This window comes from Dromaius novaehollandiae, chromosome 4 (assembly GCF_036370855.1).
Source record: "Dromaius novaehollandiae isolate bDroNov1 chromosome 4, bDroNov1.hap1, whole genome shotgun sequence".
NCBI classification, from domain to species: Eukaryota; Metazoa; Chordata; class Aves; order Casuariiformes; family Dromaiidae; genus Dromaius; species Dromaius novaehollandiae.
The window spans coordinates 22,722,464-22,794,552 of NC_088101.1; positions in this window are offsets into that span (position 1 = coordinate 22,722,464).

Consider the following 72,089-nt stretch of genomic DNA (forward strand, 5'->3'; position numbering starts at 1 on the left):
AGCAGCTTTATTAAATTGTGGGAAATTTTGGCGGCTTGCAGCGCAATAGGGTGGCGTGGGTGCCTGAAAGTGAGGGCCGGTCTCCAAACGTGCGGCTTGTTTGAGTCCACCCGTGGTGTGGAAGTATCTGGCCCCCCAAACGTGAAATCTTGAGCGTTACTTGTTCTCGGGCTTGTAATTCCCCCGTTAAACTTGCAGTTACGGCACAAGGAGCGAGCGTGAGATCGCTTGTGCCGTACAGCTCATTAAGTGCTGTGAATATTTCATAGCCCCAAACTGGTCATGCTAAATCTATGAATATATTGTTATGAATAACTAATAGGTATATAGTGAAGCACGGCAATGACTTATGGAAGATTAGCCGATGCGGGGGGTGGGAGCAAGCTGAGCTTGACTTGCAAGGGGCGGGGGCAACGCTGGCGCGTTAGCCCTCCCACCCAAGGTGAGCAAGCGCCAAAATGAGCTTGCGCAGGGAAACGCTTGGTCCTTCAAAGCAGGTGAACGGCAAGGACAGCAAACAGCCATAGGCACTGACAAATTAACAAAACCCAGTCCTCAGAAAAGAAGTGCAAAAACTGCAGTATGGCGTAATTCGTTCAGAATTTAATGGTGATAAATATCTTCAGGTGGTGTTACAGAGGGTGAAGATAATACCAGTTACTCAGGTGGACTTTTTTTTTTTTAAATAGGGCTGATGGATGTTGGGTGTTTTAGCAATATGGACCTAAGTAAAGCGTTTATTTTATAAAGAATTTTTATGAAGACTTTTGTAGTGTAATTGTGCCCAGGTACGCCAAATCCAGTGGAGTGCTAGAAGCAGTAATACTAGCACTAAAAGAGAAGGTACTGGCAAAGAAGCTTAAAATTTATGGTTTACAGCAGTGAAAATACTCTTCTGGGACCTAGGTGTGTGGACTAAAGAAAAACTTCCCAATACTTTTGGACTGAAAGAGGAACCTCTAAGGTGTACAAAAATATCAAAAGGATATATGCTAGTTGCAGAGGTACCAGAAGTCCTGAATAAATAATCAGAGTAACATTGTACTAATTAATGTTGAGGGATGGCTTATGTATCTACATGCAGCTAAGCCGAATGAAAGAACAAGTTCTTGCAGTGAAGAAAGGGCTTCTGCTGGTTGGAGTATTTTACTAGTGTCTTACCCTGACTCCTCTGAAATGGTTTCTGCTGTCAAACATCCTTTGTCATTCTATATATCCATTCTGGCAGACCTAAGTCGAAAAAGGGATCACATTTAAAAATAAAATAAAATAAAAAAAGCTTCAGCAATCCATAGTATAGTGTGGATATAAACCTGTTCAAAATTGGGCATTAGTGTAAAAGGACTGAAAATAATGTATCTAAAAAAGAATTTGTGGTGTCTGGGTTTTCTAGCATTTAAAAAGCTTTACTAGTTTATGGTTTCTCATTTCCTGATACCTTCTTTACTTGGAAGTCATAATTTTGTGTGATAGGCGAGCAAAGGTAAACTTGCTGAGGAACCAGGTGTAAGAAATCCCTGAAGTGAAACAAAACATAAAAGTTCTTTAGATGAGGTTTTATCAATTAAGTCAAAATGATATTTTAATGAAGAAAAAAGATACAGTCATGAGCTGCAAACCTGTACTAGACTTCTTCTAAAGCCAGAAAAAGGAAAACTGAAACTACTAAAATAACTTCCCAAAGAAGTAAGTGTCCTTATGTAGTTCAAGAGAGCTGAACCTTAAACACAGCACCAATATAGGATGAAGGTATTTGCAATACAGTTGGTAATTTTTGCCTTAGCTGGAAGGACTCACTCATCCTCATTTCAGTACTAGTGTGACTGCTAGATAAATAGGAATAGGATGATGATGATTTAAAAAAAAAAAAAAAAAAAAAAACAGCTGTCTAGCAGAGGAATTCAGACCTGGCATCTCGGAATAGAAAAAACACTGGGACACAGAATTTTATTGTTCTTCCAAAACCACTGGTGTATAATATACAGAGAACAGATATATTGTTAATAATATATGATAGAACATTAGGGATTCAAACTTGAAAAGGTCACTTATAATGCTTACTGTTTTCCATCTTTTCTTGGCAGCATTTAGGAAACCTAGGCATTGCTACCCGAAAAAACATGAAAAACAATAAGCATTATAAATGACCTTTTCAAGTTTGAATCCCTAATCTTTGAAAGAAGAACAAAGTGATGTGTCCCAATGTTTTTTTTTGTTTGTTTGTTTGTTTTTTTCTATTCTGATAGCACCTATTGGGCTTGAGCCACGCAACGGGTGCCATGCGTATTGCCCTTGGAAAGCTTGCAGTGCCTCTTACGTTTCTTGGGACAGGCAGGAGTTAATAAAAGAGTAAGATAAATGGTGCAGAAAAATAGCAAGTGCTGAACTCGCCTTGGTAACATTTTCTGTAAGTGTTTATGTGTTTGCAAGAAAGTCTTTGCGGGGTGGCATATGCCTGAACGTATGCAAGGGTTCATGCCATAAACCTTTGCAAGGCACCCTTGAGTTCCCTGCTCCTGTTTATAAAAGGTTCAGTCAATTGATCCAGGAACGTAAGCAACAGTGTGTGTCGTAGGCAAAGTTATCTGCCAGACAGAACGTAACAAGCAGGGCAGCATCATAAGAGAGGGTCAGTCTGGGGTTACGTTGGGGTGGGTTGTTGGGGCGCAGACTTCAGCAGTGCGGAGCAGGGGACTGGGCAAGTGGAAGATTGCTAGCAGACCCAGGTTAGTCACATGCTAGCACAGAAAACTCTGGGTTATTTGCTTTGTTTGACTTTCTTCTACCTTTTGCTCAAATGGCAGCCTGCTGGGAGTAAGGTTTAATTTTTTCCGCAAAAGATATGCGTTCTGTTCTCTGAAATAGCATGTGGGTGACTTTAAATGAAGTCTTGGGGGATGTTATCTGAGAAAGGAGATACTTTGGCAACTGCTCACTTTCCTGACCCTTGTGAAGGCAACAGCAGGGCTTGTTTGTTTTCATCCACCGTGCTATGACTGGGTTCCCCTGACCCGTAACGGTGCCACAGGTACTGCCAGGGAAAAACAGGAGTGCTAGAAGAAGGGTGTGCCGTATATCCTAAAATATGTTTTTAATCATCTGGTATAACTAACCCTATGCCTCTGGTGAAACAGAGATACTCTTGGCTCATGCTGTCGGCTGAGTTCAGAGCCCTACGTAGGTAGCTCACCCCAAACAGTAAAAACAGTTCTCTGTGGAAGCAGTCCTGGGCAAAGGCTGGAGTTCAGGAGCTGTTTGGGAAGCCTTTATGCTGGCCCAAATTTCTGGGCTGTGCCTGAGGACCAAGAAACTCAAAGTTAACTAGTTACCTGTAGATCACACATAGTATCCTAATACTGAAGTCCTGTATTGGGATTGGCCCCAACCACGCAAAAATAGATATTCCAAACATTATGAATGACAAATTAATTTTCTTTTGTACTCCCCCCTCCCCCCCGCCCCAAACAAGTATTTCTCAACCAAAGACCGAGTATCTCAATATTTCAGCGTGGACAGGTTCACCATGGAGATGGTGAGCCCTAGCGTACTTGAAACTATGGGCCTGATCTAATGAATCACAGCTAGCCAGAGGAGAATGCCAATACTTGTGAGTCCCACCTTTAGATGTATCACCATAGGCAAGTAACCATTATGACCCTATTTATATTTCTGAAATTCTAAAAAGCATGGTCGGGCATTAAAAAAAAAAAAAAAAAAAAATCTTGCATGCAGCAACGCAAAGCTGAGTCCTAGGAGTCCACTCTTAAGCTGACGCGAAGGTCAATTCTGGGTGCCTATTTCATAGTACTGGCTAACCAACGCATTCGCCCGGTGAGGCTGCTGGTGCAAATTTAATTAGATTAAAGCTCACGGGCTGCCACAGGACAAAGTCGGCTCTGTAGCCGCGTTTGCACACATGCCGTTTCCTCGCTGGGCTCCCTCCACCAGCTGCAGCTCAGCGCGTGCCAAGGGCTCTGAGCGCAGGAGTCTTGGCGTGGGCAAAAGCAGCGCGGCTGGGAGAGGCGGTCGTGGACGGGAGAGAGGAGCAGGGGAGGGGGACGGTGCGGGGCAGGGGTCGTGGTGGGCCTGGCTGTGCGCCCGCTGTCTGCCGCTCGTAGCTGATGGCTTTTACAAGCATCTTTCCAGGAGCACAGAGAGCCTCCTGGCACACCGGCTATTTCTGGGTTTGATTTCTGCTCTGCTTCCCCACGAGGTGTTTGCTAGGTATGTACGTGTTTACAAGAGATGTGGTAGCACAGAGAAATCTGTGCTGGCAGCAAGGAAAATATATTTTTAAACACAGTTTTGTGAGTAGTCTGTGAAATGACGTACTTGGTCCAATCCGAATTTTAGTTCTGTGCTCTTTTAGTGGCGCTTTTTAGATCCAGTAACCAAACAAAACTGAATTCTGATACCTGTTTTCTCCAGGAAATATCAGAAGCTTTTAGTAACTCGGCTCCTGCTTTACACTTTAATCTCCAAAGGTTAACATCATTTTTCCTCATATTTTTGTCAAATGAGGCAGATCCCATCCATCCCCGCTTAAATAGCAAAATGATTTATTGTCGTGGGCTACAAGTACTACTCGCACCGAAGCTTTATCTTGTCGTCGGCTTGAAAGACTATTCCAATTAATGCCGCTTGCGCTCACCGCGTAAGCCGCCGAGGGCGGTGGGCCCGCGTTTCCAGAGCGCGCTATCTGATAGCCAGGGCCAGTCCCTGGAAACGTAACAGGTCATTCAATGCTAGTCAACAAAAGACCCATGAAGCCTCATTTCGCACTAATTATTACTTAGCATGTGTATACAAATTGATTTGAAAAAATTCTCAGGGACTTCTTTATGCTATAATCCGGCAACGTGTGCCCCTGCAGCCCGGAGGCCTGGTCTTGCTGCTGCGGAGGCCTCTGCGCGGGGCCCGGCCACCGCGGGTGCCGCTCACCCTCCGGGCTCCCGCATCGCCTCAGACCTGCCCCGCAGCCGCTTCAGCTGCCTCTTTCCAAAAGAGCACGCTGGCTTTTCGGCCAGACGTTCAGGGTTGCAAAGCCCAGCGGCAAGCAGGGACTGCCGCGCGCTTGCCCCCGTGCCCTGCTGCCACCCTCCTCCACCGTTTCGGCAGCGGTCTCCCTATCTCTTATCTTCTGCTCCTTCTGAACGCGCTGCTTTTTTAGCCTTGGCAACGTTTCTTTCTTTTTGCACGATGGAATTGTGTTGCGGCTGCTTGTTTAGCACCTCGGGTATTTTCTGTGTGGGAGGAGAGGAGGGATTTGTTATTTGTTGCTATCGATTTCGAATATAGCTGCTTAACTGCTAAGCGCTGGTCGTGAGTTCTTAAATATCCAGTGAAGTTGTTTTATTCTCTAGCTTGCACACATAATTTTAGAGAGAGTAAAGCTTTTTTTAAGAGCGAAATTCCTTTATCAGTAGAAACAAAAAACCTTCAGACAAAACAACAGCATGAAAACGCGTTTTCGGCCCTTTAGTGTAACTTTTAAACGGATCTCTAGAAAACTGGGACGACTGCAAGGGGCACATCATGCTTTATTCCTCCAAGGGGAGAATTCCTGCTTTCTTCGTGGTGGGTTTTCTCATTTCTGAATTGCCGTGAGAAGGAGGTTGCCTGCAGCGGCGGGCTGGCTCGGTGCTCCCCGTCAGTCTCCGGAGTGTCACCTGCGAAGGTGAGGAGCCTGGAAAAGCCCGGCCACATTATGTATGGGTGGCCTTTGTTTATGACAGACAAAGGCGAAATCCTCTGGATTACTTGAAGATATCATATAACACACAAGATGGAGTTACTATTATTCTTTTCTAAGACATACTGTGTTTCCCTTGGGCATAGAAAAGAGAGTGCAGCCAATCCTGGGAGGGTAGCTCCTATTAAAGATTTGTGCAAGCCTGAATTATTTGGCTTTAAACTTTTTTCTCTTTTTAATAAGAGGGATGCTTTCTTTAGGCACAGCATACTGAAGTAGATGGTATCACTAGTAATCCGTGGCTTAAGCACAGAGCTTCTAAATGGTTTGAATTAGGTAGAAGATGAGGCTGTTTGGTTTGGGTTTTGTTTTTTTTTTTTTCTTTTCTGTTTCTGCATATAAGATTTCATTACAAAATTTCCAACTGAAGTAGCAATTTGGCGGGTTTTTGCCCTCTGTGTAAGCTTTCTTTTAGGCATATTCATTCAGTGAAACAGCTTTGAAGCTGTTGAACTGTGTAAATGTTATATTAACGTTTTCTTTTGCAATTATAGACGTTTACTTGCTATTGTTGAAATAGCTCTTTCAAAGGAAAGGGAAGAAAGCAGGGAGCGAAAGTACACAAAGAAATGAAAAAGTAGCGGTGTGCTCTATTTAATTTTTGAAATAAATCATTTCAACTTCTAATTTACACTTCTCTAAGATGGTGGCTAAGGATAGATAAACAAAGAATACTGTGAGAAATAATTTCCATTTGTTCCTTTGTTACATTAGATCACTTAATTTTCACATGTTTGGTTTGCATATGGAGATTTGTCCAATGAGTCCTGCTCTCTGAATTTGTTAACTGATACCAAGGAAAGCTCCAGGAGCCTCATATCCATCATTCTTCAATTCACAAATTGCAGAAAGGCAAGCAATTGCCCAAATTAAAGATGACAAATAAATAATGTGAATTAGCCCTTAGTCCAGTGGTTTCCAAGCTCCTGTAGTTTGATTAAATTTAAAGTCTGCCACGCTTAAGTTCAAGTGGCAACTGATCCTTTATGAAGAAGCCCTATATAATCTAATACTAATTATAATCTTCTTACAGGTTCTTTAAATTATCCAATACACTTAATAGAAGAGGTTCTCTTTCCCGTGGTGTTCTACTGGCTGGCACTACTAAAAAAAATCTTTTATTTCTTAATAAATTGTGTGGGTAACTTCCATAGAACTCGGATTAATCTCTCCTAATTACTTTTCATAAAATACCTTATTGCATGTTTTCCATACCAATGATATTTATGCTGTTTGAATACATAAGACTATTGCATCTATGGCAGAAGTTCTGTTGGAAACGGTAACTAATATTTTAGTGTTAGTGCTGCTCTTGTGATGTGGCTTCATTTTTAGGTGGTTATCATTTCAACAGTGGGGTTTTTTTTTTCTTCTGCCAAGTCAATGCCAGGAGCGTATTTGTGTTGTTACTGTTGCTCAGCAACTGTGATCTCTTCACTAGGTCTGACAGTTGCTTTCTCTCCAGGAGAGCAGGGATGCAAGAAGGACAGATGCATTGATCCTCAACGCATTATCAGATCTTGTCACACACACACTTTCAAAAGCTGATAGCATCTAATAATCTTACTCGAGGCTCATTTTACACATCGTTGAGCTTTTACAGTTAAACTTAGAAAATTGCATTGTCCTGTTATGTCAAGGCAGGGAGGTCAATAATTAGGCCGCTTTTCATCCAAAAAATAAACTACATGCTTTTAAAGAAGCTTGGCCTATATAAAAGGGTATTTTTGTCCCATTTAGAAACTGTGAACACGTTAATGTCTGCATCAGTCCTTATCAGTTATCTACATTTTGATTCCATAGACTTTCATGTGACTCAGCTTCTGATCAGCAGTCTAAAACCAGGGTATCAATCAGAATATGAGTGATGTTGTTGTATGTTGATCCTGGATCAAAACTGAGAACAGTAATCACACTATTCTTGTAGGTACTTGCTACAGGTAAAAAGATATTCTTTAAACAGCTGAATGGATGTCCAAAAGACAAGAATACAAAAGAGCTTTAATTATATAAAACTAAAATGCTAGCCTATGGGAGACAGGCCGGGTTTTGCTGAACAACATGTGAAGTGACTAAAAATTACTAATAGTCTATTTCAAATGCCTTGACACAGAAAACCTAAAACCTGTAAGGCTGATCAATAACTGACGAGTAAAAAGCATTTAAGAATGAACTGGCTGTAGTAAAGAAAAGTGATGATCTATCTGAAGACAGAAGTTCCTCCAGAGGAGCTTGGCAATGTTCAGACCTTGGCTTTTCTTTGAGGAATAAGTTAGAGGTGCTGCTTCTGACTGAAGTGCCAGCAGAAGATTTTTTGGAACAAATCTGTAAAATGAGTAGCTGCAAATCACCAGGACTGGGTGGCATTTAGCCATGAGTTCTGAAGGAACTTGGTGCAAACTTGTTGAACTGTGGCTGGTGATGCCAGCTTTGGGCTGGCCTCGACGCCAGAGGCCTGGAAGGTGGCAAGGGCAGCACTAGTTTCTATGAAAGGATTTGGGCACCATCCAGGGGGTAACAGATGCTTAGGTCTGACTTTTGCAGAAAAAAGCCTGGTGCAGTTATTATGAAGGAAATTGGCAATTACCTTTTGAGTATGATATAATGGTGTTCACCATAGCTTCTCTACAGGAGGAAAACCATGCAGTATTAGTTTCTTAGAGGTTTTTTGGAACTTCTGATATAGTCACTTAAACTCTAGTGTTATGTTGTCATGATACCAAAGGGAAAGTTCTTTCATAGATTAATAACTGGCAGAGGTGGGAAAGAAGGGAAATGAAGGGTGAGGAAGAAATGGTGAGAAGTACAGAACCATCTCTGTGCATGAAAATATTTAGCTGGTTGCCATTCCTCGACTTGAAAGACAGATCAGGAAAGACACTATAGAAATTGGAAAAATCATGGGCTCTGTGGGAAAAATGGATAGAGAGCAGTATTTCTTATAACGCATGAACTTGGGTGCACCACTTATGAAATCACAAAGCAGTCAGTTTAAAACAGCTAATGAAGATGGGATTTTTTTTTATGTGCTGCATGATTAAATTATGAAACTTAGTATTACAGGATGTATCAAGAATAAAAGTTATGAAGGGGTTCAAACCCTGATTTGACAAAGTCTTAGAAGAAAGGTTGGTCAAAGGGTAGTCAGTGCAATAGGGTGATTAGTTTTTCTGTCAGGAGCTCCCAAGACTCATGTTTCTGGAAGCCAGCAGCATGTGTGTTACCACCGCGCATGTCTGGGAACTGTGGGGGGAAGCGTTCCTTGGCGCAAGCCAAGTGCGTGCTGGGGCCGCTGCAACTGAATCGCGTCTTGCAGTCCAGTACCTGGAGGTGTTCCTGAGCAGTTTAATTTCTATATGTGTAGCTGGAGATAATGAACATCTGCAAATAGTCCAAAGTCCAGTTTGTGAGGTGTTGACCCAATGACTGCACTGAGGCTGCGGCTGGCGCTCGGTGTTGATCACAGCAGTGGATGTCATCAGTAACTCAGGACTGACAAGTGGCAAAAAGCAAGCGTATTTCACAATCAACCATGGAGGGACCTATTCTAAAGTGGAAGATGGCTTTTATAGCTGACTTTCAAATTTTCAGTGCTATTTCATATACCTCTGTCAACTTGAAACTGCAGCACCAGCAGACTTGGTCTGTTCTTACTGGGCTCCTGTGCTGGTGTACGACAGAGCTGGAGAAGCAGCGGTAGTTCCTACTGTCTTGCATGTTTAGGCACAGGAGCCAGAAATGGTCTGACTCTAGAAAAATGATGTTTTCTAATAAGGATAAAAGCAGAGTGAACGTTGTATGAAACTTCTAGCAGGAGCTATTTCTGTTTGGTCTTATTCTCAATTTTTGAAACAAGAATTGGTGTTTCTTTTGCTTAAAAGCTACAAGTTCTATGCCTGCTTTTCTGGTGAAGTTAAGATATTCTCTTGTATTTATTACGGCAATGTGAGCATGCAGAGTGTTTACTATTAGCTAGGCATTCAAAAGCCAGCCTCACTAGTTCCTGGTCAAAATGTTGGCAAACTGCCTAAAACATGCTTCTGGCCTCTCGAAGGAGAAGTTTCCCTATAATCTTTCCCACTTCCATCTGTGCATCACTTCAAGAGTGTCATGCCTGGGCGAGAGCACCAGGTATTTTTTCAAAGTTGAGCTCAATGCTTAAGTGTCCAGAACAAACTTGTTATTGGCCATCAGATGAAGTTTGGTTTTTTTAATTCAGTATCTGTCATATATTGTATTAACCTGTAATTACTTGAAGAAATGCAGCTCCCTAGGTAGCAAAGGAGCAATAGCACTTCTCTTTGAAGCTGAGTTTTCAAATGTTTCTAAAAACCCCTGTTTTAGTCTATTCTGACTCTTCTTTTGTCTTAACCATAGAGCGCTCTCTTAGTGCCTTAAGCAACGCAGTTCATGTCAATGGTGTCTAATTGTCTTAACATCGCCGGGTTTTCTTAAATTGTTTTGGCTTAGAGGAGGAAGTTTTAAAGTGTCCAGGGCCATTTGTTCAAGAAGGTGTCCATCGTCGACCCAGTGAGCCAACTGCTTCACTTTTTTCTTGCGTATGTAGTTCCTCTGTGTTAGGAACAGCCCAACACCGCTGGGTAACTGGGAGGTCAGGCACGTTCATGTCTAATAGCAGGAAACAAATCTTGCTCTTTGCATACTGCTCCCAACATCCACCTATCAAACCAAACTGCTAAACATGCTGTACTTAATTCTTTTTCAGTGGTGTTTGGGGGGGGGGGGGTGTATCTTCAGTATTCACTGCTATCACTGCAAGACAGCGCCTTCGCTTATGCGTGCCTGACCCCAAACGAAGGATGGGCAGGCAGCTGGAGGATGCCAAGGGTCAGTGAAATTGGAAGTGGCCTCTGTACATGGGCAGCCAAACTTTTAAGTTCTTGTGTTGTCACCAAGGCAAAGCGGATGATTGGGAGGAAAATGGTGATACAGTTTTGGCTGGATTTCCCTGTCTGAAAGTTGGTGGAAGCAAAACGGAATTAAGTGTTGGTTTCCCTGGGTGGGTCTGGGCCGGCGAAGAGGCCAACTCCTGCTGACGACAGCCGAGCAGGAGGGTGGAGGCAGGCTTTCGAGAGGAATTCATGCGAAAGGCTGGCTCCTCAGAGCCAGCTTGCAGCGTTTGAGAGCGTTTTCCCCAGCGCCCCACTGGGCTGAAACCGCAAACATTTCAAATTAATATGGGAGCTGATCCATGAGGAAACACCTAAAATGTGTAACATTACTCACTGTTTGTGCCTAAACCTCTCTGCGGGGTCCTAGAGTTTGGACAACAGCTCTGAAATGAGAGAGCTGTTAACTGGGAACGCTTGCTTTCTGCTACTTTCTTTTTAAACCTCTAGGTTTATTATTCAGCCAGTTGCATATATGTTAGGTCAGCTCAACTTGTGTGTGAGCTCACCTGGCACCTGTTCAGTCTCTAACACCAAATCTGCACATCGGAAGATGCAGCACCAAACCCTCCTCCTGACTTAGGGGCATATCTTTAAGTAGTAATCTTTTTCTGAATTTGGCTTACAGGGAAGTTTCTGCTACGTGGATCAGCTGTTGCCTTTCAGATCTTGTAAAGGGACAACCACTTTTCCCAGGTCAAAATTAGTGTGGAAACAGTAACAGTAAGAATCCTTGTTTTGATATCAAGGGCTGAAGTATTCAGTCCCTCCCTTGAATCAGCTGCACGTTGCCCTATAACATCAAAAGATTTTCCAGTGCATGAAAGTGAAATACTTTAGATGAATAAACAGTTATTTTAATATTGGTGACATTCCTTATCAGACATTAAAAATTGTGTGTTCCTTTTCAGAGAATAAAGCATAATATGTGGCTACCAATATTCCACTTCTTAAATAGTTAATGTGTGCCTTGAGTCTTCCACACCAGTAAGCACAAATACTTAGAAAAGGTAAATGGAAGGAGGTGTTTTATAGCAGCAACAAAAAATCATTACGCTAGCAGGAGTGGAATAAAACATTAACTGTTTTTGCTAAGATATCTGAAGTGATGTGGGTGGAATCCTTATTCGCTGTGTTGCTCCATACAATGAATATTTTGTTTATTACAGTTTAAGGAATGATAGAGTAGCCCGTGATTGAGTCCTAGTGTTTATTTATCTATGTTATAATTTATTGAGGCATGATGTGGCTAGGTTTAAAGACTATGCTTAATCTGTGTTTGTTCTTTTTACATCTCGATGTACTACTCTACCTCAGTGTATTATTAGCTGATCATCGTGGAGTGTTTTTTATAGCTCGAGTCTTTCCACATTTCAGGTGGTTTGTCTGCGTTTCAAGGAGAGCTTCTGCTATACCGCATAAGCTTTTACTTCATTGAAAGCATATGTCACTGTGGAAAACTATATGCGGTATTATATGAAATAGGTATCCAACTTGTAGCATAGATATCCTAGTTTTAGAGGGAAACTGGTGAAAATTCCATGGCTCTATTTTTAGAAAAGGTGGAAAAATAGATGAGAGAGAAATAAGAAAAATCGGACCTAATAAAATCAGATGACGTTGCAGTGATCTCAAGGCAGCATTTGAAGCAAATCTCCGATGTTCAGAAATGTCTGGCTGAAAGCAGAATTTTCTTATCAAACGTAGAGAGGGAAGTGAGGAGGAAAAACTGCTGCATAAAGTACTCTTTTAATCCTTCTATCTGTTCTTAATGTCTAATAGGGAATTGCACTGAACTATTGAAACAGTTGTGCTCATTCACGTTACTGAGTGGAAGAAAAATTGTGTTAAATACAACTTTGACTAGGTTTCTATATCCCGCTCTACCTCTAGCCCCTAAGCACATTCCGAATCATAAGGAGGAGGCTCCAGCGTGTGCTGTTTGTGTTTCACGATTACAGGTTTCCCTGTTTCAATGTTGTTTTCAGGGGGCTCTGTCTGATGTCATCCTTCTCCTTTCCATCCCCTGCTCCAAACTGTGGTATAACGTTTTCGTACGCTAATTCCTTTCAAGGAAACAAATCTTTTGGCAGCTGAGCCTGCCTATTTGTAGTGAATAATAGGAGGGAAGTTCCCCAGCTGTTTGGATCACACATGCATCATGTTTTGGGTGGGGAGAGGGGGAGTAAAATTACTTAAAATGACGTTTTGCCATCTGTAAATAACTAGCCGTGAACATTGGTATTTTTTTTTCCTGTGTTAATCAGTTTGGGTCAGATCTCGCTGACTGAAAACAACAGGAGCTTCTCAAGGGTCCTGGTTTTGCTCCCCTCCGATGGGCTGCCTGCAGGCCTGACTCTCCTGAAACCTGGGTTAGGCAGGGCCGAGGAGGGTTAGGCAGGGCCGAGGAGGGTTAGGCAGGGCCGAGGAGGGTTAGGCAGGGCCGAGGAGGGTTAGGCAGGGCCGAGGAGGGTTAGGCAGGGCCGAGGAGGGTTAGGCAGGGCCGAGGAGGGTTAGGCAGGGCCGAGGAGGGTTAGGCAGGGCCGAGGAGGGTTAGGCAGGGCCGAGGAGGGTTAGGCAGGGCCGAGGAGGGTTAGGCGGGGCCTCCTAGCAGGCAAGAGCTCGTGCTCCGGGTGCTAACTCCTGTTACCGTGCTGCGCCGTGCCAATTCATTTGGGTTAGAAATGGATTTTTGTGGGAATGGAAATGACAGTATTGCCAGAACAGCTCATCAGACTAGCCCAAACCTGAAAAAGTCTTGATTAAAAAATGCAGTCCATAATCTCAGGAGGAGGTGGGGCTGTGCACTATTGCGAGCGAGCCGAAGAACGCCGCGGCGGGCAATGACAGCGTAGCTGGGTTTTCCGTGGTGTCGCGTCCATCCTACGGTGATGCCCCTGTAACTGCAAACAGGGTGCTGAAGTGGTGCTGAGATAAACCAGACTCCTGGTATTAAGGAGCCGTAAAACAGTAGGTGGATATGTTATTTGTAGTGCTATTTCCTTTTTAATAGAAGGTGTTAACACTGCATGTTAATGAAAATCACATTAAAGGTTTCTTCAAAGATGTTTACAAATGCATCACAAACTTAAATTTCCAAGGAAAATATTGACAGAGGAAACAAGAAGGTTGGCTTGTTTATTTTCTGGTGTCTCGAAGCTTTGGTATCGTGCTATTAGTTAGCTGCAGGTAATCACTAACATACGGATGCCTTAGACATCCGTGCAAGTGATGAAGGTGCAAATCTTATTTGTGTGAACAAACACAAATCAACCACCTATAACCATATGCGTCCACATTTAAAGAGTGAATAAATTCTTGAAAACATTGTTGCCTTAAATATGCCAGTGCTAATTAACTACTAGTTTAACAGACATGAAACATAAGAGCAAGTTATACATAATGTAAACACCACCACCAAAAGATTGGAGGGTAAAAAATATTATTGAGGTTGGCTTTGGTCCTTCGAGGCAGAAGCTGCTTTTTCCTCACATGACCAAATGCAAAAAACTTCATTTGTATTTACAATAACAGCTATTTTCTTGGCCAGTGGCAACTACTTGTATGGGGGTAGTGTGGCTTTGCTGTGGTTCCCTGTTGGCTATTAAATAAACACACCATGATACCAGAAGCTAATCAAGTCACTGAAATATCTTCCAAAGCATGGATTTCTGTTCCCCGTAGTATTTACACACATCTAAAGATTATTGGTGTAAAAGAACCATTTTAATTCAAAATTCCCATGCTTGTAAGCACCCATGTCTTAGCTGGGTACTGGGTTGTGTTTTTTTTTTGTTTGTTTTGGTTTTTTTTTGTTTTTTTTTTTTGGAGGGGGGTGAGACACAAAATGAGATTTACCTGCCACTTTATATCACTGAGACCTCTTGTTTGTTTATATATTTTTGTGATTCTGTTTTCAGAAAAATACCCTTTCCTGTGCTGAATTCCTGGGGAAAACATGATCAGCTAACTTGTCATGCATTCCTCAGGATTATTTCGAAGCAGCCACTCATTGCGGAAGGCTAGTGTGGTCAGGCCAGGAGAGATGCCCCTGGTAACTTTGATGGAAAGCATGGATGTTTCATGGAAGTTTCTTCCCCCATTAATCTCTTTACATGGCAATTTTACCAATTTTGCCAGTATCTGACTTGGTTAATTTTAAAAGCTTCAGCAGGCTCCCTGACCTCGGTGAGACGTGACAGAAGCACGTGTAGGGCTGAGGGCTCCAGCTATCGCGTGGAGGGAGCGACGTGCTGCTTTTTACGGCAAGCAGTGCTGCTGTGGCATCATCACCAGCTAAAAGTGTGCGCGTGTGGCGGGGAGGGTGCGGGACGCTGGGAGAATTACAGTCGAACTTAAGTAGGTGTCAGGAGGTTTTGTTTGGGCATCTACCAAAGCCATTGATTATGAAGAGATTTACTGTTCACGGCTCTTTATTTACAATATAACTGAAGTCAACTATTGCAGTCCTAAAGCAAGAACTGTGATTTTAGAGGTTTTTCATGGACTTCTGTGGAGTTGCAAGCATAAACTTTGAAATAACATTGGATAAGAAAGGCAATATCCTCTTCTTTCCACATATTTGTTGTGTGTTGCATGCTGCTCCCTGTTACGCTAAGCATAAATCTGGAGCGAGCTCCGTGATGCTCACAGCAGTGATCCCAGATATACGTGAGCGTAACTGACAGCCGAAGTGGGTCTAGAGAACTTATTAAACTGTTTAGAGGTTGAGTCAATCCTACCTGCTGCCGCCTTTTCAAGGTTTTCTTATTATTGGCTTGTTTCAACAGTGTCTCACGTGTCATTTTCAGTGCAATCAATCCTTTTTTTTCTTCATAGGGTATTTTTTTCCCATTGTAGGCCATACAAATGAGTTTTGCAAAAGGCAACATTAAAAACATTGGAAAAGTGTGCTAAATTCTTCAGATTCATATGAGGAGGAAGATAATGCTACCCTGTTTATGCTTGATACCCCTTCTCATGCTATCAAAATACACAGATTCATATTACAGATTCCTTGGGTTTACACTGCTCGCTCCTGGGGGCGAAGGGCTGGTAACAGTACTAGAGGAGAAATGAATGCATATAGCTGGAGGATAAATGTGGTTTGAACGAGTAGAAGAAGGGGCTGTTCCAAAATAGTATCACTGAAAGAAAATGCACTGATGAATCACAAACTCTGAGGATTAACAGGTCTTAACAGGGTCAGCCTGGCTAGGGAAGCAGGATCACGACAATGCTCAAAAGTGGAGTAATACAGAAAATGCAAAGTGGAAATATGCATGTGTATCCCAGGGTCTTCCAAGAGTCACACAAGGTGCTAACTATATCTTGAAGGTAATGTTTCTATCAGTTTGAGCAAGGTATTTTCATAAGTTCATGCATATTTTTAAGCAACTGAAATAAGTACGGTTTATTGACTAAGACTGCCATGAAAGCCCCCTTTCCCTTTTTATGCATAAAATATGTTAACCAGTTTTGGTAGACTAAAAAGGTCTGTGTTTTATCTCTCTGTGCCAGAGTTGAGTAAAGCAGGAAGAAGTCCATAAAATACAAAGCAGCTTCTGCAAATGGCTGGCATGTACATGAGGGAATGTGCCCAGGTATAGCTGCTACTCCCTTAAACACTGCTAATACTTTTCTAGCACAGCATTATCAGTTTGTGGTTTGCTAGTAAGATTTCCAGGCTCTCTGCAGGGGGAATCTCAGCTCTTTTTGCTGAGGCCTTTGCCCTTGTCTCTTATGCATAATTATACAAACCTGTAGATGGAGAATATCGTTGATACACATTTGCATACAAACGCATGTTACGTGGTTTATCACGCACACAAAAACAGAAAGAAGGAATGCTGTACTGAGGCTACCTTTTTCTCCTGATACTAATATTTGAAATTAAATTTAAATAATACTCATTGTTAATTAGTATGGCATGGGTAACTGCTAATGGTATTGCATTCCAGTTTAAAACTAGCACGCTGAATTGAACACTAATCTTAGTCGCGTCTTAGCAGCAAACAGGAGTTGCAGCTATGCAGTCGGGTGTTTGTAGGTCCTCTTTCCACAATAGCAGCTGAGCTGAAGTTAGGCTGGTAACTGCTTACCCATAAACCTTCTGTGAACAACGTCTGTGTCCTATGTCCAGTGCCCAGAGCGTTATCTGTGACTACAGCTTATGTAGGTAGCATCTGCGATGGTAGACACTTAAAATCTACTGAACTTGCATTGATGGGGGGGGGGGGAACAAAATGCGGTTTTTGAGTGAAAATGGGTGGTTTGGCTCTCACAGGTTTCACGATTTTCAGATAGGCGACGTGCTCCTTGCAATGAGTGCAGGAGTGTGGTCACGGGCTCCCCGCAAGGCTTGTGCGGAAGGAAGCATCGCGCGCCTGGGCTGGGCGTGAAGGTGCGCAGAGGTGCGTGCAGGAGGGTGAAATGGCAGTCGTTCACCTCTGCTTGCAAACAAATGAATGAGAAAGGGAAAAACAAATGCAGGAAGTGAGAGCTTAGATTATGTGAGAAAGTGTAGGAGAACCAGTGGGGAAAAAAATTGAACAGTTACCTTGTAAGAGTTTGCCCTTAATTCCTTTATTCCTCCACTTCTGTTTTTCCCTTATTCTTCCTCTGAAAATACTAACAGCTTTTTCTCTAAGTACTAATTTGTAGTTCTAACACTAGACACCTTTACTGATTGGTCTCAGCATGTTTAAGAAAGAGGGGAAACCCCCCCCCCCCAACTTTTACCTTGTGGTAGGTTACAGCTGCTTACTCAGTTCAGGTCACTGGTGACAAATATTACCACAGAGGAACTGGTAGCCTTGGCCTGGTAATGCGAAAAGTAAAATTTCCATAAAAAATCATTTATCACTGTAAGGCAACTTGGTGGCAGGATCAAGACCCGAATACAGGCTAGGGAAGTCTGAAGTAACCTTTCAAATTGGGAAGTGTTTCCCGGTAGAATTTCAGTGCATTTTGGAGCAACAGCATGGGGAACCTTGCTCTGCTGCCACCTTTGCAATTAATGCATTATTAATAAATTACCAAATAATAAATTAATAAATAACTTCATGCCATTGATCTGGTTTCTCTTAGAAGGAAGTTCTTCTGGCTTCTCTGAGCACAAGGCAAAGCAATGAGAACAAACCATCCTAAAATGCCATTTCCACTCCGCTTTTTTTTTTAATGCTTGGCAAAGTGGGAATGGCAATGTAAATGTCTATGAAAAAGGAAGGATTAGGTCAACGGGCTTTCTGGCATGGTGTCCTGCTAATGATTGGCGTGCCGATCATCTTACTGATGTGCAGACAGTTTAAACATTGGCTGTTTAAAACTGAGGTGAAACTAATTAAGCAGCCGCTGTCCCATGGTTCTGCATGGCCAACAGCTAGAGGTCACCCACACAGCTTGAGTAAGAAGAAACAATGCTTTTCACCCATAACTTATGGGGGGGGGAAGAAAAGTTTATATAAAAATCTGAGATCTGCAGATTAAAAACCCGTGGCTTCTGTTACCTTTTTAATAACCGCTGATTGGAGATGTCATTTAAAGTTCTCCTTTTACCGCACTGAGTTTTTCCAGCCCTGGTATCGGGGGAGGCAGCAGGGATTCTGGTAACAGCACAAGTTCCAGTAAATATCAGACCACCGGGATATGCTGATACAGGGGGCTGAAGGGAAGGCGTCCTGTGAGAATGGAAACGAAGAACTTCTGCCGTGTGGTCACACAAATCAACACGAACACCCCCGAGGTCTGAAAAAGAAGTAATCCTGTGCAATCAACAACTTTTTCTAGATCAAGTTGATCTAGACGTTAGGGGTTGCAATGTGATACCACAGATTGGACAGAGTAACTAATGAATCATGAGAGCTTAAATATACTTAGTTTGCCGAAAGAAAACAGGATAAAATAAATACTTACCTTTCTTCTTACTCAATCTTCCCGTGCAAAAATTGGTACCGGGTTACTGGTAGTTTGCCTAAATAAGGACCAAGTTATTTTCCCAAGTCTGCTGGATTCTTTTTAAAGCCATTATTTACCAAGGTAGGTAAGTAAGAGATGACTGAGAAAACAGAGATTGAAAACTGTTGTTTTGGGGTCTCTGAGATTTTTGAGAAATTTGGTATAGCAAAGGGGAAAGGACTGCTTGTACTGGACAATGATGATAAATCGAGAAACAGTTGGGCACAAGTTCAAGTGAAACCCAGCTGGAGAAAGCTGCTGGTGCTTCGCCGTGAATCTTCGCTCTAGTACCGCAGGCTGGCCGTAAGCGCGGCTTTGGCAGTCCCGGTCGAGCCGGCTTGCAGCCGCTTTGCGTCAGCCGAGCGCCGCAGGCAGTTGCAGCGAGCCTGTTGCAGCACACCAGTGAACCAGCCCTTGATATCGTTCTTCAGATAACGCTTTCGCCCAGTATATGGGCGGTCTTTGAACAAATGTGCGGGCGACAGCCTGGTACACGAGCACAATTGTCTCGCCTTTTCTTAAACCAGGCAAACCTGTGCGTGCCGCAGGGAGCCGGGGCCGCCTGCAGTTGGGTGCTGTGCAGATTTTCCCTGCTGTCCTGCCAGTGAAGCTTGTTCTGCTTCGGTCGCACTCGCGGAATAAAGGCGGCCGGGCATGTAAACATGTGCCAAACTGTAGGCAAGAGTTATGCTGTAGGCAAAAATCCAAGAAGGATCACAAGGAGACCACCAAACTACTCTTGTAACTCGCAGGAGGCTGAGTTCACATACTGAAGTCCTGCACGTTAGTGCGCTGTGCTCTGTCACCCAGGCTTTCGTTTGCTTTTTGCTTTTTTTTTTTTTTTTTTTCTCCAGACTTTTCAGAAGAATGGCATTTTTGTGCCTTTATCAGTTCCCTTGTTCCCCTTTGGCTGTGCTCTGGCACCTGTTTGACCCAAGCTGGCAAAGAGGTGAAGATCTCATATTTTTCCACATCTTATGAAAACGTGAGGAACAATTAAAGAATAAAACTCAAAATTTAGTACTGTACTTTCTCTTTAAAACAAACAAACAAAAAAACCACTCCTAGTCCCTTATGGGGGGTAGCTGCTGTCTAGTCACTGGACCCAGATTTGGCTCTGACCAGCCACAGCAGGGCAGTGACATGTGTCACTCACCTAGCCACCAGGTACTGCTTTTGAAAGGGAGGCGGTGGTAGGGGCCAAAGCTGCCAGAGGAGTCTGGGGATCACTGATGAAGGCCTACAGCACAAATACCTAGGAAACTGGGTTTCTTTAGTCCTGCAGATTATGGAACAGTTGGTTTCATCTACATCTAAAATGTTCTAGTCTTTGCCATAAGGGGTTTTAAGCCAAATTAAATTGATTTTTTTTTTTTTTTTTTTTTTTTTTTTTTTTTTTTTTTTTTTTTTTTTTTTTTTTTTTTGTCGGTCAAAAAGTCAATTGTGATGGTTGCGAATATATGTATCTCTCTTCCCTCCTGTTCCTTAGTTACTGCAGGTAGCTATTTCTGCTGTTGTGGTTTCAGATTTTACGTTGTGTTGCTCATCCTCAGTTGCAGAGAACAGAACGGGCACTGGGCAAAACACTGGCAGCAGAGCTCCCGAAAGCGGTGGAGGGACCGCGGCACCTTGCCCTTCGGAAAGGGCAAGATTACCCTGATCTTGCTTCAGTTTATTAGTACGGTGCTCAACAAGTCCCACTGTTACGGCAGAATAAGCAATTTTGAGATTCCCTCTTGCTTGTACAGCAACCTGTAGAGACCACCGTTGTCGCGTGCAACTCAGGTGAAGCCCTAGACGGTCGCTTAGATGTTAGCGCGTAGCATGCTGAGCATCTGCGTGTGTAACAGCCAGCAGCAGAAAATACCGCGTACGGAGTAGATCACGTGCCAGGGCAAAGGATGGGGGCGATAGGGCAATACGTGGTCTGACTGTCCTCGCCGGGTAATTGGTCTCTGGAGCAAAATACACAGCTTGCCTTTTCCCCAACATGGTGCTGAGCCTGTCAGAGGAGCAGGGAGATGTTACTGGCTCAGTGACAAGCCCCGATGCCCCTCAAATAAACACCGCTTTCCCCAGCAAAACCCGAACGCCCTCTGAGCTGGTTCTGCGCCTCTAACACGCCACCAAATTTAGCTTATCTAACATGAGCTCTTAAAGCTGACAGTAAACAAGATTGTAACAATTACTGGTGCAAAGCGGGCTGTTAGCACCGCGAAGGAGAAGTCAGGGAAGCATGGCAGATCATTAATTTTTCCCATGATGTTTGACTCAGCATGTGATCTTTTGGCCAGGAAAATGCTTGAAGTGGTGTAGTTAGTAACACTTCTCCAAGAGACTGTCATAACCATACTTTAGACACTGAGTCACAGATGTTTACTAAATCATCATCACACACTCTGGTTTCTAAGAATTACACAGAGATGGGTTCAGTAAGACTCATTTCTTGAATGGCCTCTTCTGATAGCAGACACCCCGTGTATAAATTCTCCCCATACATTTTCCTGCAGTTCAGGTTACAGTGCTTGATTAATTGATTTGACTGGGGAGAATGCACCAAGTAAAGTTCAAATGGAAAGAACAAGCAGCTGGACACATGTTCACGCTCTTTTGCAGCCTTGTTAGCTCGCTTTGGCTGAGGATTTCACGCACGCCGCGGTACTAAAGCGTGTTCACAGTGCTGTCTCACTGAACGTGGATAATGTTCTCATAGCTGTTGGAAGTGTGAAACAAACTTTGCGTAGGGCCAAGTTCTAGTTCTGTTGATATCTGTGGGAGAGTTGCTGCGCTTTCAAGGGGAGCGGTGCTTGGCCCTTGTGATGTCCTCTTTGAAAGCCTTTCTTCTGTCTTCTGCGGGAAATGGGCATTCTGAAAATATCCCGTGCATCAGAAATGTACTCTTATCCTTGCATTTGTAAAATTTCTCTCACCAGAATGACTTTTGGAAAGCTTGTTATATGATTTTTCTAAACCATTCATACGCAGCACTCGTCTGAAAAATGTGGCTTATGCTCTTCTAAGGGAGCGGGTGTCTCAGAATTTCAAAGGAGTGGGAGATGGGTTTTGCGCAGTAAGCGTAATTCCTTCTGCAAGGCCCACCCCAAAAGCAAGCAAAGCCTGGGGTATTTCCGTGATAGCTTGCTATTCTGTGCCTTTCATTGCGTGCTATACTCGCCGTCAGGAAGAGGAAGAAGAAATTCCCCCATCCTCTCCCCATGTTGTAGCAGTATTTCTTGTGGAGGTTTGCTTGCTCTAATGAAGTAGTGGTACTGTGAGAGCAAAAGCAGCGGGCAGCCACGGGCACCCGATCCGTGACGCTGCTGCTTCTCTTCCTACGGAGGCAAGTCAGCGCTGTGTCGGAAACGGCAGGGCTGTTCCTAGCGTGCCTTGCGTATAACCTTGTGTGAAATGATATGCGTATTAATTATTAATCTCAAGTGAGCTGCCAAGGCCTGACTGAACAAGCAGAGTAAAAGATGGACCCTACCCGCAAGGAGCCCACCGCCTACAGAAAATCCAGCAGCCACCTCGCTGCGCTTCCTCTCATCGCTTTCCAGAACTGTCAGTCGCCCATTTAGGAGCATGAAATGCATCTTCCCTGCAGTCCTACCACGTTGTTCCTTCACTATCCGACCGTATTCCTTACTGGGCATTTATTGTGGAAAGATGAAGGACGGTTTTGCTCTGAAGATAGAAAGCAGAAGTAGAAGTTCACCTTCAGGAATGGAAAGTGGTGAGTGAGGTTTAGACCACTAGACCACACCTGCACTGAACTGGTGGCTAAGCTGGAGTTTGTGTTGATAAAATTTTAAGAAATGGCCTATTATTGCATTCCCTCAGTGTCTCTCTCTCTCTCTCTCCAGCCCAAACTTTGATGGTAATGTAGATGTAGCTTGGGTTTGTAGATCAGCAAAATCGTGACTAAAAATGTTTTTTCTTTTTAAACAAACCTTGTACAAAGCTATTGTAGAACCCAGCCTCTGTGGTAGAGAATTGGGACTTATTTTAGGTGGTGTTTTCACTCTTCACCACATTTTTATGTTTTTATGACAGGAAAGAACAATAGGAATATGAAGGTTCATATTTCACTTCTGCATGCTTTCTTTCTGCAAAAGAGGAAAAAAAAATCTCCAGCTTCTCCTAGGGCGAAGAAAATAAAATAAAACATGTCAACACTAATTTCAGAGATGTAAAAAATAGTTGATGAATCTTGGAAAAGCCCACCTTCTGCACAGCCACCGTTGCAAACACAACTGGTCTGCACTGTGGACTTAACTCAGCCCACCTATGGGTACCGGGGAGCCGCATGGGTCCGCAGAGCAGATACAGGGCCACTGCTCCGAGGGTACTACTGTGCTCCTGCAGCGCTGGGTGCCTGCAGACCGTCGTTGCACTTAGCTAGAACATGTAGTTAGCTGAAACAAGATGCCCGTCATTCCTCATAAACTAGAGAAGAGACATGAAGAGTTAGGTTTAAAAAACGGTTAAAACACAAGTGAGACAAATCCCACTGGCAGTATGTATGTACTCTTACATGTCCATGGCCGGCCTGATGCAGCCGGAGATGGGGCTGCTGCAAAACTGCTGAAACTGCAGCAGCCCGAGGAAATGCTGGGCCGAACCTACTCCAGCACAGAATAAGAATGTGTAATAAATTAAGATTAGATACTGAGTACCTATTTTTTTAACGTAGTATGTCATGCTAGATTTAATTTCTAAATTGTGTTTCAAAAGTCACTGAGTAATTTCTTTGAAACACGCAAGTGTTTTCAGCCGGGCCGGGGTTAGGTGGCTCACCGGCTGCTCCTCGTGCAGGCCGCAGTGCTGCGGGAGGACTGGCAACAACCAGAAAGGTGGTGGCAACCTGGGCAGTTTGAAAGAAGGTATCTGAGCTCTTTATTAAGTGTGAGAAAAGGGACACCAAAACTCAAACATAGCATACTTGTGTTAGTCTTTGTGTGTCAGATCAAATAATATGGATATCTACAGATCTAAGTATATTAATGCCGTTGGGTTTTTTTTCTTTAAAAAAAAACTTTAAAAAAGAAAGATGACAAAAATTTGTACATGTAGCTTGACAGTATATTTTCTTTGAGGAAAATCTGGGAATAAAAGCAACATTTATGTACACTAAGCAGATGTTTATGATTAGTTCTTGGTTAACATCACCCAGCTGGCCATGGATGATTTTATGGAGGAGAGAGCATTTGAGAATGTCACATGTTTATATAAATCGAGACTATGGCAGTCATGATGCAGGAGTGAGTGTGCTACATTTCCCATTTTAGGTAACTTTCAAATCACATCGTATGAGTCTTCACTGTCATACACCGTCACCAGTGCAGTGTGTCTCCAGTTGCCTGTAAAGCCTGGATGCATACGCTGAAAGCAACTTTATGCATAATGGTATTATTCATAGACATGCAATATGTGCATCTATATCTATAAACATCTCTTGTCAACTTGTCACATCTAAGGATTTAATTCACATAGTAAGATACTAGAGGCATTCTTATTTTTTGATCAGCTTGTATTAGTTTAAAGATACTCGGTTGTAATCACACTGGCTTGAATATAACTTGCTGTAGGTAAGGCATAATCTTGATAATATATTTTAAAATCAGCTATTAACTCAGCAACTGATTTGTGTCACTTCATCATTTTAATTTCTATATTAACTTATTGAAGAATCACTTTGCTGCTAGTGTGAGAAGTTATTTACCATACTGCTGTTTGCATTTTTAGTGACATTTTCCAAAGTACTTTGCTATGGGAGGCTACAAAAGGGGAGGAGAATCTTCATCCTGAACTGTCCGGTTGGGAGCGTAGGGGTCTGTCATGCAGTGAGGGGCTGGAAAATTCTATGCACGTATTTAACATTACTCAGGCGATTAATCCTGTTGTGCAAATGAATACGTGGATGAGGAGAATATGGGAGCAAGCTTTTTTCCGTGCATCTTTCATACCATTGGAGACGTTCCTAAATATGATTAGGGAACACATGGTACAGATGCACTTGCACATCAGAAAGAAATGTCTGCTATGTTATATTAAAAGATTATATTATAAAATGTTTCACTGTAAGAGTCAAAATTCTAATTACTGCAAACATCTTGGCCTACGGTACCATAAAATTAAATGTGATATTTTAATTAAAGCTACGGGTTGGGGGATGAGCTACGATATTTTAGAAATGTGACGTGTTCGTCAAAGTGCTTTCCAAATGTTCTCCTGTTCATGGAAAACTTGCCTTTATCCTGACAGTTGGTTTTGTCGATATTTTTGGATTGCATGGGTAATCATCTCGGATGTAAATAATAACTTTGTCTGTGATATATCTGCCTTACAAGAGTTAGAGTTGCAGAGTGGAAGTTTTTACGAAGTGGTGCATATTTGCAGAAATAAGTGGCAAGTATTTAGTTCCTAGTTAACAGTAAATATTAAATCCAAAACTGATTCTACTTGTTGGGAAGGCTGAATGAACCTGTGTCACTTGTTGGACTTATTTCTTGATGAAGTTTAATTCTTCAAAACAGTGTTGTGCTTTTTCACTGTACATTACGTATATAAATGTGGCCAATTCTAATTCCAACAGATATAAAAGAAAGCCGAATAATTTATTTCAGTGGATTTTTGTCAGCTTTTCAGTGTATCCACCCGGTGCCTGGCTCTTCAGTTCCTACCTCAGTCCTTGCACTGGTGTTTCACCTGGCCTTGGCTCCTCTATCCCTTAAACAAGAGTAAGGATATTTTGGTAGAAGGCAATGTGCGTTGTTATAATGAAAGCCATTGCAAACACGATACGTTGTTCAAGTTAAGTGTACTGAAAAAGGGAAAGGGGAGAAACCTGTGTACTGTGAAAACTTTCTTCTATGAGTTCTAGTTCCTGAGCCTCTTTTGAGGAAATCAGAGGGAGACTGTTCATCAACAAATCTAAATCGAGACTATTTAACGTCTTTCGTGATTAACTGTGGCTGTAGTATTTCTAATTTGTTCCGTTCAGTTCTGAGGTGTCTTTCTAGTATGTTAGTGGAAATGTGCATTTTGAAAATATTCAGAGAGGATGGTATGGGGTTTTATTTTAAATAAAGCGCTTTGAACATTTTCTTTTCAGAGCTGTCAATTAAAAAAAAAAAAAAAGGAGGGTACAACACTTCTCTTTATTAGGAGACAGACTTGATTATTTGGTATCTGGTTTTCATTCCCTGAGCTTCATGAGCATGCAGTCACTTCATTGTGTCTTGTTTCATAAACTTGGAAACAGAGCTAAAATGAAGTAGCTCTTAAAAAGAGGAGCAAAATTAACCCGCAGAGCAGTCGCATAGTGTCAAGAGCCCTTTAGCCAGGGCTTGCTGCAGGCATGTGCATAGCTGGGAACAGCGGCAGTGAGAGCTGCCCGGGGAAGGGTGAAGGGGGCTTGCTTTTCACGGGGACAATATCTGAGTTTCTCACGTAAGCGTGGACTTGATTTGCTCATACGTAAAATGGACATGTTGCTCATGGGCATCTCCCTGTCCTAGTTCAGAAGGGATGGTAGGTCCAAGGTCATGAACAAGATGTTTTTGAGGGTTTGTGCGTGAAGTTAGCAGAATGAGAACAAGGATTAGAACAAGATGTCCAGCCCCCAGTAGGGAAAAGGTAATTGAGCTTTTTCTTGCTTTCCTGTTTTCAACAGAATCCTCAAAATCTGCCTGAAGTGTTTTGGTTGGCTTGTAATCCAGTAACCTTCACAATTAATATATTTAATATCAGCGTGCCTTTCACTAAGGCACGGGAACGATGTGCTCATCTGAGCACCACCCAGCACCCGCGAGCTGCCCTGCGTCCCGCTGGCGCTGCTCTTCTGTGCCGACGCTGTCGGGACGCTGCGGAACGAGGAAGAGCTGCTGGGATGCAGCTGCAGCGCGGAGCTGGCAGAGGGCACGTTTTGCTTTCAGCTACCCTGTTGTTATCTAGCGTGGCTCAAAAGCTGCTTCTCGGCATTGACCCCTTTTCAGCAGCATGATGCCACCACATAAAGCCCTTCCAGGAGAGGGGAAAGGTTAGTGCACAGTACCAAGATCCCGTTCTCCAGCTGAAATAAAGTTAAACACAAGTACTATCACTTACAAATAATACATTTAGCATCATATCACTAAGGAGATATATTTAATTTGATATTTAAGTTTACCTAAACTTGTTTTTTGTTTTCCATACTTAGTTATACAGCTACGTTATCTACTAATAATTTGCCTGAGCGAGCTTTTTACAGACCAGTAAAACTGGCCAAGTAACTGTTGCTCTAAAGCTATGCAAATGACGGGAATGAAACCTCAGAACTGGACCTGTCCACGCTGTGGGTACCCACAATGTGGAGGGAGTAAAATGATACTCAGAACTAAATTAGAATTAATATATAGCATATCCATGTTGTGCCTTATGGAAAGACACTTTTTGTCTAAACTGTGTTGGTGTTATGTTGTATAGCAAAAGTTAACTGGTTGTTCTTCGGGGCAGCTAATACTGTGCTTGTCAAGAAGACGCTAATGTCCTGAATGATGTTCGTTCTTCTGTGGTCTGATCCTGCTCGCCTGTGTCACGCAGAAGAGTGCCCGTCTTTCGCACCTACGTGCAGACTTGAGTGAACTTTGAAGGGTTATGACTATTGCAAATAAAGGACAGGAGTAGGTTAATGATTTCAGAAAGGAGTCCGTGTTTTCCTCTATTGTACAAGTGGTGCATCTAAAGGATATCCCAAAATATCTGGTTATGGAAGAATGCAGTTTATCCTTTGGTCTGGAGAAATGTAATTTACGGGTGTGTTCTTTTATCTGAACTTAGTAAAACCTCAAGGCACTTGCCCAATTGTTTAGCTTTGTGTACCAAAAAAATAAATTTAGGCCATTGCTTTAAAACACTTGAGAGCTTTGAGTGCATAGTTGTGGGAATGAAAAATCAATGAAACATAATAAATGGACTGAATCATAAAGAAATCTAATTTTACTTCAGTAGCCTTTCAAAAGTCTTCAACTCAGATATTTAAGACAAAAATCTGTCACTTATTTTTAAAACAAGTAATCAACAAGTGAATGCAAGTGCCGAAATAAAAGCCGAGAACCAGCAGTAAAACAGACTTAAAACTCAGCTGCTGAGCCCTTTCTCCCAGCTGCAAAGGTACAACATCAGAGTCCAAAAATGTGCCCTTTAGCTGAATCTCCCCTGCTTCCTTTTTTCTAATTTTAATGTGATAACTTCTAACAAGATGGGGTAAAACTGTGTGAAGTTATTGCTATTGGAGAGCGGGTCTGCAGAATACCATAGATCTGAGGAGATGTCTCGCTCGCTGCCAGGAATTTTGGGCTCCATAGTCTTCCAGCTTGGTTTGCTATTAGTCTGCTATATAATTTATTTCCACATTTGTAAGATTGCTCCGTGTTGATGTTTAAATTTATAGGGATTCTTCTTTCATTAAAAAGGAACTGCTAAGATATTTTGTGAGTTTTGCCCCCCTTAATATAGCCAAGTACTATTCGGTCTGAGCAACAAATCACTGTTACATTTTCAGCCCCTTATGTACCTTGTATTCAGCCAGCCAGTTACTGCTCAGCATGCAGAAACCAGGGTCTGGATCTCGAGAAATACATCCTCACGGCAGAGGCAGTTAAGTCAAATGACAATGACTCTTCCTTAGTGCACAGAGGAATTTCCACTTGTAAAGACGCCACCAAGCTGGATACATATTAGGATGACGAACAGAAGTCCACCTATTAAAGTGTGTTTTAGGTTTTTTGAAGTATATAGCTGAAAATGGCAACCTATTTCCCTAAAGTTCAAAAGCTTGTGTATTTTAAATTTCTTTGGTTAACTTCCAGCGCAAAATGAATAAGGCCAGGGAGACCTTTTTGACTGTGAGGTACGAAGATCTTTATGTTCAGTCCGACTCCTACCAACTCCTGTTTTCTGCTTTTCTGCTTAGTCAAAGACGCTCATGTCTCCCCTCTGAAATGCTCAGAGTTTGGGCTATTGGCCTCCGTGGCAGCAGGAGCAGACCCCTTGTCACTGGCATTTTCTTCAGGCGTTCAAGAAAAACTTTGGAAATGTTCAGAGCCAGTTGGCGATGTAACTTTCAGAAAAGTTTATATCCCTGTCGTAAATATTAATCATGGTGTAGTGGTTGGTCTATAATGTTCAACTGATGGGATTTAAGTGGCTGAAAGGAGTCTACTCTTATCTGTTTTGAACTGCTAATTGCTTTCCAAATTGTTTACTCTGTTTTATGGTAATTGGGTTTTAACACTCCGGCATCAGAGGTCCTGCGGGGCGTTTCTGGTTAGAAGCAACTTGTGCCAGTTGCCCCACGGGGGATCGAGGGCCCCTGTGGTGGGTGCCGGCCCCTTCCCCAGCCACCTCGGCCCCTGTGCTGGGCAGCGGCTTGGCGAAGGGTCCTCGCCCCAGCGCTGTCGCGAGGGCTTGCAATTCCCTTGCGCTCTGCAGGGGAAAACGCTAAGGGGGTGGGGGCTCAGCAAAGCGGAGAAAACTTGCTTTCCACTTAAACACAAATAAGCCCGTTCTCTCTGTTGTAACCCGGCCAGGGGCTGAGGCAACATCCGCCAAGGGCACGGGCTTCTGCCAGTTGCACTTGCTAAACCTGCAGTGAAAACTTTATTCTTTGGTGTTATATGAGCATTTGATGACAGAGTACAGGAAATGACATGGAAAGAAACATTTTGGGCTTTGGTTATGCAGACCGGCACAAATAGTCAAAGCCTGACGCTGGAGATGATCAAATCTGTTGCCTTTCCGAAGAAAGATCTCTAGACTTTTATCACCACCACGGACAGTGTACCGGTACCCAAAGAATAGCTGAGCTTTGTACCAGCACTTGCCTTAGGCATATACTCAATTTAGTGACAAAATCATAAGAGGAGATTCCTGATTTTAAATGCATTCCTGGAAGTCTGTGTATTGCCTGGATTTCAAGAATGCACCTTCTCATTTGTTAAGTTTAACAGCAACAGCAGTACTTTAAATGTATAACTGATTGATTTATTTACAGGGAGTTTCCATGCTCCTCTACGTTTTCTTTTTTTAATCTCTATATGATATGTCAGGATAGCAATGAATAATTTAGCTTGAAGCCCAGACCATACCCCCTGTATCAGCGGCTGTGGAAATTACTTCCTCTTCTATGTTGCATGGAAATCCGGAAAATCTAAACTGTGTTTGACTGTAGTAATCATCTCGTATAAGGTCAGTAAATTCCTTGCGTAAGTTCAGTGTCCTGGCATATGTTAATTGCTAGTCTAGTATTTCAGCAGTGTCTCCTTTCCCACTCTTGTGATGAAGGTCCGTAGTTCTCTTCTGAGTCTGGCTGAGTCAAAGCTATCAAAGACCAGCAGAGTCAGGATTTATCTTAAAAATGATAAGGTATCTGGTATTCAGTCTATGAAGGTTTTTTTCCTACACTAAAGTGGATGGGTATGAATTCTCTGCTAAAACATTTATTTCTTTGGGTTTTATGTATATATATGTGTATGTGCCCCATGTGTGTGTATATATATATGTGTGTGTGTGTGTGTATATACATATATATAAAAAATATGTAAATTTGTAGCAGACTACCTTAGCTAAAGTGATAAGTGCTTAGTACAAAAAATTTTGGTGAGTGATTCATCGGCTGAAAATGGAGATTTCCAAGCTACTGAGTCCTTTCAGAAACATCTCTCCGGACTTAAACTGTAACTCCTGCTACTTATTTTTTCTTCACACCTTCCTTAGTGTGGATGAGATGATAAATGCATAAGTTGGAAGAAGGTTTTCTGGCTCCTGTGTTCCTAGTGAGGATGAATGGTCTATTTGGGTGAAATGAGTATAACACTAACACTACTACGGCAGTCTTAGACATACTGTATGAATGAAAGTGATTTAGGCTTTCAGAGTGAAGTTATATAAATATAAGACATTGGCTTTTTGAACCATTTGACAGATATCTTCCTATCATTTCATTCTTATTTTATTCATTTCTTATTATCATTCTTATCATTCTTACCATTTGACAGATATCTTATGTCACAAGGTGAGTTGTTTTCATGATAACTAATATACTAACTCTAATGTCACAGATACAGCAAGGGACATCAAAACTTCAACACAAAATAGGAATCATTAATGTAACTCAGTGGCATAGAACAAGGGTGTAAATTTAAGTAAGGAAGAGAAATTGTTTTACTAACACCCTACATGCATTACTGCACATGAGACAGGTTACCTGTTGTTGAGTTATACCTCTGGGACTCATGGTCTGCAAACCACCCACGCAACTTCTCTTTTGCGTAGTTGAAGTGCTTGGTTAGACAAGAACCTCTGTGGTTTGGGGGCTCGTTGGTTTTTTTGCTTTTTTCCGAATGTTCTAATGTCTCATGATGTATTTAGGTAATCGATGTCACTTCTGTCAGGATGTGATATGCTTTACCAAGGAAAGTGGTGAAAGCTTCAGTTCTTGAATCACTTAAATCTGGATAGGAGTTCAGTCAAAAACAAACTTACACAGTTGGTATTGAATTTGGCCAGCGTCTTGCTTCTGTTTGTAGTTCCTGTGATTCTACCCTGTGAACTATTCTGTCCTCAAAATCAATATAAGAAGTTGCATGACCCTCAAAATGGAAAGGCATAGCTTCCTCGGCTGGAGTAGACGCTCGGTAGCCAGTTTTCTTACATTCCTCTAGCAGATGTTCCCCAGGGTAAATGAAGCTCTGAATACCTGGGTGTACCACTGTGTAAGTGAGTATACTGGTGTCCTGATCAGTTTTGAAGTCTGTGCGCCTTCAGAAGCTGTATCTGAGCACCACCAGCAGCGGCAGCTAAGCAGTCCCTTCGGGTGTTACAACTGCGCTACCTGACTGGAGGTGCCATTATCATCCTTGTGCGGGTGATGCCGGCACTTCTGCACCAGGCTTGCACTTCGTTGCTAGCCATGACTCTTGTCCCTTGTTTTGTCCCTGGAAGCTAACAGTTGCTAATATTAATTCCTATCAGTGCTTGCTCTATTGCAGAATTTAGCATGGCTGAAATAAGTCACTGAACCATGGACCGAGTCCTAGACTCGTAGGAAACTTTCTTTGCCCTTTCAGAGGGGAGATGGAGCACTACGTGTTTCTTGCAGGTTAATCTATGTATGTGCTAGCTGCTTTCATAGGTAAAAGAAAAGCCATAGGAATTTTCTGTGGCAGGAATAGTTTGTACATACTTCAGAAGTGCAAACAGAAAACAATCCCGTTTTCTGTACATCTTAATTGTACAAAAAGCTAAGTGTAGCTATAATATGTAAAGGATGCATTTGTGAGAGAAGAATGACTTTAAAGGTCAACGGGGTTTGCAGACATCTCTTCCCCTCAGAACCAGAAATGTGGCTACAGCTCTGGTGGGGTTTTAAGTCAGACCTTTCCATTGGTTTGAAGGTAGTGCTAAGGAACTAGGTTCTCGCTGCTGTCACTGACACTTGGCAGATGGGTTGCAGGCAGGATGAGTCATGTCTAGCGCGCATCAAATAGTGTTTGTCAAAGCCTTTGGCATATTGATGGTTAGAAAACGAACATACGCTAAAGGAATCCTTTAACGAAGAAAAGTGCCCTAGTGATATATGCCAGTTTGCTGTCAGCTTAAACTGCCAGATATTTAATGCTAACTGTGAGTGTGGGAGAGAAAGCAATTTTCAATAGTGTGTGTTATTAGAACTGTTCGAAACAGCATCCTGCAAAATGTTGTGCAGAACTACGTGAGCTATATTCCTGTTTAAATGTGGACAAGCATGCACATATTTGAAATTTTACACTTGCAATAGTTTCTTTAATCTTTAAGGTTCCCGGAGTAACATCCCAAATATCTAGGTAAGTTTTGCTCCTAAATTTTTATAGAGAACAGAGGGATCATTTCACACCATGCTAGACTTAACCTTATCCGTGTACAAGGGAGAAATCCATTGTCAGGGTCATTGAATAAGTGTAGTGTCAGGAAAGGTAATGGAGAGATTACTTCCTAAATGTCCCGAGTCTTCATGTTTCTTAGAGTAAGTTTTCTTGAAATAGATCTGTCTCTGAGATTGGTATGAAGATCGTACTAAATGATTGCAGAGGGAAAGTAAGCTGCTGATGCCTGCTCTCAGTCTCGGACAGATCGGTGTCATGATTTACTTAAATATAAAAGATTCTAAGTGTTTTTCTAATGTTCTCTGGAGATTATCTCAAGCTTTAGAGCTAGACATGTGACGCATTATTTTCTAAGCTCAATCTACTGTGGTTTTAAATAAATTACGGTGTTAAATTTCTTTTAACAACCTCGATCAAATACCTCAAAGGTAATAAAAGTATGGAATAATGTTTCTTTGCTCTCTGCCTAGCGAACATTCTTTCCGAATTCAGGCAATTATCACATTTACATTTGGGTGTGGTAGAAGGGATAGGGAATATGTAAGTACGGTATGGTATCTGTGCAAAGGTAAGGGCATAAAGCCTGAAAATATTGCTACATTGGTGTGACGAATAAGTGGCTTCTCATAGCGCTGCCGGAGCACCTCTGCACACTGGCAGGAGCCCTCCAGCTCTTGGGAAGGTGCTGCTGTGCCAAATCACTGCAGTGGTAGCTCAGTGCGAAGCTGGCAGACGCTGGAGACCTGAGTGGTGCTGCTGAATCATTTTACTCGCAAGTGGAGCAACGCTTGAACCCCCGGGTCAGCTCCTGGCCCCTGTGAAGTCAATGAGACTTTGCCATTGACTTCAGTGGAACCACGTTTCACCTCAGGTCTCCAGGTGTGAAGGGTTAATGCATTAACCCACTGCAGCATTTAGCTCCCCAGCCCTGATACCTATTTCAATATACTTTAGTGCAAGTCTGTAAATATGACATTCAGAAGTGGTTCCCGAGAGAACCGGGCACATCAGAAATGGTGCTAGCTTGAATAATGCATATCATGAGGATTTGTGAGACTGTCAAAACGGAGATGTGACTTACCCAGAGCTTGTGCTTGAGGCACTGTTGTAGGAACTGTAAATCGACAGAGCCTTTAAGAATTTCTCTATGCATAAACATTTGTATGACGGTGGTATCTAGAGTCCCCGACAGATTGTCAGGGCCCCGTTGTGCCAGGCACTGTACAAATAGAGAGTCTTTCTCCACAGAACTTGCACCATAAGCACATAAGATGTATATAGTGTTGGATAATGAAGTGTTGTTGCTGTTGTTGTAGAAATTGGGAACCAGGGCAGGGAAAGGTTAAGTGATTTGCCCAGGAGCACACAGGATATCTGTGGTAGAACCACCACCTGAATCCAGATTATCAGCTTTTTAATCCAATTCCTTAATGAAATAACAGTGCTTGATAAAGCATAATCAATTATCCTTACTCACAGCCCTATGCTAACACCAGAAGAGAAAATAAACATGATGGTTCTGCCAGTAGCATTGTGATTATCACTTAAAAGTATTACTACATTCGCCTCTTGCAAGTAGAAGCGATACACTTGCTCTTCTGCCTGCTTTTATAACTTTAGTCTCTTCCAGAAAAAGAAAAAAGTGGTTGATGTTGTTTTACACCAAACTGAACGGAAGCTATACTCTCTATTTCATTGCTTGGTTATCCCACAAGTGCCGAGGTTTTATATGGCACGCAGTGCCACGTTAATGCAACAGCAAAGCGTAAAACCCTGCTTGGATGAGCATCCCGCAGGTGCGCCTGAGGTAGAGCGAGCCTCCGACTTGGCCTGATCTAGTCTCACCAAACCAGCTTCCCTGGAGTGTTATGTGTATTTTGAGTGGCAAGTTGTGTCTTTGCCCGTCATCACCACAGGTCTGTGCCTTTGGCTAAGGAGCCAAGGACTGCTTCAGGGCCTGGTTAGCTGCAGTGCTTCAGGGCTGGGACTTCTCTTTTTAAGATTACACTAAACCCTGGAATCCACTTTATAACCTCTTCAGTTCCTGTTGTTTCCCTAATTTCCAAGGCACGGAAAGAATAAATGATTAATGCTTTCACTGCCTTCGGTCAGTGTAAATTGTGGAACAGGTGGGAGTTCAGTCTTACTGAACCTGCACACCTACCCTCAAGATGCAAATTATGCTTTCCTGTGAAGCTTTTTTATCCATTGGTGTTTCAGTAACATTGGAGATTTAAAGACGACTTTATAGCCATGAGACTTGATAGTAAGTTTTTAGATCACTGACTTTGCTTCTTTGAAACTTTATTTTTCCAAATCATTTCCATTTCTGCTTTTCTTCTCTCTCCTTCTTCTGTGTAAAAGACCACACAAAAGAAAACTTTTAAAAATCAAAAAAAGTTTATTGTAAAGTGATGGAAAGCACCTGGCCTGACTTTAAAGTCTGAAACTACTTTTTTCATATTTTGGTAAACTCTAGGTTTTGAGTTGACAGGGTCTCTGCAGCAGAGGCCATTGACCTGACAATTGTTTGGCTTTGTAGGTGGAAGAAATAAAAGAAAACTAATGATAGCTGAGAACGTGTAGTCTTTTAGCTCTAACAGTTACAAAATTAACAGTTAAAAGTAAGCCTACAAGAGTGTCCAGTTTCGCAAACTTTTGCGTTTGCATTTAACCTCACACCAACAAAGCTAATGACCAATGACCAAGAAACAGCAAAAGCTATAGACTGTAACAGAAAGTCTACAAAAGAGAATTCAAGTTTCTTTTGCATCAATAGTAGGACACCTCCCAAAAAAGGGCTTTAGAAGCAGCAAAAATTCAGACAAGACACTCTAAAGTTTTTAAAAGGCATCCGAAAGCTAATAATGTAGCATACTGAATCTTTGCTAAACTACTAAGGGTGGCCAAAAAGCTGTTATTTTAAGTGCCTTCAATGCAGCTGGTTGTGTGATGCTAATGTTTAAGGAAGAATTTTGGTGGTTGTTATGGACTGTTTTATAAACTGCAGTAATATGAAACGAAGTTTCCGTTCACGTTGTCAGAGTCTTAGGGTCTCAAAAGTTAAAAAAAAAAAAAACAAACAAACAAAAAAAAAAAGAACCATGGAATGCCAGTTATTATATCATGAAGTTCAGTTCACGTACTAAACAATCACTTTAACCGTTCCCCGGGAAAGTCTCCCATGCATCAAGCTCCCAAGTTTCAGCTGCCGCCCTCGTTGTTCGCGAGAGGTGCAGACGTGTATCAGGTGCAGCTCTGCCCCGAAAAATCAAGTCGCTCTCTGCAAATCGTGCTCGTGCTCCAGAAACCTGATGGCTGCAGATATAGCCATATCTGCCTGCTGGGAGAAAATCAATTCTTACCACTTTTTAATCCTGTTCTCCCTGCAAAGCCAAGGCAGCTATTTGAAAGGGAGTTCAGTCTCTTTGCACCATCAGTGCAATCGTTTTCTCATCTGCATTTGTTCCTGCCAGCCATGGATGGCGGTAATGTCGCAAGGGGGTAAATGTGGCCTTGTTTGGCATCTGAACTACTGGCACTCTGACTACTAGCAGCAATAGAAAGGCAAAGCAAACATTCAGGGAAATCTGCGGAGCTGACTGGGAGGAAAACAACAACAAAAAAAAACCCCAACAACCAAAAAGCCCATTTTCTACTGGGTAAGTGAGCACTTCAAATTGGAAATAGGAGAGACTGTGCACTGGGATCCGGCAATATCATTTTTATAGAGGTGAGAGCAGAGCTCTGAGACTTGCACACGATGAGGGAGGAAATCTAAGGTAAAGTTAGGATTAGTAGCCCAATCTCCAGATGTCCATTGCTATAACTTTTGATTTATCTTCCCTGAATGGTACCTCTGTCCTGGAAGGGGAAACTTGCTTTTTAGAGGATATCTTGGCTTGATTCTCACAGCACAGGCCATGCAAGTTCCTAAATGTCTTACCAGAGACTTTCAGCCGCAGTGTCTTTTCAAATCCGAGTAAGAAATTGTGGTTATTTGTTCTGTTGTTTTAAGATCAAGATATGAATTATGTTTAAGAGATCCTCAGGAGGGTTTAAGTCAAAATGTGTGTTACTGAATTTGGATAGGAATTCAAGCTGTTTTGAGGAACTTGCCTAGATGTGTTGCAAAATTCAGATATACAATTCAGACTGAAACCTCTTTCTTCAAAAACAGTGAATCATATCTCTGAAAACCTGAAACTAAGCCAAAGTAGATCGAAGCTCTTTAGCTAGCTTACACTTGTGTAATGCATGGTGTTTTAACTTACTGTCTTGGAGCATATATCCATACGTCTCATTTTAGTGGAGAGTTGATATCTGATGATTAGTAAATCCAGGAGATATCAACACAACTTGGAAAGAAAGTTCACAGTGCATTTGCTGCTTGACTGCTGGAAAAAAAAAAAAAGCAAAATCAAATGCATGGTTCTCTCCTCCTGGAAGAAAAGAAAATGGCTAGGGTTACTGGCTGGCACTGCGCAGCACGTGGAGTACTGTAGCTTTACTGTGTGAATCACTGCTGCAGAACCTGCTTTCAATTACCAGCAAGTCCCAAGTCTGCTGCTGACTATGTCCCAGACACAGCGCGTATAGCATAAAATTGGAGCGCTGCATAACGCTGACTGGAAGCTAAACAAGGCTCTCTGCGAAAGGACAATTTCCCACATGTTTTTAGTCTTCTAACCTGTGAGAAAACTTTCTAAAAACTTAAGTGTTAAGATAGCCTCCAACTTGAAGTCATTAGGCTCTGTTTTATTAATCTGGCCTATGTGATGCAGATCACTATCATTGTTTTTCTTAATTTATTTGTATTAAAGCATTGCCCAGAGGCTTCAGACCTGTAGAGAGACCTTTATGAGAAGGACAGGATACCAATGCCTACCAGTGAATGAAATACTTAACAGGAGCAAGCGGTTCACTACTCTTTGCCTTAAGTGGGCAAATGAAGTCTTCAAAGGATATGCCTGTGGAAAGCAACCTCCAAGCAGCATAAATGGAGCTGGCTAGAGGGAAAGGAAGGTAACGACTGCAAGGGGTAAGAGCCAGAGAAGTGGCTGGGAAGGACATTTAAAAACATGGAAGGAAGATCTTCTGACTAGTGGCAGAGACCATTTTATATCTATCTATATAATATATAGATAGATCTTTTTAAATAACTGAAGTGTAGCTTGGAGGTCAGTTGTGGTGGCTTCAGCCCTTCTAACGCGGCAGCTATGCTATGCCACTGCTGGTAACTCTGTCCAGTTGCTTTAACCCCAGTGTGACTGTGAGATGTTGTGAATTGCTGCTTAAAGCTAAACCGTATTATTGCACAGTTGGGGTGGACAAAGAGCTTACGTGTGGCTCGTCACTGCAGCTCAGCTGGCGCTACCTGTTCCTCCTGGTGACTTGGACACGTGTTGAAGCCCTGGGACACAGGAAGCACAGGGAGGGCTGAGAAAAATAATCCAGGAATGAGGACTAGTTTTGCACATCTCCTCCTCCTCCTACACGTTTAATGCTGCCGTCAGCTCTGATGCTACAAACTACTACAAATCTGAACCCTTCCTAGGCCAACAGATGTTGTTTTGTGCTCTCCTGAAGAGCTTTCCGTTTGTGAGGCCTCCACGTCCTTTCTTTCCATCCATTTTTCCTCTGTAGGAAATGTTCAGGAGGGGGCACCTTTTTGTCCGGACCCGTTTACTGTGTTACTCTGTGCTGCTGTATGCTGGCCACGACCAGTGTATCTAACAGTGGTATGGCTGGTATATCTAACCAACGTATTTCCGCTTTCTCTTCTGGATAACTTTGGATTTAAGGAGTTCTTAAGCTCTGACAAATTTTGGCAACAGCTATAAATCCATTTCACTTAATACCTGGTATTTCCCTCAGGCTTTTACTTTCAAAGGCACTTAGGCTCCTTTCTGCACTTTTGGTGGATTTCCAGCTTTTATGTCCTTACATTAAAATGGAAATAACACAGTTGGGTCTATATAAGTAGCCAGCAGTAATAACATATCAATGGAAACTTTGCTAAGAGAGCACCCTGTAAAATGCAGTTATAACAGGGCCCTTGTTCTGTCTGGTGCATTCTGCCCAAATATAGCAAGACTAAGAATATTGTTCATTTCTAGTTATTGGTAACTGGGCATGGGCCACCTCTACCTGAACCAAGCAGCTCAGCTGAAAAACGATACACGCAGCCCACGTACTGGGCTAAAAGCTAATGTACGGCGTACTGTAGAGCATCCCAAAGTAGGTAAAGTGGCTTTATACAGGGGGAAGGGAGGAGCGCTAAAATACGTAGTCTTTCCAATAAGAACCGGAGCTGTCTGTGGCGGGTAATAAGTGATTACAAGGCATCGCAGTGCTGGCAGATGGCAGTCGAAAATCTCTCTGAGCCAGCAGGTTTGCCTTTGTAATTGGTAAGGAGAGTACAGGTAAAACAAAAGGAGATTCAGCACTCTCCCTTTTTAGGGATTATAGGAGTTATTTCTGAATTAATAGGGTATTAGACAAGTATGAACACACTATAATTGATTCAAATATTTCCAATTGACTCTCTGTCAGGAATTGCTAAAAGTGAAAGTATATCCATAAAATTACCTTTAGGAAGCACTGCAATTGTTTAACCATAAATAAAATATATCAACTTTAACTTAAATGTGAGCAAAAATGACTAATAAGAGACACTTTTCTAGCACCTGAAAAAAAAGACATGTTTCCATTTACAAAAGAAAAGTGGTAACCAAAAATCTATTTGCTTAAAACCAAAATTAATATATCCTACTTAATCTATATCTATGTATAGTTAATACCGGCGAGAATTCTTCAGCCTTGGAATCATAAAATATTTCTATAAACAGGGAGTAAGTGATCTGACTAAATAGATTTTTTCCAAGCGAAAGTGGAATTTATAATCAGTGCAAGACTTATGAACTGAATAGGATGACTGTTTCTATGCACTGAATAAGATGACTGTTTCTATGCACCAGTTTATATTTACCTTGTTTAAGATTAATCTTTGCTGCTGAAGTTTAAGGTGAAAAATCATGTGTGTAGGCAAGAGTTTATTTTCAAATGGTGTCTTCACATCTCACACAACTCCTTGCCTCAGCTCGGCTTTCTGTTGCTCTTTGCACCAAAGAAAGCAGATTTTCAGTGCGGGTCTAAGTTCTTTTGAAGAACCAATAGTAACTTTCCAACATCTTCCCTATCCCGTAGCCAGTCTAAAAGTAATTTCTACTTAAACTGAAAGGGAATTGTTTTTTCTCGCAGTAATTTTGGGACGATTAACGTGCCGGCAGAACTGTAGCTGAAAGGGATCTTCAAAGGGCTTTTCTCGCCCTCAAGTGCTGTGCGCTCCCTCTGGCTACGGCGGTGGTAGGAAATCCGTAGTTTCCTGCGTTTTCCCCAGCCGACGGGGGGACCGTGGCGAGGCACCCGCCGGGAGCCTCCGCTGGGGCGGTGGGCGCTGTGTGTTTGGGAGGAAAAGTTTCTGCCTCGCAGTAGGGCATGCTCCTTGCCTCATGGGCAGAATACTGGAATCTGAATGTAAAGAAAGAGCAGAGGATGCTATTTCGGTGAGGGGCCAATTCTTCAACGCACAATCTATTTGCTCAGTATTTCTGGGTAACCTCTGCCTGGCACCACTGTAATGATGCCAGAAAGTAAAGGAAACTTTCTTTTGGGTGATTCTTGTTAGTATGTTAGCTGGGAAAATGTTTCCATCCATGTTTTCGAGTTCAGCCCTTTTCTTTCTTTCATGAGTCGTTGTGACAAATTAGGGAAAGTTCTGGTTTCAGAGTTGCCCCGTGCTTCTTGGGGAAAGAGGCTGCTGGCACAGTATTTTTTGGTCCTTCCCTAAAACACAAAGTAACCGGCATCTTATAAGAAGACATCTGAAGTGTGGTTTATGCCTAACTCTTCAGGCTACAAGAGGCTTGACTAAAACGTGGAATCCTGTCCAGTCTGCACGTCCCTGTCTTTGGAAGCTCGTGTTTGAGTTCAGATGCACAACACCCTGCTGTTTGGGCCAAAATCAAGGATAGCCTGTCCTGTCCTCTTCCCTTCGGAAACCTTCCCTGCAGCTGGCCTTGAGCATCTCGGTTACACTAAATATGCTGCATATCAGTTATTCTGTGCAGTGAAACAACCGCTGTAGGAGGACAAAACAAAAATGAAATTCGAATATAGTCCTGCAAATAAATCATAATAATGATTTAGTACCAAGGCTAAAAGCCAGCTGATGTCATTGTTTCCAGACGCAGGGAACGGAAAACTATCTGTTACATCATTACTAAGTGAGCAAAGCCTACAGGCTTTGATTGTCACTTATTTTAGAAAAGCCAGATTCTGAGATATCACATTTAAAAGGAAAATCTGAAGAAAAAAACATTCAGTGGGTATTCACGTTTTTGGGGTCTTTTAAATGGCAAGCCAAAAAAATATGGATAAAGCAAGTGCCCTTCTTATTCACCAGCCCAGAAGTGCTCGTATTTTTGTCCCATTTCTTTTGGAATCTTGAAGCCAGAGACGTTTCTGTGGTTGAATTTTTGGCTTTTGCCTTTGTTATGTTATTTTCACCCTTCATATGACTGGAGCTTTTTTTCTTTATTTTTGTGTAGAATTCACTAAAACCACAAGAGTCTTGTTCATAAAAATAGATATCTATTATTCAAGCAACTATCTGACAAATGCTGTTATTTTTTGTAAGCGTGGAATATGCTTGTATGCGATGAAATATGCTGGTTTGTAGTTCATTTAATCACATTTCCATTAAGTAGAAGTGGGAACCTCCTGATTATTCAGAGGATGTAAAATTTTAGTAGAAATCAGATAAAAGGAGGCACTGAAGTTCAAGATATGTGTATTCAGGAAACAGCAGAGACACCCCTCTCCCCTCCCCTTTTTCCCACACAAACTGAAAACCTTGGCTGGCAATAAACTACACAGAAGCAAATAACAATCTGTGAATCAATTTACTCAGCAACTGAAGTAAAATATACTAAGCTAGTCCTGCTCTGGCTGTAGCCTATACTTGATGCTTCAGTGGAAGAAAGTGGAAGCTCAAATAGGTGTGCCTCTCCAGTGCTCTAAGTACGAGATATATTATATATATATTATATATATATAATTTTTATATACATATATATATGGGGGGTGCTACTGGTTCAAGCAATCGGCACAATCAATTGTGTGTTATGTTAAACTGGTGTCTCTAAACAATATGAATATTCACAGGACTGAATTATTCTTTCATATGATGTAAGTTGGGGGTAATTTTAATGAATAAGCTTGTGCTGGTATAATTTCATTCAAGGTGACATTGAGAATAATTAAATCCTGGGTGAAAAAGAGTATGAAAAAACTTGGAGCACTTAATAGAAAAAGTGACTGATCCTATCACCCACCCTTATGCCTGAGAATAAGGCATGCTTAACTCTGTATAGTGGCCCTCTGAAGAGGTTAGGTTTTATTCAGACTGCTTTACCTGGTGTCTGAAACTTTTGTAGTTGACTCGGACCCCACCTCTCGTTCAAGCCCGCTGCAAAGCAGCGGCCGGAGCAGCGCGATGCGCGGTGTCTGCAGGGCCGGGGAGAGCCCGGGGCTCCCACGGCCTTCGGGGCAAAGCGTGCTCTGCCCAGAGCCAGGAACTGCACTCCTGTGCAATATTTAATAGTATTTCGCAGATAGTATATGGCCACGCATGTATAATGGTGTTGAAAAATTGCAGAGGTTGAAGAGGACGCAAAATTAAGAATTAAGGACAAAGGGAGGAAATGTGCTGCAGTGAGGGAATTAAGGAGCTCTAGTTTATCAAAAGGAACACCAAAATATTACTGAATTACAACATCTAAATGTCTTTATGGGGAGAAGAGGGCTGGATAGTAAAGAGTTTTTCAGTCTAGCAGAGAAGTATGACAAGAAACAATGTCCTTCAAGACAAGAAAGAAAGTACAAATGTTTGAGTGAGGATCATCAACTGCTGCGTGTAGAGGGGACTCATCAGCAACAAAGGGTGGATTCGCTCATTTTCTTCAAATTCAAGATGAAATACATTTCTAAAATGTATCCTGCGGCCAGATACAGACTTTGGGACTGAATGCAGGAACAGTCGAGTTATTTTGCTTGGTTTTTGGAGACAGGCTAAAAGACTATATGTGTGTGTATATACATACATACATATATTTTTTTAATTCATGAAATGAAGCTAGCAAACATGAGATGTCTTATCTGCATAATAGGCTTCAAAGTACTCCTAATATACTTTATCAGTATCTTAAGAGTTGGGGGATTTGGGCCGCCTCAGAATGATCTTAACTGAGTAATTTTAGAGGGTCTCCAAACTGCATTGTCTCTCTATGCTGGTTCCAGTTCTTTGAAATAGGGTTTTGTTGGAACTATGACACAGCAGTCACTGGGTCTTTCTGTCATGTATTTCTTGGAGAAAAAGATGCTTGAGGGAAAAACTAAACTTCAGCCTGCTGTTGCTCTTTCACTCCCAGATGTGAAAAGAACAACTCTGTGTACCATCATGCCAGAGGAGAGGCAGAAATTTGGCTGGATGGAAGGAGAGAACAGAAAAATCTGAGTGTTTGTACCTGGGCTTTTGCAGCGCCTTGCTTGGAGAGAGAGCCCAAAGGAACAGAGTGGCTCAAATCGAAAGTAGTAGGGATGTGCCCTAAGATCCCTTCACGGTACCCAAAGTCAGTATATTGGTAACACAATTGTATTATGACCCAGATACTACTAAGCCTTTTGGATAAAGGGACAGCTGGATTTCTCAGCATCACACAGAGGAAAGAGGGAATCAGCTTGTACATGTCTCTTCTCTGTAATCAGGGCCCCTCTCTTTGGGAGGAGTTTCCCTGGCAGACTCAGTTGGCAGCTGAAGCTCCAGTACAGTGTGGTGCTGGGAGAAGTTGCTTGGCTCATTTTATTCAGCAGATAAGGTGTAATGCTACTTCCTATTTGGGGGCTGGGGGGGTAATAGTTTATTAAACAGAGCTAGTAACACAGAACACTGTAACTGCAGGAAAGGCTTTGGGCATCCTATAGGGGTTCCTTATCTATCACGGTTCATTTTTTGCCTTTCCTTTTCTCTTCCCAGCTGTTTGACACCTGCTGCCACAGCACAATCCCCACCTTCAACACCTGGACCACAATGACCATAAATAACCCCTTATTTGTACTTTGCTCTGGCATTTTGCTGGGATAGAGGACAGGAGAAAGGACGCGTGTCCTGCCTCCAACTGTGTCCCTGTTACTAGAGCAAATGGCCAGGCAGGGTTCAGGTGGGAAAACAGGACACTAGTGACTGAGGAAGAGGCCCAGCAGGGAAAGGCTGGGCTGTGCGGGGCAAGGGAGGGCACAGAACTGGAAATAGCATTTGAGCCAGTAATTGTGATATCACTTTGGCTTGTGTATGTTTAGAAGCTCAGTATAACCGTGGTATTGGTATCAATATCGAACAAAAATAAAAAAAGACAAACCCAACCAGCCAACCTACCAAAACCCAGCGGAGATCCTCTTCCTAAAAATCAGGGCCCTCTTCCTAAATCAGGACCTGCTTCCAGCTGTGCCCTCCATCTAAAACTGATCACAGGATTTCTGTAAGCAATATATACAGTGCGAAAACATACTTGAGAACAGGTTTAGATTGAGAAACCAGAATAATTATGGCTCTATTGCCTACAAAGCATAGGAGCTCCACACACTGGCTGGCTTTTAGGTGTTTTGATGGCTCATGTCACACGAGCTCATGTTCCTACACTGCTTTGAATGAGACAAAAAGATTTTGTTCTATGGCTTTTGACCAAATTTCTCTTCCTTTCAAGTACAAGGGGTATTGACAGAGCTGTGTTTCAGTAAATAGTGCATGTGTCTGTTCTTCCTTACATTTGGGGGAAATCTAGAGAATTGTAACACCCCCCCCCAACATTGACTCTTCTGGGTTAAGAAAGTGAAAGAAGATAATCATTGCACTTCTTTTTTTTTCCTGTGAGGCTTGTATAGTGTGTGTGTGCATATATATATATGGTGTGTGTGGGTATATATATAAAAGGTGTGTGTAAATATATATATCCACCTTACATTTAAAAGCTGCATAATTTGCAGTTATTCCATCAATACAGCTTTTGCTGTAAAAACTAAAATACATGTTTCCTTATTTTTCTAATAAGAACTTGTTCAAATCAAAATTTATGTTGAATTCATTGATTATCTGTAAAAAATGACAGCCATTATCTTGTAATCATTATTTGATGAGAATGCTCTACTCTTAACCAGCATCTTAAGGATTAAAATTGTTCTCACGCATGCACGTTTCATGGGGGGAAAGAGTTATGATCAATTTAGGCGTCCTAATGGAATCAGCAATACCAATAACGATACAGAAAACAATGTGCTATTTTCCAATTATGTTTAAATGCTTAGATATTCATTACCTGTGCAAAATTATTTTTAAAAGGCACTGGGTATTGCAATAGCCTTAGACAGCTAAACAATACTATTGGTTAGTTTTAAGAACAACCACTATACAGCCTAAAATCAGCAAGCAGTTGCAGCTGCTTTTATTTTATATATATATTTATATATGGGTGTGTGTACACACACACACACATATATATATATATAAACTATATACTATACCCACTTGTGTATCCAAGTAAAACCTTTAATTCAATTGTTCATCCTTGTTTCTAACCCATTACATTGAGCATTAACCACTCGAAAGCATCTCTCAGCACAGCCCGTGTTGCTGCACAGCCACAAGATGGGCTTTGACCCAGGCGCTGTTGCCTTCGGCACCAGGGAGCAAAAGCAGGAAAGGGAGAGCGAGGGGCCAGGAATTGCAGTGCATCATCTGCTGGGGTCACTCAGTGTCTTGCAAGTTTAATCAGGCTTTCTTCATCCTCCATTACACTCATTAGGTCCTGTTAGGTTAGCGCTCACTGTTGATCGGTATCTTGGTCAAGACAATTGTTGCTGATTAACTGTAATTACCAGTAATGGTCCCAACCTGCTTTCAGGCAGGCTGCTGCTGTCATCTCGCCCAGGCCTCGGCTCTGCGATGAGCAGTCCGGCTCTGCTACCCCTGCGCTTGCTGTCTGAGCCAACAAGTTGCTGCTTGTGTGGCCTCACCCCCCACCCTCGTACTCGCCATCCGTAAACATCCCCGCTCTACCTGTGGGATATAGAAAGTAAAGGTAAAGAAAACAGGAATGACTGGTATGGGGTTGGGGGGAAGCAGCAGCAGCCGCAAACTAAAAACAAAATCCAAAACAGGAGGAATAACTAAGCAAAACGAGTGCTATGAAGCTAACAGAGACGTCTAATACTTCTGGTGCTTTGTAATCCAAGGTAATAAATTACAATACATGCAAACTAAGGCCCAATCTAGAAATATGTCTTGTGTGAATGATCTTTGTTTGAACAAGCAGTCCTGTATATTTCAATCAGATTATTTTGGGAATAGCTGTCTTTGCAATACAAAAAGCCTCATCTTATATGTTGTTTCAGGCAATTTTAAGTTGTGGATGGCTTTCTGCTTAGCCTTAGGAAAGGCTCTATATGCTTACACTTCACTACGACCATAAATAATCATGAGTCTAGTCAGAATTTATAGTTAATTGTGGTATGAATGCTGAGGTCATGTAAATGTTTATGTTCCCAATTCATAGTTACAAATAAAGTCTATTAAATTTCCAAGTGACTTTAACTACAAATAATTTGGGGAATGAAACTGAACCCTAGTTATTTGTGCCTCTTTTCTGCAGGAATCAAAAGAATATTTTTTTAGAAAAAAAAGGGGGGGTGGGGGTGCGCATGCACACAGTTTGGGCATAATGGTAGTGAGTAATATTCATGAAACCCAGAATTCAAGTGTGCATCCGATACTGCAGTTGGGAAGGTGAGAGGTGTCAGTAATAATACCTAGGAGGTGAATTTTCACCCAGGTCTCTTGGGCTAATGCTCTCACTTGCATATTTATAGACCAGCTTGTCATTGCACCTTGTGATAAAAGTTCTCACTTCGAGATGAGCAATGTGGACAGTGTAAACACGAGCTCCTGCAGCTTCTGCTATAAGCTGCGAGCCCTCTCCTGCCTCAAAGCTGTATAGCCACGCGAGCACAGCCCTCTGCTTGAGCTAATGAACTCCAGGAGACGGGGTGCATTAGCACAAACTAATAGGGCCATTTAACTCCCAGAGAGAAGCTGGCTTGTGCCTGGCCAGCCTGTGCCGCAAGTGGCAGAGCGTGTGTGCGTTGTGTTGGTCTGTAGCAGACAGCTCGGACAGGAACTGGGAATGCTGGAGTTGGATACAGATTGCTGCGGCTTCGTTGTGGGCACCTGACTACGCTTCTGAAGGACACTGTGGACTTGGTGTGAGGATACATTTGAAATGCTCAATTTTTATCCATTTATTCAATATTTGTCTTGAACAAAAATGCTTCTTGAGGATCAGAGAATGATATTTTGGGTGCAAAGTTATGCACTTGAATGTTTTATCTGTTCAGCATTAATTTTGCTGGTAAGTTCTTCCACTCAAAGCACTTTTTGAGGCACGGAAAATTCACGTTGTCACGTAATTAAAGAATATATTGTAGTTTATACATGTAAGACCAGAAGTAAAACTGATCGCAAAAATCAAGTGTTTGCAGGTAAGAAAATGCCATTCTAAATAAATCTTTTCTAACATATATTTAGTGCGCAACATGCTACATTTAAAGAAAGGAAAAACAAATTCTGCCTACTACGTTAGCAATCCAGCTATGAATACAATTTGAAGATTCTAAGCTACCTACATCCAGATACACATAGGGAAAACTGCCATTTTTTTTAAAGATGACTGTGTTCCTACACTGAGAATGCCTCTGGTACATTTTGAGTCTTCATGTGGCAAAAATAATGAAAATTAATACTAGTTTACAGCTGCTTTGCATCACCACGATGAGATTTGTATCTTCGAATGCAGCAAGATGCAAAGAAATGTTTGTTTGCTTTTTAAATAAACAACTAAAATGATTTCTCTGTAGCATGTATGGTATATGCAAGGGGTCTGATAACTTAGATCATCATCCATTTTTATCCGCTCAACTGTTGGATGAGCTAGATCGCTTCCTTTTAAGTAGCTTTCTTTAAAATACATGCTTCTCAAATTCATCATAAAAGAATCTTTTATACCACACTAATGGGCCTTCAAAACATAACATACACACATGGCATATCCAAATTTATATACTACAGTCATAGTGCTGTAAACAAATATCCACTACATAAATGTATATATGTAAGTAGTTCCACTTACAGGAGTATTTATGAGCCTAATGCATACACACTTTCAGAATCTGTGTATTTACATACCTAGACATTTGAGCATGATGTGTGTACGTATTTTATAGATACAGACATAAAATGCACTACATGCACTATGTAGTTTTATTTTTCTATTAAGTGCTTCAAATCCTTGTTGAATTGAGTATTTGGCCTGTAAAATTAAGTCAATTTCTAGGCAAGAAATAATAAATAAAACTTTACCATAAAATGATCTGATGGACACAGTAAATATATTCACATTACAACTGTCAAATTACAATTTATCAGGACTGTCCCATATTTCTAAAGTGTTGCCAATAGCTTTAAATAGGATTAATATTTATATATATAAATTCTTTAATTTTAAACTCCAAATCACTAAACCCTCTTTGCAGTTTATGGAAGGAAATGGAAACTTGCCAGGAAATCGCATCCCAGAAAGATCACATCCTTGTGACAATTTATCACCAAAAAAATCCCTTTTCTTTCAGTTGAGATGTAAAGCTTGTGGTCTTGTTGTTTGTGGTCAATGAAGTAAGTTGTTTGGGGGAGAAGGGGGTGCTATCTCTTGCAAGAACAAGCTTATTAGCCCCTGAAGTCTTGGTTACATTCCAGTTTTAATAACTGTAGGTTGCCTACATAAATTCCCACTGCAGCTTCAGGTGGATTGTGGAATTTTCTTCACTTCCTGTCATAAACTACTTGTAGTGTTGCTGTGCACGGTTTAACAGCTGCTGTATTCCACTGCTACTGTTTCATGCTTCTCCCTAAACTTCTGACCCTCTTTATTTAGTCTTACATCATCTTTTGTTGAGTTTGTACCAGTATTTCCAGCAGCACATACTACAAACCATTGCCAAATGAGAGCAAATAAAGAAGCTTAAATTATCATTTTATAGTTGTATCTTTTATATCTGCTTGACAGCCTACACATGGCCTATCAAGCATTCACACAAATTTTAAAAGCAAGCAGTATAGATTTTTAGGGGCCCTTCTTCCTCTGAGATTCTTGTCCATTTGTGAAAATACAGATTAAACAGCAATTAAATGCATTTCAGACAGGCTATGTCCATGTACTGTCATTAACACTCTTGAATGTGGTGCATGTACTTCTCTTGCAGAGGAAGCTGAAGCAGGATGGCAAAAGGAAGGTGTGCTATTTAATTTTTTTTTCCTCCTGTCCACCAAAATAGCATTACTTACTGGAATTTTGATCAAAAGATATTTAGGAATTTCACACTTTTCCAGTTTTGGGGAGCTTGTTGAGAGAAAGGATGTTTATTATTTATGCTTTTTCTCCACTAATTTAATACTTGACTGACCTGCTTTTTTTATATACAATTTGCTCCCCATTTCAGTTGACCTTTTTAGTTCTCATTTGTTCTTGGTTTTATTTAATAGTCAGAGCTGTATCTTTTTCTGTTTACGACTGATTGACAGTGGAATATTCTGGTTAGGAGCTACAGAGTCAAACCACAGACTGAGACGCTGTACAGACTCTACATCCTCAGAGTCTGCCAGCAGACTGCTCCTTGCAAAATACTACCAAGTAACTATGAATTCTGCAATAACACTTTCTTGGCTATTTGTAGCGACAATGTGGAGCGTAGTTGGTAGGCTTAGGTTTCATGTTAGAAAAGCATAATCTGATGCTTGTGTCGATGCATGAAAAATCCTTTCTTAGGATTATGTGTCAGTGGTGGTGTGCGTGTAAGAGGTGATTTTGTTCGTCAGCATACTCCGTGCTTTACATCCTTGCGGCATCACTGTCCCTGGCTTGTTGGAGTAGGGAAAGGAAATTGGGATGCTTTCCTTGCGGTGGCAGTGAGCGGGTGCTGGTCTCCGCACAGCTGCCTGCGCTCTTGTCTCTTCTGGCGAAACAGCACCTGCGTGAGGTGTACACATAGGATGCCCGCCACCACCATGTGGATGGACAACACTGAGGAAAAAGGGTAAGACTGAGCGTGGATCCTGCCTGCAGCAGGTTTCCCAGGTAGCACAGCCTGCTGTGCCAGGGAGGACGAGGACAGGGGCAGCCACAGCAAGCCCCTCTCCTACCCTACCTTGGACGTCGCAAGGCTTCCGTTTGTTCGCGAGCCACTTCTACCTACAGATTAACGAACCTCGTCTTTTAAAGCGCTGTGAAGATGAAAGGCTCTATAAACCTGCAACTATTTGTATGGGTAGTGTTGCTTGGTGTCATCTAAAAAAAACTCCACAATGAACTAAGTCAAACTATATCCAAAAAAACCTGAGCAAATCTGAATTACTTGTTAAACAGCTCTTGGTGCCTTGTTATTATAAATACTATTGTGATGGCTTTGTAGTCCTTAGTTTAAAGGATATATAACACTTATTACTGTAGTCACAGTGTCAGACAAAGCTGCAAATAAGTACTTTACAAAACAAGATAGTAAAAGCGAAAACACTGAAGCACTTAAACTCCCTCTCCTTGAACTCAATCCTACTGCCACTGAGGCCGATGGGGGGGGAGGGGGGGAACAACCCCTACCCCTCCCTGAGGGCCGCCTTTCTTTAAATGTTTATCCTCTTCCTAAATGCTCGCCCTTGCGAACGTTTATTTCGGCCACTTTCGCCTCTAGTTTGATTTGGGGGGTGGGGGGAGAAGGTAGGAATGTTTCTCTTTTCCAGGTGCGGCCCCCTGCGTACTTGCGAGCGGCATTACGCCCGCGTATCGCCCCAAACGCCCGCAGCGCCTTTGACCGTTACCGGGCTCAACCGCCGTTTCTGCGCGCGGCGGGAGCCCGGGGCGCGCGCGAGGCGTCAGCACCCCCCGGTAACGGCCCGGCCCTCCACGCCGCTCCGGCCGGCGCCATTTTCTCGCATTCCGCAAGCGGGTGCTGCCATCTAGTGCCCGGCGAAGGGCCGCGCTGCTTGGGGCGGTGGGGGGGGTCGGCGCCCATACAAAAAGCGGCGACAGTTTGAGAGCCGCGCGGACCTCCCTTCCTTATATATAACCATATATATATAATGTATACTGAAGGTGGTGTGTCCCTGCGGGGAGTGCCCCCGGGGCTGCGGCGGCCGCGCGCGGAGCCTAACGGCCGCGCGGAGCCTTCGCCGGCCGTTGAAAAAACGTCTCCTCCAAATAATTTTTGAATAGCGAGCGGACTTGAGGGCACGGCGTTTTATACGCCGCTAAACCGTGAGAGGAAAGAGGGGCTCCTTCATGGGAAGTATTTTTTCTGAGGTGTGCTGGCTGGAAGCTCTCTCTCATAAGAGTGCTTGTCTAAAACATTTGATAAATGAGCCGATTCAGAGTTATAGAAGGATTATTCTCTGTGCAATAGGAATTCTTAAGGTACAATTCGTGCTGTGGTTTTGCTAGTGTACTTTTGGTTTTTTTTACATATTGAAATTTCATATTGTGTAGAGTGCTTTTAATGTTTAGAAGATTGTTGCCAAGGAGCATTAATCCACCATTCTTTTATTTAAAAAAAAGGGGGCTAGAAAATGGGATATTGATAGATGTGTGTGTGTTTGTGTGTGTAATTTGCTTTTTAGGGTAGGGAAATGATACTTTGTTATAGTTCGATTTAGAATCTTTCCTGCTTTCTCAAAGCAGGAAAACCAAGCAGTGACAACCATAAGCTTAACAGAAATAAACTTAAAAAAAACCACAAACTTTTCCCTTTAGTTAAAGTAAGTGACATACAAGAAAGTAACTGAAAAGTAAATTTTTAGTATGAGATTAGTATAACTTAGGAATGTGATTATTAACTCAAGGAATAATATGTCATGCTAGTCTTTACAAATACATGATTAACATTGGACTATCTATTGATGAAGCTGCAAGTATGTTTAACTTTGAGGTGATGCCTCTTAATCTTTTTTTCTGCACCAACACTTTTGTCTGACTGAGAGCCTCTGATTGCCATGGACAGGCTTAAAAAAAATTTTTTTTCTCTCAGATCTGTGCGGCAGCTCTCCTTTCTAATATCCTGCTCTCCTGGGTCTCCAATGAGAACAGAGAGGAGAGTTTTGCCCTTGCTATTGAAAGGAAAAAAAAAAAACCCTATTCTTCCTACTGTGCACACTGAAGTACATTTTCTCCTTTTTATAAAATCAGATTTAGAAGCTGGGAAATTTATGATAGTGAATACTTTGTAGCATGACACATTAAGGATTTAGAAACCAGTTTCAAGAGGTTCTTTTTAGGTATTCCTCTTTATCTTTAGGTTAGTTCGAAATCTAATGCAAGATGTTTAGTTTTGTGAAGTTTCTGGAACACTGCTCTGATCTCCTCTTGATCTCTCTCCTTTCCAGCACATATGCTGGGGAGCGGATAGACCAGAAACCGGTGGAAGGTCAAAGAGGAATGTTTTGGAGAGAGAAGAGGCATCACCTGGGGTAAGTGAGGGGCAATGCTGGGGGAAGGATGAGGCAAGTCAGCATGACACAGATGTTCACTTGGAAACCACAGCAAGGTCTTCCCACTGCAGTGTGAGCCTCTTAAAAGCAAAATCCAGACAGAGTCTGTCTCTATAAATCTTCCCCCTTTTCCATTACTCGTTGGGTATTGTTGGCTCTAAGCCACCTGATTTTACTATGATTTATTAACTGCTATGCATTATATATGAGATTCAGGTTTACTGAAGAGTTACCCTTATGGTCAATGTTGCATACAAATCAGCTACTGTTAGAGAGGTTTATTGCATCTTTTTATACAGCTAGGAGTTTTGTTAGGTAGCATTAGAATTTGTGACTTGTAAAGCAATACCTCCAAAAAAAAATCTTCATCTGTGTTTCACATGGTGTGTATAATACATGGAGTGCATCGTATAGCCCTATTTGGGTTACAGCCATTCCTAAAAACTTGGATTCTCTGAGCAGGGTGGGGAGCTGTTGTTTCACAAGATTTCTAATAAACATATTACAAAGTCAGGGATGCAAGTGTCTTGTACCAAAAGAAAAATACTTGTAAGAATGAAATAAGGGATGAAGTGTATCAATGTGTGGAAATGTGGATTGGGAAGTACAGCACATTTGAGAGACGCTGCTGCCTAAAGAAGGTATGCTATTATGCATTGCATACCGCTGTCCTTTCACACTGCTTAGTAGAAGCTCTGCTGGAGAGTTTGGCCTTTGGTCATGTTCTTGCGTCTGATTGTTCCAGTGACAACCAGTGTCTCTGTTTCAACACTTAGTATTGGTTTCTTTCATTTTCTATATGTAGATATAGTTGTGCTCAAATATGGGTAAATTAATTAGACAAAAATGGATGTTTTTAAACTTGGCATAAGGAAAAAGTCTGAGCATGTTTTGATGGTTTGGGGATTTTTTGTGAGGGGTAGGGAGAAAGGGCAAGAAGAAGAAAGAGGGTGTTTTTTTTTTTAATAAAGTAATATACTAAGTTGCAGAGATAGATGTCTAAGGGACATGGACAGGATAAAAGGTGGAATACAGGGTTTTACCATGTCTGAAATCTTGCTGTTATATTCAAACTGGAAGCACTGCAATCTGTTTCAGACTGACACGTATTATGAAGCGTTTGTCAAAAAAAGAGTTATTGTTAGGTGAAAGCATTATGTCCCACCTGGAGCTAAGCAAATATTTCTGATTTTGATTCCTTGCTGAAAATACTTTCACTAAACTACAGAAATGTTTATAGACAGTATCCTTTTATATAAGTTTTTTATATTCTATTTCATCCTTTTAAATTTCTTAAGTAGTGAAAAAATAGAAAGAATTAGTGATTTGAATTAACTTTTTAGCAACTTGCATTGTAAATGTAGACACTGTTTTGAGAAGGCAGTTTGTAGAGGGCCAAGTTAAGAAAATACGAAAGACAGGAAAATTATATGGATATGAATTTAGCGTTGTTTCATGTGTTCCAAATACGAATAGCTTGGTGGCTTCAGGCTACATATAACTGACTCTGTTGCTATTTAGTGCAGTTATGGTGTTTCATATTGCTTTGGTTCTTTTCCACAAAAGGAAACACAATCTGCTGGAAAAGAAAGCTTTGGGGTGGCTCCGCAATGTTGCCCTATTAGATACTTAACTTGACAGAGATCATACGGAGAAGATCTAAGGTTACCTTTTCAGACTTGTTCCGAGTTCTATTTCAGACGTTTATAAATAATTCAGGCTTCTATGTTTGAAATACATTTTAATATATATTTTAATATATATCACACTGTCTTCAGAATCATCATTTATTTTATATACTGATGACATTGAAGATTAAAAAAAAAGAGATATGATTTGAGGTTGTCTTAATGCAGGGCTACTGTTGAAAGACATTTTTTTTCTCTTTCTTTGACACTTGGAACCTGCCCAAAGTCCTCTACCCTTGGCAAAGCAGACACACTGTTCTGCTGGCAAAACCTAATTAAACTGAGTGCTACCTGTGGCAAGGGCATTTAGCAATTCACAGAGTTCAGGCAACCAAAACAAAGCATTGGTTTTCAGTTTTCAGATCCATTCTTGATAACGTGCTGCATGAATCTGTTTTAAAATGAGAATTGTGGTCTTACAAGAAGTTAAGGATGAAGCAAATATCCCCATTGTGTGTCACTGTTCTTGTGTCTTTGCTGTGTTCTGTAAATTAATACTATTTCATACTGGAAAATCAATGAAGAGAAATAAGATAAAAATGAAACATATAGGTGATTATAATAACATTATTAGTCACTCAGTGATACAGCTTGATGAAATTATAGCACTGAGGCAATGTTTTGACTGACTTTTTCAGTTTCCTGTGTGAGTGACACAGCAAAAATTTCATGGCTTCTTACACTGGCATTTCAAGCACTCTTCATCAGAGTTAGTGAAAACACAGCAAGCTCTTGCACCCTTGCCATTTGAGTATAAAAGACGAAGCAGCTCAGTAGTTCATCGCTAATCTGCTTGCAATCCTCATCAACTCATTTGTATGTTTTTCTGCTTTGTCTGTGCCGAAGAGCAGAAAATGATCCGTACTGAAATATTTTGAAAAGAACATTTCAAGGACAGTTCTAACATTGCAAGAAACCTATTAGCTCTGCTGTGAGGATAGAAATACATATCTGTGTTTTTGAACACATTATACAGTTATTAGTATGTTAGTGACTGAATAGGAGGAAAAAAAGGAATGAATGGGTAAGCAGGGTGATACTGATGTGTATCTTATTATATGGATATTGAGCGTAGTCTTCTGCTCAGAGAATAATCATGAAGTGTTCCAAGATAATCTGAAGACATGCTTTTTAAAGGCAATGATATTGGCATCTGATATGGTGGTCTTGCGCCATGTTATCCTGAGAGAGGTTACTATGTAGCAACAGTTCAATATCATCCTTTGGACTTTTCTGATAGACCACTTAACTATCTCAGCTTTTCCAGTGATCATCTCATTTATCTAGGATTATTGCACTGAATTTACTGTTTGGTTTTCTTCCAGAACTGAAATGTCAAGTCCGGTGTCATGTATGCAGTAGCTTTGTGCTGTGAGAGCTCAACAGATCCACCAAAAGCTGCTAGTAGTTGATCTTTGGATAGAGCTAGAAATAAATAAATCCTCTTTAGCAGATCAATATTCATCCCATTTAATGCTTGATGTGAAACTTGTGGATTTGAAGTAGTAATGCTGATGTACAGCTAATCGTTGAAATGGGCATTAGGGCTTTTATAGCATGGCAACATATTGTCAGACAGGAAGGAGGAAAGTGTTGAGTGCATCCTAAAGGGGGGGAAACTCTGTAACAATATGTAATTTAATGCACATTTGTAATCCACACAGTGTCTTACATTGCAGTGATTTGCTAGGTTACAGACTAATACTCTACATCCAGTGTTTATTCCAGTTTACTTGGTAAAACAGATGATTCCCACTTTAGTGGGTCTTTCTGAGTCTAAATATAATCATCCAGTCATATTCCAAGAAATAATTTTCATCTTTAGCCCCTTTCCCATTAGTCACTTATCTTTCCAACATTATTTGCAAGTATGTGGAATGTGCACTTTATATGGTATAGAATACATTATTATCTAGTACTGAAAATGTGTATAGGTGTATGTACATGCTTATTACATTTCTGTCTACAATTTGTATCATACAGATTTCATAGAAACATGAAGAGAATTTCTAGAGAAAGGATAAAATATCAGTAAAAAGGTACTATGGCAGTTGAGTATATGAGACTTTTTTTTAATATGCAATTAGAGGAATTTTTTTTCTCCTTAGTCAAGTAGTACAGTAATTCAATATTTTAAGCTATTAGGTTCATTCTTAAAAATGAATAAATACAAGTCTTACCAGGTGAACAATTATGCTGGAGGAGATGAAGATAATATTGACAAACATGTATGTAGTCAAGGGTTGAATTTTCCTGTGCCAAAACTATGCTCTGATCTTTATTGCTGTAGTGTCACTGTAAGTAGCTTTGTAATATTTTGTCACATTATGCCCCAGCTTTCAAGTTCAGCTACAGAGTCTACAGATGTTTGTGCTGGCCAGCCTATACCTTCTTTAAGCAATAATGGTGGACAGTTACTGTAACATGGTGCAAACAAAGTGAGCCTCTCTGGAAGACTTCAGCCACTTGGCAATCGCAGAAAGTATCTCCTTTCATTTTCCTCAGACAATAGGACTTCCCTAAATTGAGAAGTCTCATTATCTTTAAAGGTGAAGCAAAAAATGCAGTTTTTGCATACTCTATATAAAAGACGCTAGTATATCTCACACATTTATGAATGTTGTGCAACAGGGCAGAGAGGGTAGATTTGTATCATAGTCTTTTTCTATTATCGTTAGCTGTTTTGCTAAGGAGTGCTTTAATCTTAAAACTACAATAAACATGTAAAGAAACAGCTGCTGATGCAATGCCTACTGAACGTCTACCACTCTGAAGACAAGATAAGGGGTGGTAGATCTGCTAGCTTCCTTTATAATAGCAAATCTTTATTCTTCTTAGTCTTTCCTGCAGGACTTCAGTTTGTAGTGAGTCCAAGTTTTTGCAAAAAAGGATGTGGGAGACGGTGGGAAGGATTAAGTTTATCTGCAAAACAGTAAATCACTAGGAAGGAAAGAAATGTCTAGTTGTATTTCATACCACAGAAGGAAGATGGTTTGGGTTTGGTAGGCACAGGTAGTGACAGAGTGAGAACTTCTGGGGTTGCTCTAGCCTCTGTCAGTGAGGGTTACATAATCTGATTAACACTCTTCTTTTATCATGGCTATTAAAACAGATTAAAAAGTGATATGGATAATAGGTGTTTCCCTGTGTTGAGAGGAAGGAATGGTAATCAGATTTTCTTATGTTCATCATCCTGTTTTTTCTGCTACCTTCTTGCATTACCTGCAGCAATATTATGTGTGTTGTTCATAAAAAATTTTTCAAAATTAAAGCCATTCCATATATAAATATTTTTGTAAGCTGAAAGACTTCAGAAATGGCAAGAATAACTGTTTTGCTTCCTAGCACGGAAAACCAAAAAAGATCAAGAAACTACCTCTCTATTTTCTGAAGGATAATGAAGGAAGAACTACCCTGTGACAGGAGCTAAATAGAATATTCTGGATTTCAAATGCTCCATTTAAGAAGCAGTCCTGTGTCTTGGGATCCTATCTTTAAAGAAGCTTTATTGTTATTAACTATATATTGCTGTAAAGTGTGCATGTACAACTTATTCTCAAGTTGTGTACAGAAATGTACTGTCTGGCATTGCTCTACTGTCATGCTCTCTTTCTATAGTATGAGAGAAGAGTAGGATGGTAATAGGGATTCTGTTATAAAAGTCTATGCTGCCATTCCCCAAATAGACCAGAGGTTTTCTCAAACCATGTTACTGACTTCTGAGGCATTGTTATGCCCTTTGTATTGTTTTTATTGGGGGTGGGAGCTTAGCCATATAGTGGCAATGCTTGCAAGATCAGTTGCATGAGTAGGTCATAAATTAGGGGAAGAAAAATCTGCCAGCCTCTCCATCATGACAGTGCTTTGCAGGAGTGCCCATGAGGTGACAATTGCTGGGTCAGTGCAGTCCATTTGCCCAGATACAGCTCTGGAAAACAAAGGGTTGTAGGATATGACCTATAAAGGTAATTGTCTGCTGGACACTTCTTTTGAAGAGTTCACTTATGGCAGTTTTAACAGTATGAAGCTAAAATAAGGGACAAGACAGATGCACAGATTCACACAGCCTTCCCTACGCTGCTGACCACGTGCACAGATGAGTCCCTCTGAGTTGGGTGGACTGTGCAAGCATGATATTCTCCAGCTTGAGTACAAGATGATCATAGCAGTCCCAGACATGTTGGTCAGTCCTAATTAAGTCTGTTCTTACTGAATGTGGTAGTAAAATCTACCAGTCACTTGTTCTGTATTTAAATAGATATTGTGAAGAAGCATGAATAATTTTGAAATGACACTGAAGATTTTAACTATGGAACAAAACAAAAACCCTTTGGTTTATTGTATGGATTTTTAGATCAGGTCTTACAAGGAAAAAAAAACACCCCAAAACAAAAACAGCCTTTTACCTTGCCTCAGTGAAGTTGTTTTAGCTCCAATGATACAAACCCTTCAGTTTCTCCCCAACACTGAGGAGAGTTGGAGTTTCCCACTATTAAGGGCTCAAACCTGATCCTAGAAAAGACCCTTACACTGTGATGAAGCCAAGGAATGACTAGGATTTTGCACTGAGCTTTTTTAAAGATTCTTTGAAGTCCAACCTGCATAGCAAATGTTTTGAGTTTGGGTTTTTTTTTTTTTTTTGAATACTTCTTCGCTGAATTTTTGTTTTGTTTTTCATTCTTCTCTCAGAGTGCATAAGCAGGTTCAGACAGGAAGTACAGCCTGAAAGACTAGGCCAAATCTGGAGGGATTAGTCACAGCAAAAGGCTGCTGTGTGATCCTGAGTTACTTTCTTAGTAGTATGTCAGAAAAAGAAAACACACACATTTTTGTGTGTGTCCTGATCTTTATGCAAAGCAAATCAAGCAGACAGATGGAAAATGAAGTCACCTTAATATGATATTTGGGCACATCCTTGTTTATACAACCGATGATGGAATCATCATCTTTGGGAGGGGGAGGGTTGGGGGGATTATATGCAGGTGATTTTATGAAACAATTAAATTAAAAGTTTCTATAAACAATAGCTTTCAGTGACAGCACAGCAGATTTTTTTCTACCATAGCTTTCAAAAAAGCTTTGTGTCTAAAGGAGAAATTAATACTTTTTCAAGTATTCAAGGTAGAAGTTCAGTGGCAAGTTTCACCTACTTGAAGCGGTGTTCAAAGTGGGGAGAATGTATTTCTTCTGCCCCCAAGCCCTCCCACTGATTTTGCCTAGTGGCCAGTGAAATAAATGTGTGGAAACTGCAAAGGCCTTAGCTTTCCCCATTCAGATACTTAAGTGAAAAAAGGAAAACTTGACCCTTGTAAATTTGCATGCATTTGCAGTATTTTGCAGCTCCTTAGAATCAGTCTAAAGAAGTCTCTGAAGTTGAGAAAACTTTAGATAATTCCCTATATGTACTAAAGATTTATAAAAAAATTATAGATGGGTTTTTTGTATGCAAATATTTCCTGTCCAATTTGTCTAAAATTTCAAGGATAAAAATAGTAAAAAATGACAAAGTTGTAGAAGGTTGCTTTAGATTGTCATCCAGAAGTTTAAAAAAGAAAATATGAGAAAGCTTTGGTCATTTGGAGGGTTTTGCTGTGATTGTTGTTTTGTGGTTTTTTTCCATTTTAAAAATAAAGAGGAAAGTTTATTCTTGATTATATTTAAATCAAGGTGACATGTGGCTGCTGTGCATTCTTCAAAATAAAGCTTGCTGGCATGAAGTCAGCATCCAAAGAGGTGTCACAACTGGCAGTGATTGTAAGGAGACTTTTCAAAAAAAATTTCCTTTATCAAATTGCCAAAGTGGCACTTTTGCTACAACGTGTAAGAATAAGGTAGGGTTTGAAATTACCAGCTACACATGAACAATATCATCTAATAATGGCATTTTTGCTAAAGATGTCCTTTTTAGCTCTTTTAATATAGCCATCTTACTGTATTTTTTCACAGTCTGAAGAGGACGTCTGCTATGTAAATACTTGTATATAAATACGTATGTATTTTTCTCAACGACTTATTTCATATTCAGAGATTAATCTTGAGGACGACAGGCTGAGTTGGCACAGAGGAGCACAAAAGAGAATTTATGTGATACGCTGGAAACATGCCAACCCCCCTCTCCCCTCCCTTCCCTTCTCCCCAGCAAAAGGTAATTGGCAGAGGAGTGAGTTTTTGTCTTGTACAGTTCTGAAAACAAAAAGAACAGCAGAGGGAGCCCCTGCATGGCTTAAATTGTTGGGCTTAAAGAAAGTGGAGCAAGTGCTTGCACAGGGTGATGAATCACTGCCGCCCTCTTTTGAGCCTTTTGCATAAAGCAGCAGTTGCTGAAGGCATGCTGGGTGGCCATCCCAAAACGCCTCCCTTACCTGTACAACAAACACAAGTTTCAAAGCAGACAGACACTGCTACTGTCATTCTGCTGGGGCAACCAATAGAATGCCAGCGTGTTTGGACTCGATGTAACCTGCAAAATGCTCCTGTGACTCACTAGGGTATTTGTCTTCTAATTAGATTTGATTGTGTGGTATGCTAAGTAAACATTTATAATATATATGCATTTAAATGTGTGAGCATACATATATATCAGTAGATACAGTTTTGTTTTATAGGCATCTCCCTTCTGTCAGCATCATTTGAAAAGTCATTGAATATTCTCCACCAACATCCTGTTGCACTGCATTCTCATGAGCAGTTTGAACCCAAATATGCTATCTTCTTCCCCTCCAGATGACTTATGGAATCATCTGATTGAACACTGGCAGTACTAATGCAAGCCTGAGCAGCAGATCTGGAACTAAAATATCCCGAAGTTCTTGTCTTTAAAGATGTGCCAGAACAGCCTTAATTTTTTAGCGACATTTCTAGTCCATAGTCCATGCAGTGTGCTGTTCCACAAATGAAAATGTACTTTAATATAGTGAGTTAATAACTTTTTGACAAGCTTTTTTCATTGCAGAATGGCTAATCAAGTGGAAAGCTCTCACCTAAACGTATTTATTTTGATTTTTAAAAGGGCTTTGCAGATTCATAATAGGCCTTCTTGTCAGAGTTGGACACCTCAGAACATAAAGCTACCTGGAGAGGTTCTCACATACCTACAATATGGGAAACAGCCCAAATGACCTTTTGGAGAGAGAGGACTTGAACATTAGTGCCAGTGAGTACCACTGGACTTTGTTTGTTTTTTATTCTTTCCCCCTCCCAAAACCTTTGAAAGGCCTTGAACCCATCCTGTTGTAGGTTGGGGAGAACTATTGAAATTTCAAAAAATTGCTAAGATGGGAAAGCTTTTGCTTCTCCTGGTGGATGCATGATAATAATGAAAAATTCTATGCAACCAGCCATCCTTATTGCCTCCTCCTTAATCGGAGTGAGAAACATGATGGCTCAAAGGACGTGTGAGAGTTAGGATCAGTATGACGTGACTGCTACACTTGTGCCTGCATTTAGCATCATGCTTGGACAGAAGCATAGGAGAATGCTTTGCTTGTGCAAATGAGCAGAGGACTATATCTGCGCAGTGTAACCTCTAGACTCTTCCCTTGCAGGCAGGTGTGTTCCTCCATCCAAGCTCCACACATGTTGCTACATCTTTCCATTTAGCAATTTCATTGCTCTGTGAGCACAGGATTTGCCAGGATCAGAGGTTACTAGCACACTGCCTTTACTGCTATTTTGCTGTGGCCTGTTTGAGTGAGCCAGTCTTGAAATCTGTCTTTTATTTCTCTTTTGTGTTATTGTTGGTGGGAGATTTATTTCTATCCTGTTGCTGCTGTCACTCTTTTATATAGGCTCTTGTTAGTCTTTTGTGTTTTTCATCTCCAGCCTCAGGTTAGTTTAAGTCTGATGGCTCTAAATCCTCCTTGCTTCAAATGTAGGAGAGCTACTAGTCTTCAGTTTCACCTCTACATCTGTCCTGAAACTGTAATTACATCAGACAGATTGTGTGATAATGTAACCACCATTGATGGTACAGATCTGCTCCCTGTCCATATTTTTTTTTTTCTTGTAACATGTTACCTGCTTAATTTGGCATTCTTCTAATCACTTCTAACTATATTTATTCTGATAGACTTATCTGTAGAAATTTACTTTGGGGGAATACAATTGCGTGTTAGGCTTTGCTTTGCCATCAGTCACTTGTCTATTTTTCCTTCTAAACCTGCCTGTGTTTTGATCTGTGTAAGACATCTTATTTCATTAGTCTGTGTATCTCATCTCTTTTGTACTTTGAATTAAATAATACAAATTATGTAAGGGATAATACGAATTATTGCCTGAATGATGGTTAATTTTGGAGAAGTATTTAATGCAAGGGCCTGTACCTTCAGCAGGTTTTGGAATTAACCCATCTGAACTTGTTGCTGTGTTATGTAGGTAAGGCAGGTCAGAAGAGCATAATTCCCAACTCCAACACATAATGAAGCAGTCAGTCTGCGGGTATGTCTATACTATGCAGTTCTCTGCCCTTTAGAGATCTAAATAAACAGGTTTTCTGTAATCAGCATAATAATATATTATCTTCTTGTACTTCAGGTCCCAGATGTGGTGGAGCCATGCTAATTTTTCGCCCAACCTAATTAACCCCACTTTCCTCATTCGATGAAAGCATCATCAGCTGAGAGTTAACCCACACAAAGATCTTGTGTTGGCTTTGCACAAGTGTAAGATGATAGGGATTTGTGCACGTGCTTAGCTTTTGGGACACGAGTAGTTGCACTGAAGCCAGTGGAACTGTTCATGTGTTTAAACACGTTTGAAAGATGAAATCCCTGGTGGCCAATTCTGTTGCTGATGAACAAGCAGAAATAAAATCCAGCCTCCACAGCAGAGCTGCAGGACTAGTTAGAATAAAAAATAGTAAATGTGTATTTTTATTACAAAAGTAGGCTTTTTATACTTGGAGTGAATAAGAAACTGCCTGTTGTGTAGGCAAATTTTTTTCAGTATGATCAAATATTAACTGAAGTTTACACAACAGTCATAGGCTTATGAGTAGAAATATTAAATAAATTACAGGTCCCGAAAGAAATATCTCAGCCAGCCTTCTATTGTCATTTCTGCTACTTTGCAAGTCAAGCCATTTCTGTCCTTAGAAGCATTAAGGAGCCTAGAAAAAAGCCCAGAAATGGGGCATTTATTACACTTTCATCTTTCATAAGGTAAAACAGGTTTGTGTCTGGAAGTCTATTTCCTCCAGTCAATTCCTTATCATGTGGTAAATTTCCATTGTGTTCTAGCTATATTTCAGAGTGCAGAATACCTTTTATTTCCTGGTACCATTTGTGATACCCAGTTTAATTTTTGTATGAATTTGATGCTCATCAGTAATTCATTCTGTGAGCTTTCTTTTAAAATGCTTCTGCTTTACCACTAAATGTGTATGTATTTATGAAGCTCTACTGCAAACAGATGCATATGCAAGTTCAGATGGTTACTTACAAAGCTTATTTGTCTATTTCAGCAGCAGGGATATCCTTTTTCAAATGAGACAAGTTCAGAATTTGAAATATTACTCAGATTTGTAAGAGAAGCATATAAACTTAAAATGTCATCATCCTAATAAATGAGGTTTTTCCTTTTCGTATAACTTCCTAAAACTTCTAATTGATTATTCTTGGTGTTAAATAAAAGTGGAATGCAAGATTTTCTACCACAGTTTAGACAGTACAGAAGTACTGGACAGGTTATACTAGCCCTCAGTTGAAAAAGTATTTACTACTTGTCATTCCTCCTTAAACTGTGTTTTGCTGTACTGAATACATGAAGGCCTTAGTGGTTTGATACTAGCTTTTTTGCTGTTTGACGGAATAGTGCAGCTCAATGCATCATGTACCATAAAACATCTCCAACATCAAAATTAACATGATTTTTCTAATCACCTGCTGTGTAGGCAATGCCTTGATTATGGCTCAATAAATACAACTCTTGACCTTTTATGACCTTAATTTCCTCAACTGGAAGCCTTATATTTTGCACATCTGTTTCATCTGACTATAAAGAGTAAGAGTACAAAATGTCAACATTTTGTTGCTCAAGGGTAACATGGAAATTAATTGTTCCAGCCACTGACCTGTTAGAAGCATTGGTATATCACTTCATGTCTTGTCTTGTTATCTTTATATTAATATGTTTATAAATTATGTATCATGTATGTGTATTCATAGTTATCCCCTGAGGATAACTAAACAATTACTTGCATTGATATATCTAACATATATGCACTGGAAATATGGAAAGTATTTTCACTCCATACTGCATGACCCAAGGTTTTTGAATATTGTAGCCAGGGAAAATATGACTTCATTTGGTGTTTCTTCCACTCTGAAGAATGAGTGTGGTTTAAAACAGCATTGTGGAGTTCCATCTTTGTCTCCAATATTTTCCACAGCAAAATTACCATGTTCGTAAGTAAAACAATAATTTTGTTTCCTAACTGCTGGTCATAAGAGTTCGGCTGACAATTTGGCATTCAGCCTGCTTTCCCCTCCTTGTAATATCATTAGTAATGATTCAGTCAGACAGACTCTTTGCTTGTATCCATGCAACCTTAATTTTTTCTGCTTACACCCTAACAGGGTCTATTTCTCTTTTACAGTAGCTGGCAGGGGACGTGCATTCTAAATAAAAGCATGACTGTCACCCTACCTAGCAGCTCCATAATCTTCAGGAAAAAAAAGTGATAAATCAGAAAAACTTCTGGAGTAAATTGTCTCAGTGCTGGTCATAGCATGGCAAGAGAATCCAAACAGCATGAAACTCTCATGTAAGGCAATTCTAATTCACACTCACCTATCTTTTTTTCTGTCCCTGTCCCAATCCCAGAAACAGAGAAATTGAAAACCACGCCCTTTCCATGGATTTAATTGTCTTATAGAATGGTACTAGGCAGAGTTGCAGTGGAAGGCAAGGCAAAATATAGTACCACGAGCTGGTTTCATGAGGCTTAAGAATGAAGCCATTCTGAAAAGGTATTTTGGTCCTAGCAGAGCATGTAAAAATGCTTTGACATTCCCAAAGAAAACCCAAACATCATTCCAAAATCCTGCCATTTGTTTTCATATGCGGTGCTACCTTTTCCTAAAACCAAAAAGTCCCATTTACTTTTTTTTTTCAAACCAGTTTAGCTTTACCATGGAAAACATTCAGATAAACTAAAAGACTATTTATGATTACTGAGGTGTCTGAGGCAAACTTTATCAGGCAAATACACTCTTTTTCAAATAAAATACTTGTGCTTAATCAATTAGGCTGAAATCTATGCAGTACTACACTTGTGACTGAAAGTCCCATGTGCTACAGCTGATGAAGGATTGAGTGAAAATTTTTATTACCACATCCCATCTGCTGCATCAGGAAATTAACTACGCTGAATCTGCCTATGAAAAGACGAAGCTTAAAAAAAAGTACAAGATGGGGAGAGGGGTTCATTTTGCATTCTACCCATTTCTATTCTGACTGAGTTTTAGCTAGAAGAAAATACTGTTCATATGCTCCCTAGGAGCACTGTAAAACGTACCCAAGTATGTGAACTCTTGTATTTTTCTTTCAGGCTGGTGAGAACTTTTCCCAGCCTCTCTTTGCAAACACTTCCCTGGGCCCTAGTGCCAAGGAGGAGCTTTGCAGGAGGAAAGCAGAGGCTAGTAAGCTCTAGGCAATTCTGATAGCCTCTCTGCTCGATTTCAATAGTAAAAGACTTGTCCTGATGCCTGCTCCATTCCAGACTGGATCACTGCACACTTTGTTGCTGCTCAGTTCTTATGTAAACAAAAACAAAATAGTCTATTCAAAGAATAGCTTTGTAGAGTCACAGAAACCTCGCTATTCTGCAGCTAACCTAGACATAATGGTAAAATTGCTATTTTTCTTTAACCTTCAAGGTTCATTAAGTCTTATTCTAGCTGATAGATTACTTGCTAGTACAAGCTCAGCTAAGTGACCTTACGAAGTCCTACAAATTCCTTCAATTTAGTTTTAATTTTATGATTATTCTATTGAATATTCTCTTGAATATTGGAAAGAAACTGGTAATGTTACATGTGGGTTATAAACCTCATTTGTGCCTTTATTTTTTACCAGATACTATAATAGAAACCTCATTTCTTCAGATACTAGTATTATAAATAGGATATACTAAAAGATGGGTACATAATCTTTTCCCCTTTTGAATATCATTGTTGTTCTAGCATCTTTTCCCCTTTTGAATATCATTGTTGTTCTAGCTTATCCATATTTTCCTTATCTCTGAACTTTCATTCCCTGCCTGTTACCTTTTTTCCTCATTTTCACCCCTATGTATCACAGACGTTCTACCATCAGCAGCAGTTCTTTTGTAAAGCGCTGCAACTCCACATATCCAATTCTGACACAGGTTGTGTCAAAGCATTCATCCTAACTGGCTGTATCTCCTTTTAATTCCACCATCATACAGATCCAAATGATCCACATACTTCACTACCTGGTGTAAGAGTATGTGAAGCTTGGTTTAATTGCTTACAGTTTGATTAGATCTGCAGGGCATCTCAATCACTGTAAAATAAGTTCCAAAGATGAGGCAAAGCAGCAGAAATGATCTGATTTTTATTCCTTCCATGCACGTACTTGAATGGTTTCTGTGGTGCAGTTTGAGTCAAACCAGAAATACGGTTCTCTTACGAGCCCTCCCTTTTGCAGAGCCATGCGCTGTGGCAATACTTATCATTGGCCCCCTCTCTCTCCTGGGCCAGTCACTGAGTCATAGCAACAAGCTGTCAGCCCTAGTCTACATTTGCTTTGCCTTTTCTTAAAGGTATGCTGACAACGAAATGCCCCTCTCTGAGTTGAGCTTATTCCCACTTAGGAACACACCAAACCTTAGAGGTTTTCTTTTCATTAACGTTTGATTATGGCCGTAATCCCTCAGGGTGAGAGGAAATGCTCTCACTCAATTCCTTTAAGATGCTAAAGTTTCCAAACTACATCTGCAGACATGCGATCCTATAACTTTACAAATGTGAAGATATGTTTATGGAAAAAGAAGGCTTCTCTTCCTCCTCCTCTGCCATCCCCTTACTGATTAAAACATCTAGAACAGAATAATAACTTCTTCCCATAGATAGCATTTGAGGTGCCTGCCTACCTCCATTTGCTTTGGGCTTCACACTGATACTGCTAATGATAACAGACTGACTGGCCTTTTCCAGCACATGCACCTGAGAAAATAAAGTACATCTCTTTTTGATGCAGTGCACTGGAGAAGTTAAGTCAGGCAAGAACAATTTCTGTCCTGAAGATCAGTAAACAAAACAGACCTGTGGTCAAAGTATTTTTGATTCCTCATGCTGATGATTTTTTTTTCTCATTTTAACAGTTATATTTAATGGAATTAACACTTCATATATATCCTCAGGAAGAGTGATGTTTATTGCTGCTCTCAGTGAAGAGAAATAGTCCTGTTTTAAATCAAACATTATATGAACTAATAGAAAACACCAGAATGTATATTGAACATAAGTTTGAAACACATGGACTAAATTGACAGTAAGAATAAATTTGTCACAACTATAAGTGCTTATTGGGCATAATACTTTTTTAGTCCATGATGGAAATACCAGAAATAAAAATCTGTTAGTTCTAGGAATAAGAATCATACAGTTTGCTATATGCATGTATGTATGTATGTGTGCATTATTTTGGAGGTTTGGAGGAGAGGACAGGAAAAGAACATTGCTTAGAGTACATTGCCAAAAGCATGCAGTGTAGCTGCCTTAAATTTAAAGTGATCTTTTAACAGAATATGAAAACGAGAGACTAGGAACATATGAAGTTACATAGAATTAATTTAAGGCGTGAGGGGGTTAATGATTTAGTTTAGTCCAAAATTTGTTTTGCAAAATTTCTCTTGCAGAATTTCTCAAGCTACTAAAAACTTGGCATATGTTGGTTAAACCCAAAGTACTAATTTTCTACACTTAGTTAATCTTCACTAATGTTTTAAAAGGCAATTGCAATACTTTTCAGAAAGAGAGGGCACTTGGGCAGCTGAAGGTTGAGAAGAAGGCAGGACGTAAAGGTATTTAAGCATAGTTAGAAGGGACAAGTGACATCTGTGTCAAATGTAAATATTATTTGTCTTGCCCTGGTGGTATGGTAGGGGCTGATGAGGTGTGACCACCCAACCTTCAATACACTATTGATTAGGAGGTGTTAGACTGTTTTCAGTTACATTTATTTTGTATAAATATATGTTTTCTTTTTTGTTTATTTAACTGGTGTAAGTATTGAAGGTTCCAGGGAACTAGTGATGAGCAGGCTTTTAATAGTTACATAATGCTTCATCTTTGTTCTAATACATATCAAATGTATCTTTTCCTCATTTTGTGAAACTTTCTGATTTTAAACATAGCAAGAAAGTTGCTATTTCAGACCATCTTCTACACTGCTCAGTATTGCTTGTTTTCAGCAAACCCAGAAATACTGACCAGTCTTCCTCCTCGCTTACTTTTTTGTAGCGTACGAGTAATTCGATCAGGGTGTGCCTCATGCATGGGCTTTTTGTACAGGTCTTCAACTCATCATAGAAATGCAACAGCAGGCTATAACACAGTAAGCCATTCCAGAATGTGCATTCGTTAGCTAATGAATATAGTCCAGCAGAGTGGAGTACTAAAGTCTGTCAGTCATGGATGGGAGTGTATACAAACATCACGAAAACATAGTTTTGTGACTATTTTGTCACTCAGGTTTTTCCTGGAACATTATGAAGTTTCACAGGTGTCCTTTGCAATACGGCCTCTTCTGTGAAGGCATCTTATCTTATGCTCTAAATTTCCTGTCCTTCTTAATGTTTAAAATATTGCAGGGGGGATTATGGGCAGCATGAGCACGAATGTAATGTAACAGTAGTGATTTACAAAACGTGTGTTGCAGAAGGTGGTTCACTTTAAGTTTATTGATGTACATTCTAGAGTGAAGATGGTGTTTATATTTGAGTATATGTGAGGCAAGATTATGCAGTGGCAGTAGACAGCTGAATCATTATGCCATCAGTTGTAGAGCCCATGGAACTTGCTCATCTTTTTCCATCTTTTAGGGGAATAAGCATCTATTTAGAAACATATCTGTATGTTCAGTGCTTATTATGGGTCTGTGCATGCCGGATTAACTGAGAAGAGTTGGAGAAATTTTAGAACAGGAATTACCTTCTTTACTACAGACAGAGCCCTGGATGTTTCTGGAATGTCTTTGTGAAAAAGCAGCAATACACTTTCCTTCTGAATTGGAAGAGAGCAGAGGGATCTGTGCATGAACAGACCTGGCTCCAGCTTCTTGGTCTCTACAGTCTGCCTTTCTACTAGTTTCTTGACAGAGTTCAGCTGAGGTGCTAAATGAGCACTTCACATTGAAGTAACCTTGAATGTCAGGTGCAAGTTCAGTAGTTACTAGTTTTGAAATGTGAATTAATAGTCCTAAGTCCAAACACTGCATACTGCTGTTGTTAGATATCTCTTATAAGGAATTGGAGGCTTGTAAAGTGATGTGCCCAAGGACAGAGATAGGTCATGAGGGAAGTGCAGGAGACTGATTCCTGATGCCTCATGTTAAAACACAAATAAGACTATGAATTACAAACACATGAGCAACTGCACAATATGCTTATAGGTTGATACTTAAAAATAATAAAGCAAAAGAAAATTTCCCTCTCTGTTGATTTGATTCTATCACTTCCTTCACTTTCCAGAACTCTCTTCTTGTTGTCTTTATTTCAGTGCCTGTTACCTACTTCTGATCTGATCTCCTTTCATGTTTAGCATTCTCTATCTCATCTCCCCTAGATTCTGCACACTTCATCCCCTCCTTTCCCAGCTCACTAGCTTCCTTTGTGATCCCAGTTTTGATCAAAATGATGTCACAGACTTGCTCATGAATCTTTGGCATATTTCAAACCTTTAAAAACAGAAGAATAGGTAAAAATGGGGGGAGGGAGGGAGAAAGTATCAGGAACTTCATGATCCTGTAAGCAATTCTTGCTAAGACAGCTGCCAGATTACTGTCATCTTTGACCTTGTATATTTCCCCATTCATTTATGTTCCTCACTCTTATGTGAATTGAGATTGTCCCTCTTATGTTTGCTTTAGTTTTTAGGTCCTTAGCCTATTTCAAAGTGCTTCATAAATAATACAAATCCTAATTACTCATAGTGAAGGTATAGTAAGTACATGAGAATGGGTCAAGAACACAAAGAGTTTGTGCACCTCTCTCCCCCTTTTCCTGTTGTTTCGTTGCCTGGCTCCTGCCCACAGTTAGAAGCAGGCAGAAGAAATTCTGAGCACAAATCCAGATGTGCATAAATAGGGTAAAAGATACCTTTCTCAAGTATGCATAGCATGTATGTTTCTTATTTAAGTGCAGTTGACCACTCAGGCTTTCTGCCTGAGACTGTTATGTTTTATTAGTGCTTCTTCTGTGTGTTTTACAGAGAGCATTCTTCAGAGAAGATAATTTAGGAGAGGCTTCCACAGTAAACCAAAATACATCACAACATTTGAGCAGTGAGGGAGATCAGTCTTTCTGTATCTGAACCAGTAATGATCAGCAGGAGCTCAGCTTGAAGCTTCGTAAGAGGAGTGTCTTACACTGTCAATCCTGATCTCTGTAGCACCCGAACCAAAGAAGATTTTTTGAAAAACTTTTAGCAAACAAAAGGGAGACTGTGTCTTCTGGATATCGGCCTTAAACAATGTCTCTATAGGCCAAGCTATTGCTGATAAACAGTAAGACCAAGCTATTGCTGATAAACAGTAATATTAACCAAACTGGGTGTCAGTTGATTACCAAATCAATAGCTTTGCTGAAGTTATAGATCTGGAAGCCATTGATCCCATTTTGCCACTCATGCAAAAATCAGTGCTTGCTTCCTATTAATGGTGTCAGCCTATGTAAAATTTGACCAACTCATTGAAGTTTTACTCCTGCATTGTTATAAAGGCCCTTGCCTTTGTATCAACAATACTGTTACTAGAGCATACTGTACTCTATTTGTTGAACTGTGCCAAGCACAACACTTGCTGTGGCTGTTATTTTAATTTTTATTACTCATTCGTCCATTAGGTTGGAAATCAGAAGCATGTTGCTACCCAGTAGGAGCTACTATATGAGGTATATTGATATAGTGGCACACACAATACATAAAAGATGTGCAAGATGCACTGTTGATTGTTACCTTCTCAGTCATGCCATGATATTAAAAACAAACAACCCCCCTCCAAACCCTGTAATTAAAAGTCAAGCTGCTGAACCAGCAGATCTGGTTATGTAACATGTGATGTTTAAATTTCCAGAAAATCTTACAGGATTATGCTTTTGTGGGATGTTTCCTAAAATATTTGGGATGATGAGGCAATTATATCTTTTGATTTGCTCTTTTAAAATAATTTAAAAACATATCTCTAGGCTCTTCTTTTATAATGTACTGTAGAGAAATTTGTAAAATAATCTCTCTGTAACTTGAACAGGTAATGATAATTGTTGGACCAGCTCATGAATTTGGTGCTATATGAATACAGAAGCCTTAAAATATTTATAGGGTAGCCTAATTTATTTCTGTTAGTGCAGTTCATTTCAAACAAGGGAAAACTCTACAGGAAAGAAAATAGAGATATGTTTATGTAAATTCTGATGTCATATTTTTAATGTGCTGAAAGTAAATGAGGCATTTCTAAATTACTCTGTATACTGTATTTGCAGATATTTAATTGTATTTTAGTTAAGTTTGTCAGTGTCTACTGGCATTTTTAATGACTACTATTCAGCGAGGTAAAAAAATGACAATGTTCACCTCAATCTTTAACTGAGGTTTATACTTCATAGTAATCTTTTCATAATCTTCAAGTGTGCCTATACATTTTGGTTCATCAATCTTCAGTAAAATATGCTAGTCATAAAATTAGTACGCTGCAGAATGTAAGCCTTGGAGAATGTCTTGCTTTTAAAGATCAGAGATATGATTCTTGTTCTCATTCTCTAAGGCCATTCGAACAAGAGTGAGACAAAGATTAATCATAGTGTTTCCACTGTTAAACCTCACTTTTCAGATTACACTAGTTTAGCATTAGAGCACTTAGCACTGCATAGTTCATATCCAAAAATCGCATTAATGCATGATTTAGGAAATAAACAAGAGTTTAAAATAAAATCCTCCAGGT